Raw genomic sequence first — 60303 nt, 5'->3', positions numbered from 1 at the left:
CAATTGAGTTTCAATGCCAAGTTGTTTTATATTTATAAAAAGAAAAAATATGCATGCACATGTACGCAGACACAAATTTTTATTTAATATGATATGTGCAACATTTATAACTAAATTTATTTAAAAAAAATTCATAAGTCTTAGGTTCTAGATCCAAAGATCAATATCTCTTAGGTTAATCCTCGAATATTTTAATGTGAAGATTCGTATCCAATCTTTAATTTATTTTTATTTTTTAAAGAATAACTTGTAATTGAAAGGGATAACTTGGTGAAGGGAAGCTAAGTACATGGATGGAAATTGTGATTATTGCATAATTTTTTTGTATATAATTGCATAATGTGTATGATTGAAAAATTAATTCCTACATAAACAATTAACAAAACAAAATTATTAAAAAGGAGTCAATTACACAAAATTCAATTTAAGATTGCAAAAAGTTTTATTTACATATTAGAAGAATGAATAGTAAAAAGGATATAAATAATAGCATTCAATTTTTTTTTTCTTTTCTAAGAATGCTAATATCATTAAGATGATTCTGATTGTTACAAATGAAAGGCCTAGCTACCAACAAATGTGTCTAAAACTGCAACATTCTATTTGTTACTGGTAGAGCAAAGACAAAAGCAATTCCGTATTAGAGATGTTTATAGGTTGGATAGAGTCAAGTTTGGACTTGATTTATATTTGATATTAATAACTACTTATATATTTATCTAGGTTTGACTTGAATTGATATTTTGAATTTCAAAATTTTTCAAGTTTGGCTTAAATTAAAAAATAAATCTCAAATTCATCCATTAAACTTAATTTATAAAATAAAAAATAAAAAATTATTTTTTTGAAAAAATAAAATATAAAAATAAAAATTCATATATATATAAATATATATTTATTTAATTATAATATTTTAATTATATATTTTATTTAGATTGAGCCAAGTCGAATTCAGATTTTAATTTGTTTAAAGCTCAATCCAAAATTTAAATTAGCCTAAAATTATATTTAAATCCATTTAACGAAGTTTAATTTTTTATCCAAATTTTTTCAAAACTTGAGTGAACCTTCATATCTGGATGAGTAGCTCGACTATTAAATAGGTTTATGTGATATACGCTATCATTCTTTTTAAACTATTTCATTTTTTTCTTTTACATAGATGGTCGTAAATTAAGAATAAGAGAGAAAGTTGCAAATATTGATATTTGAATTTCAGATTTGCTGAATGCCACCTTTTAAGGGTGGTTACATGAATGAACTGAACTAAATTCTAAATTTTAAAAAATCTGAATTTGCCAAGCAAAAACACCTAAATTTAGACATGTAATTCTTCTACTTAAAGTATTAAACCACAAAAAAAGGTTCTAATTCATGAGAGATGAATCAAGTCATGGTGTCCTTGAACAACCTTGGACAAATTTGAACATCAACGAGATTCATGGAGTGCATGTTCTTGGTGGAGCCTCTCATCATATGCTGCGCAGGAATTCTGTTGTCTCTTTCGGTTGGATTGAATGCATCCAGAACAAATACGGGTCTCTGTTGGGACACACATTCCAAAGTGGAGTGCAAAGTCCAAGGCCACATGCTTGGATCCTTGCAGACAACAGGCTATTTTTTATGTCCCAAATCCTGTTTCAGCATTGGCATCAGTCTGTTTTGCAAATCATCAGAGTTGAAAGTAACAATATAGATCAAGCACTGATCAATTTTTTTATTTTATATAAATTATGCAAGAAAAAACTATTACCAATGCCCAGGAAATGAACACCAGTGCTTCATTCACAACCTGTTCAGCTGCCTCAGGTCTGATAATGGCAGACAATCTTAAGTTGATAATGTTTCAAAAACTTGAACTGCTTGTAGATTCGGATAATGTTTCAACAATAAATTATGCTAACAGCATACGAACAAAAACAAAAGTATATATTGGTCTAGGAAATGAGACTGCAGGGCAAAATATGTTGATACAAATTGAATCGTCATCGAGAATCCCAACTCCAGCAGATGCAAAATTGGGGCCGACAGGGTTCAAGTAGGGGAATGTGGGCTCTGAGCAAATATCTTCACCTCATGATTACCAAATTTTTTTGCATATGTCACATTATATGCAAGTGATCAAAATAACATGCAATAAGTTTGTGACAGAAAAAAAATGGTAATAACATAAATATATATCTCAATGAAGCTCAATTTGCTGATGATATCAGCTATGTTAAGACAATTGGTGAATCGTCCGGTAGGATGATTGAGTTGGGAAATTGATTTCATACAGAGGTGAATCTGCTCGGGCACGCAGAGGTTTCCAAGAAGTTGTTGTTGCCACAATGAAGCTAACAATGATGATACAATATTAACCATAAACTAAGTAATTAGCCATGACAATGTAATGAAAACTCTCCCTGTAACTCTGCCAAGTACCGGAGAAGCAATGGTGCACCATAGAAAATATTATACTACCAGCAGTATACTTGATGTTTTCACCTGGATGGAGGTTGTGAAAAAGCTTTTCACCTACTCATTTGCGGTCATTTATTTCCTGAAAAATTAAGAAAGGTTATTCAGTATGCAGTAGTAGTACATATGTATGTATTGTTTGAAATAAATGCCTTTTTCCCCCTTACGATATATATATATATATATATATCTTTATTTATTCATCATTCTTAGTTCCACAAAATTTGCTCAATAATGTTTTGGCTAAGAAAAATTATTGATCAAATTGATGGTTGTGTAATTCTTTCTTCTACTGCAGGCTAGGCATTAGATAAAATCATATTTTACCCTTTCAATTGCCCTTTTATTTCCTGTCATTTTCCTTTACTTTTTAAAACAAAACCAAGATTGAATAAAGGCTATGGCAGTTGTGGTTTTATTATTATTATTATTTTTGAAAGGCAAGAAGGTATATATTGATAAGAAAGATACATAGTTCAAGAGAAACTAAGAACAAGAAACAAAGAAAATGATAAGCAGAAATCAAAAGTAAATAGCAAGTCTGGGGTTCAAATCCCAACACTTGAAACCTCTTTCTTTATTTTTAAGTTGTAGTTTCTTACGTATAAAAGAAAATAAGTAGAGAAATCTTGTGTTCCTTGAGCTTGAGATTTAACCAAACCGTTAGAAATGGAGTTTTGTTCTCTTGGAGTATGAGAAATGAAAGCAAACTTCACCAGATTATTTCTGGAAGATATAATTAACTTAATCTCATGTGGAAGTTCAGCTTAGATTTGTTGAATTTGAGAACATTTTATCATCAGCACATTACATCTTTACCTAAATTGGCTCTGTCTTGCACCATTTTAATAGATAAATTCATTTTTTTAGCCATTTTATTCATCCTTCATCATCATCTAATTTCGTAAATGTATCAGAATTCCGATTGAACTGATCCACACTAAAAGGAGAGGATATAATATAATAATAAATAAACAAGCAAAAAGGCTACTGGCATATATACCTTGTTTAAACCAGCTGATAATCACAGGCTAGTGGCTCGACAAGATCCAGTCAGGTTACTGGAACTGTGGAACAGCGTGGCCAACTACCCCATTGTATCCTTGGGCAGAATGAGATGACAAGAGAGCCAATCGCATGTGTTAGACAGGCTCTTCTGTTCCCTTGCCCACAACACAGTTCTTCCAAGGTACTCTCATATTAATTAGTTGGACCCTAATAGAAGGCAGCTACTATTAATATTGGTGCAACTTGTTACAAGTTATTATTAGAGTACTTTTTTTTTATATATAGTTTTACAGTACGAATTGTTCCTACTAGGTAATCTAGAAATTCACAACATTATTGAAAATTTACAGCATTATTTAAAAAAAAAAAATGAACCTAAGTCAATATGTTATCTGATTTATTGGTAAAATGTTGGACTCTTATTTTCAGTAATGAGGGTTTAAATTCTAACAGCCTCAAGTACCAAATCCTAGTTATGAGTAACTGAATTATCCAAGCTATTATTCAAGAAGAATAATCTGACATTTTACCAATGTTTAGTCATTAACCAATGCTGCAGGCATTCAATTTGAAGCATATAACAATAACAATATCTCATCCAGGCATACAACTAAGTAGAAAAAAAAACCAGTTTAATAGGGAAAATATAGAGGAGTGTAGTATTAAGATTGCTAGACCCTAGAATCTAATGCCATAATGGTGCTAAGGTTCATTGGATTCATGTACTTGCTGGAACCAGTCATCATCTGTTGTACAAGCAGCCTGTTGGCCCTCTCTGATGGATGGAATGGATCCCAAAACGCGTAAATGTCTCGGTTAGGGCACAGGTTTGATGCTATTGTGCACAGTCCGATTCCATTGTAAGGTCCTTGTCCACAGCAGGCTACCTTTGATGTAACAAAACCTGCCCGAAAACATATTATGCAGATGATTAGTATGTGCTAGTAACAAGGTTTATGCTAAATTTAATGTGGCCATAACAGGGTTAATGTTAGTCTAGTCACATTTTACTCCAAAATGGAAGTTTCAGATTCAAATCTCATCTCCGACAATCCAACATTCAGATTGTTGTGAGTTTAAATAGTTTTTCAAACCATTGACAAAGCCTATATGGTGTGGAAATCTGTACTTAACAGCAAGGTTTATGACCTAGAAGAACAAAATTATACTTTACAAGTAATATGACCTAGAAGAACAAAATTATACTTTACAAGTAATGGTTTAAAATAAAATTAACATGGATAGAGAGAATCCCCTAGCTTCTGAAGTTGCAAATTTGTTTTGGGCCAATGGCCTTTATAGCTTCAACAATAAATTTTATGCAGAGTCTGGGGACCAACCAGAGCCTTAGCTCGCATTTCTATAATTGCGCGCATTTACTTCAAAATGGTCCCTTTGTTTTTTCTGTCATTCAACTAATTTCCTCCCTTGCTTATCACTTCTCAACAAACATGCTATAGATCTTTGAATCTACAAAATTTTACAGTTTGTGGCTTTTACAGTTTGATAAAATCATAATTGATATGTTCAGTATTAGCATTAAATAGTGTTCTAACGTGAAAGATGCTTACCATATGCTTGAGGGTTACCGATCCAATCCATGTGCATTTCATATGCATTTGCTGCAATGAAAACATGTGACCCAAGCTCACTATTGAGTCCGTTTAGCATTTGAACAAGCTGCGGGTTGAACAAGGCTGCTGCTCGTTGCAGCTCAACCGCACATTCACCAGCTCTGCTGTGCTGAGCTAGTTCTGCTGGGACACAACCCAATGGTCCAGTTCCTGTCACCAAAACCCTCCTTGCCCCCAAATCATACAGCCTCTGCAAAGTAAAATATATCGTAATTAAAGTATTGTATCAACGTTTTTTTGAACAAAGCAAGTCATAGCTTGGGGATAGGGGAAATGGTTGCAGGTGTTGGGATTTGAATTTTAAACTAGGATCCCATCTCTTAAAGGTGACTATATGAACTAATTGAGTTAAGCTCTAGGTTTGTATCAACGTTTTACTGATTTTTATTAGTCCTTCAGAAATCAATAATCACATTGGAAACATGGTGAAATTGCTAGTAATCTAGTTTCCGATATCTGAGATTACCTAGTGCCTAAATCATAGACAATTAAAGTATTCAGATTTATGCAGAAGAATGGGGTTTCATGGGCATTCATTATGAAAACATTAATGACAAAGTTATGTATCATATATACAACCATCAAAATGCATGTTGGATTTAAATATAGCAGTTGAAACAACATCACAATGCATGTTGGCATCACCAACCAAACCAAACTTGATGTATAACAATAAATATAACTATCTCTAGGCTCCATAAAAAAAGGAGCAAGGATACTTGTCCCCACATTATTACTGACATTAAAGTGTATATTGTTCCTAGCTACTCCTTTAATTGGTCATCTCATTGTGGCATTTTCCCTAGCTGGAGCAATGCCAGTTAGATTGGTAGTTGTGCACAATAAATTCTGCAATAAAGATGAAAGGTGTGTAAATATGATATGAGTAATGGCAAGTTCACCAATAGAATTTTCCGGTACTCGGAAATGATAAAGACGACGTAATCTGGGAGGGTGAATTGGCGAGATCTTGCTGAGAAGGGCACCAGGTAGTAGTTGTTTACAAAGTCATTGCCACCAAGGGTTATGAGAAGGAGTGCTTCATTCACTAGGCGTTGAGTTTGTTCAGGTCCAATAAGTGCACTCACACGCTGCTGATATTGCTGGAAGTAAGCTAGTTGCCTGGAAATTCGGATTATATTGATCTACAAATGTAGCAGCACTTTAAGACATTTTGATAACTAATGGAGAGGCATAACTGAAAAGGAAATTGTACTTGGGAATTGGACTTACAAATTGAACTCCAGTGTCATTGAGGATTCCAATTCCAGCAGATGCAAAGTTGGCACCAACAAGTAGCTTTTGTCCTGTGAGCTCCGGGCTCATGTATGGCAATGTTGGTTCAGAACCAATTTGCTCACCTGAATAACACATATAAACATTACCATACTCCATAAGAAAAAGTGTAATATCAAAGCAACTTGAACAAGGTGTCTGAAAAAAAATGAACGAACTTACTGATAAGATCTGGGATGTTAAGGCCATTAGAGAACCTGCCGGTAGCTCTATGAGTCGGATAGTCAATGCCATAGGGGTATGCATCAGCTCGAGCAGTAGTAGCTAGATAGTTGTTGTTACCATTATCAACTAGTGAATCTCCGAACACGAAAAATGCCCTTGCAGCTTCAGCTTGAGAAGCTACATTTCCTAATGCAAGTAGCAGACCAAAAATCGTAACAAAAACGAACGAATTATCCATTGAAATGGTTCTAAAGATACTCTACCAAGGACACTTTCTTTCTTCTAAAGTGTACCAATCCCCCTTGACTGTGAAAGGGTAGATAGCTCAGCTGGCCTTATATATAAGGATTTTGTTTATTATGTTGTATCCATTTGATCAAACATTAATGCAGTGTGCTACCAGCTGTGCCATAAAACAAATACCAGTACAAGTAGCTCCAGTGTGTAAATGAAGAGTTATTTTTTTAACAAAGAGATGTCCATATCATCCCAGATGGCCTACAAACTTTCTTTTGCAAAGATCATGGTTTTTTTTTTTTTTTTTTTGCATAAGTGATAATCAAAGTATAGCTGGACACTATCATATGGATTAAACTTCAGCAAATTCATTATAAAGACGTTTAAATTTATGATGTAGTCAAAACTTTTGGAGCACTAATTAATCTTGTGGTGAAAATGTTCAAGTAACCAAATATATTATAAGAAACTTTCATCTAAACTATCAGATATTATCTAATTTAATTTAAATATTTTATGATTTTATCTTATAAAAAATATTTTATAAGTATGAGTTCAAATATTTATGTATATAAAATAACAAATTCTCATAATATAACGATATGTGATTTGGGGTTACACATAAAATTAAATTTTATCATATGATCATTTCTTTTTAAAAAATATAGCCCAGGTGTATTCTAAGTTATAGCAAGTAGCAACACATCTCCTTTGATCAAATTTCCCTAAGATAATAACAATCTAGCTAACATTATAAATGCGCCTATTCATTCTGGTTTTCCAGCAAACTGCAGGTAACAATCACAAGTATTGGAAGGATCAACACCAAATTGCATCTTGAAAACTGAGTAATTTTGGCCATACACATGGCAGTCTGGCAGACCCATATAAGAAATTTTTTGTTATCGATTGGTTCATCGTGGGGTTTTAAGGTGAAAATTTGTCCCTCTCATGACAAAAACTTTTTGCATAAAAGAAGCATCCAATGCTGTCAGGCATCAATTATTGGTCAGTCAATTAAATCCATTTAAGATAGCAATTGACCAGCTTATGCCTTATATTAAAGCGAGATTGCTATAATTTTATCAAGAGGAAATTATAAAATGAAGGTTACTGTTTCTTAAATTATAATGAAATATTTAATTATGTGATATTTAAATTTTAAAAATTTTTATTATAAAATTTAAATTATAAATTTATTAACTAATATGATATTAACTTTAATTTAACTAACTCAAAATAAAGATACATGACGTAAAAATATTTTTCACATTAATTAATAAATTAATAATTTAAATACTATATTTCATTTAAATTCATGTCTTACATTAAATATTTTATTATAATTTGAGGATCATTCTTGATATTATCTTGGAAAAAAAAATAAAGTTACTTATTGATCAAAGTAAATTAAAGCTCTATTTAGATAGGTAGTGAGATTAAAAACAGTAATAAAAATTACTATAGCTGCAATTAAAATAAAATTTAATGAAAAATTTATAATGATTCGATTTCACTAAAATTAATGTTTAAATTTAACTGAAAGTGCGATGAGCGTAATCGAACCACACCAAAAATGTGATGGAATCCAAATGGGGACTAAGTTAGGGTGTTTAAGGAGTATATAAATTTTCAAGCTCTCCTCTGTTTTATCACCGCAATTCCTATGTTACTCGTGTAGAAGACATAGCTGATATCTTAAAGTGAAGCAGTGATACAAAAATAGACATTCCTCGAACATATTTAGTATCCAAACTATAGTTAAATTCTTGATTTAATACTTAAAATTAAAAAATTCGTAAATAGGTATTTGAATTTTGCTTCCAAATTCCGTCCATAATTAATTTACATGAAAGACTAATTTCGCTAGTGAAATTAGTGATGTTTCCAAAGCATTAATCAATAAAATCACAACACATTACATGTTGATGTGACAGATTTTAAACTTATGATATTTACGAATTATTTTTCAACACATCATCAAATTGATTAACATAGTCAGTTTTGTATGTAAAGTAAAGGGCGAAAGTAAAATTTAAGTGTTTAATTATGAATTTTAAATTTTAGGTATCAAATCAAGAATTTGATTATAATTCTATGCTAAATGTGTAATAATCCCAAAAAAATTAGGGTAAGACAAACATTCCCATTTTGAAGACATTAAATCCAATAATCAACATAGATGTATACCTTTCTCAAATTGACCATGGGTTTAAGTTTTTTAAATTTGGTAACACACTGCTATTCTTATTGGCTCTATTCTACAATTAGAAACAATGAAGCCAAAAATCATAAATTTGAAAACATAGCCAAATTCTGAAACGAAAACTTATTTCTATCATATGCCCACAGAAAAAGCTGGTAAATGTAGCTTTCGACCCTATCACTTCAATATGATGAAGCAGAAAATGATATTTCTGAAAGTTTCAGCAACTAATGTATGCATAATACAGAATGGCAACAGATAGAGATGACTGGTTAAAGGAGCCATGTGATCAACATTAATATGGTGTGGGGGTGTGAGATTTTTTTTATGCAAAAAAAGTCGTAGCTTGAGGTGATTGCATGAACCACGTTAGCTAATTAAACTTTGGATCCGAAGTTTGGGATTTTCAACAATGTTGACTATACTATATAATTACACTGGTCCACACCATATATGTCTCCAAATCAAATATATATGGTTGCATTAGAACATTGTAGGGCTTATAATTTATTAGAACATTGTAGGGCTTATAATTTAAGATTCAATCAAGTGTACTTTATTGTTTTGAGACTATTGTTCTAGCAAGTAAAGTCTACACGTTTCCTTTTACATGGCAGTAATTTCAGAGGAAGTTTCAAGCTATCTAACCAAAAAAAGGATGAAGAAGTCAAACTTTTTTTAAGCATTTGTATTCTGTATAACTGTCAAGGTGGGGGGGGGGGGGGGGGGGGAATTTAAGAACCGATAAATTTTTTGAGGAAGGTGTTGTCGGCAATGTAGTTTTCATGAATAAATGCACCACCAAAGTCCCCCTCTCCCCTCTGTCCTCCACCAATGGAGGAGGAGGAGGTAAAATGTTACTAGGCGGAGCCACCCTGTTCTTTCTCCTTTGTAATCTTCCTTTCTCATTTTTGGAAATCTAAATGTAATAGAAACAGCTTGAAATGAAAGATCCACTGGATTTCCACCAGAGGTGGGTAGTTGGACCATATGATTAATATAATATTCATTAATTTGGAAAGACAACGAGTTTCATACCTATCATTTACCTTTAATTTTTTCGCTTTTGCTATTTCATCATAGCAAATAAACTCTATATTAGGTTCATTCAATCACTTTCAAAAAGTGATATCTAAATCTCAGTATTAGCAATCCAGTTTCAAATCTTCATAAAAAACCTTTACATTTGCCAAATCCCTAAAAAAAAAAAAGCACTACCCAAATCCAAAATTCTATAATTTTCCATTTTTTGGGAAATGAAATCCCACCATATTTACCTGAAAAGTAAAGGGTGTGTTTGGATGAGGGGACAAAGAAGTTGTATATGAATTAATGAGGCCAACTAACTCCTCAACAAAATTTTAATGGGTGAATTAATTCAATTGTTGTCCAACAGTTTAACAGTCATTTCCAGCACACAAGTTTAAACTGTTATTAGCATCATATTATTTAAGGGACCAAAATTTTCAGGCTCTTCAATTCCAAGTAGTAATGGGAATGAACTGATATTACTTCAAAGCAACTTTAAGATTGTAGGACTGTATATTGTTCAATAAGTCATTTTCTTTTCTATCTGTCTTATGGGCAAAAGTACATAAGTTAGTTTTCCTTTTAAGTGAAAAATAATAGACAGTTCAACATTGCAAGAAGGTTTTTTTTTTTTTTTTTTGGTTCCATATTCACAGATTTTTCAACTGCAAAATCCTTTGAAGATTTGATGAATGATCATACACAGCCAATTTTGATGAAGAGTACTTTCAAAATCAATGAAACCTTATCAACTTACACAAAAATCATGTAGTAAAGTACTATTAAATAGTCTCAGTGGCAAAGAAAAAACTTATTTAGGTTTTAAATTCAAGTTCTATCATGTATGAATTAATTTCGTCAATAACCTTTTAGTCACATGGGGCAGTTATTACAAGATAACAAGTGAAATTTCTTCGTTATGCATTCTCGAATTGTGGGTAAAATTGTTTTCAAGTAAACAATTCAATTGTTAGAATTTAAAACTCTAACATGAAAGTTTCATTTTCAGATCTTAATTAAAAAAGGAGGGATGAAATTTATCGGATAAAATTGAGAGAATTACAATATGTTGCATACCTAAAAATTATATTTACCAAAATAAATATAATGGGTAAAATTTATTGGCAAATGAGGGTTACTTATTGCATGTTACATGCAAGTAGAAGTTTTAAGTTTAACAATCCCCATCACTGCAAAGTTAAGCATCATAAATTTTTTGAAAGTGCTTCACACCTGAAATCTGTGACACAATGACATATATAATGTCATTTTCTCTTAGATTTTCACCTTTAATAATAAAACTTAAAATTTTTTTATTACAAATGAAATGAACAAGTACAATTAAGACCTTTGTTGATGTTAATTGTTAACTACAAATAATTCTTGAATTTTATTGAAATGAAAAGACCCTTTTTGAATGTTTTCATTAGAGCAAGTACAAATAATATCCCACAGAGATTAAGACCTTGCTGATGTTAACTACAAACTAAACCTTAAATTTTATGTGACATGAAAAGAACCCTTCAAAATGTTTGCATTAAATTAAGCAAGCACAATTATAGTTCACAAAGATTAAGACCTTGTTGATTTTTTTTTATAAAAAAAAAAAAAAAACGACAATATGGCAATCCAGAAATAAATTACAGTTGTTAAAATTTAAAATTTAAAAGCTTGTTAGAGGTTAATTTTAAAGAGTAATTTTATGAATTAACTAAGTTAAATCTTAAATTCAAAACCGTATTGATGTTAACTTCAAATAATTCTTGAATTTTATTAGAAATGCAAAAGCACCCTTCTTTAGTGTTTTTTTTTTTTTTTGAATTTCCTAATTTACTGGTAAACTCTCTTATTTAATTATATACTTGATTGAAGAAGACATTACGCATTTAAACTCTTTTAAATTTGTAACTTTTAAATGTCAACTTTAATAATACTAGCTGATTTCAGATAATGTTGGATGATCCATGTTTTGTTTGTAACTAGGGAGGGCAAAATCACCCGAACCCGTCGGGTTTCGACTCGACCTGACTTCTTAGGGTCGATTTTTTTTTTTTGAAAATCGGGTATCGGGTCGGGTAGAGTAAAAAAAATTTCGGGTTCAGGTCGGGGTCGGATTTTAAGCAAACCCGACCCGACCCGACCCGATATATATAAAAAAATTATTTTTTAGTTATTTTTTTAATTTTATGTTTAATTATATATATATATTTTTATATATTTAATTTTATATTTATATTTAAAATAATATTTTATTAATTTCGGGTCGGGTCGGGTCGGATTTGATTTTATACAATATCGGGTCGGGTCGGGTTCGAATATTTAAAATGAAAAAAATATTGGGTTGGGTACGTGTTCGGGTATTATATATTTAAAATCGGGTCGGGTTCGGGGTGAGCAAAAACCCGCCTCGCCCCGACCCGTTGCCATCCCTATTTGCAACCAACCAATATTTTGCTTCCTTAAAATGAAATTAAATTTTGTGAAACAAATGCATTTTGAAGCTTTTGTATTCATTGCCATTGCCCAAATTAAGTTGTTGTTCTTGTTGTTATCGTTGTCACTACAAGCTGCCCACACCCTTGATAGATCTGTTTACTTAAATTAAAATTATATATTATTCCAACAAGAAAAAATATGGAACACTGTTTAGTTTCCCACCTTAAGCCTCACAAATTCTTAGGCCATTAATTGGAGTTACAAAAACAATTGGGCTCTGGCCCAAAAATATATAGGGTGTAGGATAAGTTGATCGCGAGTTATTTAGATTTGGTTTGTTAATTGTTGAATTAATTTTAAGCTATTTGAGTAATGGATTGAGTTAAATATGAATAGTTTAATATTTGATTTTAGATATTCATGAGCTTATCAAGTCTTTATTTTTTTTTATATATTTAATATATGTTATATAAACAAATGACAAAAGTATAATATTTAATATTAATATTTATAAATATCAAAACTAAACTCAAACTACTCAATTAAATTATGAGTCGAATACAAACATTATAAAGGAAACTCGATTGAGCTTCATTCAAGCTTATTTTAGAGTCAAGTTGAACTTGAATTTAATAAAACTTAAGTCGGCTCTATTCCACCTATAGTTATGGAGATCAGGAGTTTTTGTCCGATGGGGAAAAGCCCAAACGGAACCCAAGCTGAAACTCCATCGATCTTGGACCCCATTTCTTTGATCCATTACACATTTACTCACCTTAACCCATAGATTCATCGACTCGAGCATCTGAATCGAATTCTTGTCTAGTTCAGACAAAGAACAAAATTGATCTTAAGGATTGGGGGCTTTGTGATTTCTGGCTGATTACCTTTCTCTATCAACTTCCTTTTATTAGTAAACGTATCAATTTCATTATCAAAAGGGAGAAATGAATGCTTAATGATTTTAATTTATTGCCAATGATTTGATTATCACCAAGAAATTGATCTCCATCATGGAAAAATGAAATAAAATTCTTGAACATTAATAGGTATGACAAGGTTCTTCCAATTTACATATTTGCATTACCAACGAGCAGAAAACTACACTAATTTAACGGGGGATTTTGAAGGCAACTGAATGACTGATGGTGGCCGCAGTTTCAGTTGAGTCAAGGGAACTTGGTTGTTGACACGTGTAAAGCAACTGCTTGGCTGTCTGGCTTTGCATGGGATCTAACTGTCCAGATAAGACTAGTTTCAATCTGAAAAAAACACTTGTCTTGAATCTTGTAACTCCTTCACCCTTTAAGGAACTTTAAAATTAATTTCTTTTCCTTTTTTCCTGGAAAAGAAAAAAAAAGAATTTTCCCTGGATTTATATTCTTCAAATATTGAAGAAGAATATGGATTAATTGAGCTTTGAAGCAGTGGCCTTTCATGCCTCTTCAGTAAATCGTGAGGGTAATAGTGATGCCCTTATCATTTATATATTTCTTATTCTTTTTCTCTCATAAATTATGTATGTCAGTGTATTTTGCATGAATATAGTATAATAGAGAGGCTTGCATCTATAGTCTTCTATGTAAACCTCCTGCATGGAATACAAATATGATATATAATTGTTGATGTCAATCTGCCATGCCTTGGGGCTGTCAATGGTGATACACACTCTGATTAAGAAACTTTATGATATAGAATTAGGGTTGCCAAAATTTGTGGAAAGACCTCCCAACGGTCCATGATAAGAATACGTATTCGATCAAAAGATCTATGTCAAAATTTATAAAAAGATTCTAAAATGATCAAATTGGTATATTGTTCAAGGACATATAATATATTTAACCTTCACATAGAATAAAAATTATGATGGACCCGAAGTTTATTCTAAATGATATTTAACAGATTTGAAATTCAAATTCGAGTACATATAAATTTTTTTTTAAATTATGACCTCTTTTATTAAAAAAATAATATGATGATTAATTAGTGCTATATTTACTTATATTACTTTAGTAGTTTTTACATAATATTTATCTAGTATAATTTATACTATAATTTTTACATATATCAAGTGGATGAATAATTAAGAAAACATACAAATAATTTTAATTAGATAAAATTATTCTTAATTTAAAATTTTTGCTATTGAAAAATTAGAAATCATAATTTTTAATTCAATCTCAAAATAGTTGCTAATCCCAAGTGTAGAAAAGTACATATATATGATTTTGTAGTAAAAAAAAATAAAGAAATTGATTTTGAATGATAATATTTGAAAGAATTTGGCATTTCAAATAATTATTTCAAGAGTTTTAGTTAGTCATACCTAAAAATTGTAAATGATAGTTATATATTGTTTGTCCTTTCTTTTTTCGAGCTCAAACTTATAAGATTCGATTTGGCTCTATTATATTTTGTCTCATGGGGAAAACCAGAATAGAGCCCAACCTGAAACTCCGCTGATCTTGGACCCCATTTCTATGATCCATTACGCATTTACTCACCTTAACCCACGGATTCATCGACTCGAGTATCTGAATTGAATTCTTGGCATTATCTCCTATAAAAGCAACAGCCAAAGTATGTACACGAGGTTCAGCTCTTTATGTTGACAGTATAACTGGCCTGTTGTTTTATTTCCGTGAGGATATTTGGACATTTGGACCTAAAATATGGCAAGTGTTATTGCAGGCAAATCTGTCTGTTATCATGATTCATCTTCATTAATCGGCCCTGCACTTGCTGAACGTTTGAAGGACAGCAGCACCCCCGTTAGACTTGCTGCTGAAAGATGTGCTCTCCACAGCTTCCAGTTCACAAATGGTACTTGTGCCTGCACTTGCTGGTTGCATCTCCATGAGCAGCCATGCAATGAATTAATTGCAAAATTTTCCTCTTCCCTGTTTTCCATCTCCACTAGAGAGTTGGTAGAAGCAAGAACGCTCTATTGTACTACATGATTCATTTCTGTAGGTACTGAAAATGTTGAAGCTGCACAAAAATATATCACAGGCTTGGCGCATATCTAAATTTTCTGGACACAGGTACCCCAAACTTCTTTTGGAAACAATTGCATGTACATCTCTCGTTCTTGCTTATGCAATGGTGTTCATGTTTGGTTTTTCATCTTTAAGTATTGTTTCGAACCGATGGTATTCTAAGCTGTTTGCTGAATATGAAAATGATAGTGAAGAAAGTGAAGATGACTCGGCAAGCAGCTGAAAATCAGTTTTCATCCAGCCAAAATTTTTCCATGGCGTCGGCGTTTGTTCATAAGAAACCCAGATGCATGAAGAAAAATTATTTTCTTTTTTATGTTTTTAATTAGACAAATAAGAAAAGGGACAGAAAATAAGCAGATTTATATTTTATCTTTTCAAATTTAATTTTTTTAAATACGAAGAAAATATACGTTTAATTTAAATTAATAATTTTATTTATAATTATATCTTTCATTTCTTATATATATATATATATTTATATTTAATATCTAGCACATAAGATGTCGTAGCTTGAAAATAAAATAAAAAATTATAAATATCAATATTTGAATTTTAAAATTATAAAATGATATTTTTTAAAGATGATTATGTGAATTAATTAAGTGAAGTTATGGGTTTTTCTTAATATCAAACACAAAGACAAAAATAACTTTGCTTCTTCTCTCTTTTTTTTCTCCTTTTTTTTTTAGTCCTTTCGTTTTTCTTTATTCATACCTTATATAGTGTATGGGTTTTCCTTATATGAATTCACAATTTACAATTATTTTTTCTTTGGTTATTATTAATATGGTAAAATATACATATAATCACGCAATTTATGGGTTGTTTTAAAATGATCATTTAGTATTAATTTTTTTAATTGAGTCATTTAAATTTGAATAAGTATTTTTTTTGTCATTCAATTGTAAATGTCTAATGACATGCTGATACAACAGTGACATGTTAATTATCAGATGCCATGAGGCATTACCATGTTATTTGACAAGTTGTATGATATTACTGATATGATATTGTAAATTTTATTTTAAAAAAAATAAATGATCTGATCACCTAACTTTTTAAAAATTTTTATTTTGATGATTCAACTTTAAATAATTTGATCACTAATAAATAAATTTTCAATTTTTATAAAAAATAGAAATAAACATTTGATATTTTTATTACATGAAATTAAATTAATTTTTTAATTGTAATTATATCATTTAAATTTAAAAAATGGATGAATATTATCTGATTATCAAAATTACTAAAATAACATTACATCAAATCTTTGTGATTCAATCCATTCAAATAAATTTAAGTATTTCGTATTTCATAATGTCAAGACTCTAATTACAATAAAAGGTCATAGTTTTACATTTAGCAATAAAATATTAAAAGAAATATAGATAACATAAATTTATTTTAATTAAATCTTGATATTAAGAAATATGAAGTTTATTAATATTTTGATTACTAATGTTTGTGAAATTTATTAATATTTTGTTCTTCATTGTCAATGGCTCATCACCGTGAATTTATAAAAAGTTGATCACAAATGTTTATGAAATTTAATATAATAAATTATTTTATTATTTATGTTACCTATTAAAATATATTAGGATAATATTCAAATAAATTATTGAATTTTATAAATAAAATGAAATAAAAATTTAATATTTTTATTGCATGAAATTAAATTATGAACTTTTATTTATTATAATTATCTAATTTAAATTTGAAAAATACATGAATATTAATCAATTGCCAAAATTATCAAAATATTATTACTTCAAATATTTGTTGTTCAATTAATTCAAATAAATTCAAGTAACTATTTTAAATTTTTACATTTTGTCACCAATAGTTTTGAAATTATTATTTTATTTTATTTTGTTATCTATATTTTCTTTAATATTTTATTTCATGAAATTAAAATTAAAATGTGACATTATTAATTATGAAATACTTATTTGAGTTTATTGGATGAGTTGAATGACAAATATTTAAAATAACATTATTTTAATAATTTTTACACGTGGATTATATTCTTTTATTTTTCAAATTTAAATGGTATAATTACAATAAAATAAAAAATTTATAATTTAATTCTATGCAAAAAAAATATTAAATACTTATTTCTATTTTTTTTATAAAATTTGAGAACTTATTTGTTAGTGACTAAATTGTAAATTTTAAGAGTGGAGTAATTAAAATAAAAACTTTTTAAAAATTAAGTGATCAATTTTTTTTTTCAAAATTTATAAGATCACATCGCTACATGATTTGTTTGAGGATGTGGCACTGTAACGTAACACCTAAAATTGACCCAGAATGCCACGTTAGTATATTGTTAGTCGCTAACAAGTTAATGACAAATACATATTTATTTAAATTAAAAAATTAATATATAACGATAATTTTAAAAGTAACTCATAAAAATGAGTAATTATTTATTATTTTAATCCTTATTAATTAAACTAGTGATTGGTCCTCCTCACTTTATCACTAACCGAAGTTGAATGATTATTTATGTATTTTATCCTTATTAATCAACCTAGTGATTGACCCTTCTCACTTTGTCATTAAGATAAAAAACTTTTATTTTTATATAAAAAATAAAATATAGATGTGAATTTGAAGATTATAACTGAAAAGAGTAATCCTCATTTGGTCATTTGCAGTTGAAATGTGAAATCAAATTTGTCATTTTGACTAAATATAGTATGTCCATTGGCCAAAAATATATGGTATGCCTTATAACAACTGTTTATATTTATATAGGACATCACTGTTATTCCCATATTGATCCTTATAAAAACAAACTTTTTTTTTCCCTTAGATATACAATTAATATTTAGTAAACTTGTCTGTATATGTTGCATTTTTGTTAACAATTACCATATTTGCATATATTATGGAATTGTATAAATCAATCTCTCCTGCATATGAACAAGCATATAATACAATTATAGAAATCACTTTCTCCTTTTTATTTGTTTAAATTTGATTTAATTTGCTACTCTTCAAATATGTCTATGGACAAGAAAATCATGGTATTTTGGTTTTGTGCAGTGTTGGTGGGCTCAGTCATGAAGGGAGATGCAAATGCAGCAGCTGAAACAATTGGCTACCCGGCCATCGGAGCTAATCGTCAACTTCCTTGCAGAGGAGGGAATTGTTTGCCACCTGAATCAAATCCTGAAAATAGAGGCTGTGAGAGAATCATGAAATGTCGACACCCATGAAGAAGTTGCTCATGTCATGCATGCCTACAAAGGCTTTATTAATTTCCAATCTTCACAGTGTTTCTTACTCATTACATATGTCATGGAGTTATATAAACCAATAAATTTGTCACGCAAATGTCTTAGTTTGTTTAAGAAAATCTTTTTTTTTTGTTGCTTTTTGTGTAAAATGTGGATTTAAACCCTATCCTATCTTGATCAATGTAATAAATACCCAAAAAAAAAAGATATATAATAATTGAAAGTTTGAGTTTATTAAGTTTTTGATCTGTTTCTTAATTGTTTTTGTAATTTCGAAATGATACGGGAAATTTCAAAGAGATACAACGAGATACGAAAATACCTTAATAAGATAAGTAGAGTTTTTCATAAATTGAGTCGTTCTAGATAATTCATTTATAGCTCAAATTATAATATAAGATTTTTTATCATCTTCTTTTTTGAAATTTTAACATGAAACTATATGATAAGCTTAATCTATGAATTGCTTTTAATATTTTCAGTCAGTCATACAAAAGCTAATTAAATAATTTGGTATGAACTGATGAAATTTAGTATAACATTAAGTATATAGAATATTTTTCTTACCAATTTAATAGACAAATGTAGACATCGAATTTTGTTTGAATTTATCGGATGAAATTTTATTTATTAATATTAAAATTAATAATTAAATTTTTAAAAAAAGAGATAATGGTGCCATACACGACACTACTAAACCCATACCCAGAGCCTTACACCTTGTGCCTGCCCCAATCACCCAACCCATTCCATTGGCACCCATACCTTGCATTGCTAACACCTATACCCTGCCAAACTACCTGCTTCTCCTTTAAAGCTCTTAAAAACTCCACACCCTTTTTCTTAGCCAAAGGATCCCCAAGCACCGATCCTTCTCACCCCCAACACCTTGCACCTTCATACCCAATGCCTAGGCCTTCACCCGTGAGAGACCAAAACCCAGCACCCTACACTTTCATACCCATTGCCCAGGCCTTCGCTCGTACGAGACCAAGCTTCTTCCCATGCGCCAGATCTCTCTCACAAGTCACTTTGCCCAAGCCCTGTGCACTCACAACCTAATCTCGACCTACCCATACATTTGTACCCAAGCTCTCATGCTAAAACAACCTAACTTCTAGCAACGCCAATTGTTAAAGTTCTAGCCTTCAGGCACCTAAACTCTCTCTCACGCCCAAACCCTAAACCTCTATGCACCCCATGAGGCCCCCTTCACCTAGCCAACCAAACACCTAAGCCATCCTTACACCTTCACCCTACACAATACCACCTTTAACCCAGCTAAGCCCCTCCATCAACCCCACGAAATCCCATCCATTAGAAAGCAAAAAAAAAAAAAAGTAGAAAACAAACAAAAAATAGCCAAAAAAATAAAAAAAATAAAAAAATCACAAACATAGCCCTCTCAATAGGGAAAAACCATCAACGTTAAAAGCCCCTGCAAAAAAGTTAAAAAAATTAGTTTTAGTTTATTAAAAAAAACGAAGACTGAAACTTTAAACTCTGATCTACACTGATTATGGCTATTCTTGGTAAAAAAAGGACTAGATCTGAAAAGAGGGCATTGAAGAGAACTTTTGAAAACCTTTTGGCACTTTTCAATGACCGATGGCATGGTGGATGGCAGTTGATACAGTGATTTAGCAACCAAGTCTGAGGGCAGACGAGCTTTGGATTTTTTGAAAAAGAGAGGAAAAAAATTTTTTTGGCTGAAAAATGAAAATGAAATAAAACAAAATTTTGGTTTTATATAAAGAGATAAAGCCCAAAACAATATCGTTTTAACTAAAAGGGATCCACGCGTGAACCCAAATCTGACTTGAGATTTGTGTAACCCGACTTGATAACCCTTCCTTTAACTAGCCCTGAGCTAGTTCAATTGAACCACTCGTCGAACCACCCATTTGTCGATCTAGCTGAATTTGCTTTGATCAAACCATTGACCGATCCGGTTTATGTATTTTTTTTATTTTTTTATACATATTATTTATATCATTTTTAGTTTTATTGTTATTTATGCATGTTTAAAACCTTTAGTTTTTTTAGAATAAATATTTGATGTTTTATAATAATAATTAATAAAAATAAAATCTAAATAAATAAACCAAAAAAGTAATAAATAATGAGTAATAAAGCTAAAGTTTTTGATAATTTTGTAAAAATTTTTAAAACAAACCTTATTAAATAATATATAATAAATAAAATAACAATAACTAAATAATAATAATAATAATAATAATAATAATAATAATAATAATAATAATAATAATAATAATAATGAAAAATGATTTCAAATTTTTTTATTTTTATTTTTCTTTTTTTTAAACAATAATAAAATAAATAAATAAAATAGAATAATAACTAAAAAATGCTAAAAAAAATAAAAAAATGATAATAAGAATAAAGTGATAAAAATATTTTTCTTGCCTAGATGATGTAGAGAATAAAAATCAATTTTTAAAAAATAATTTTGCTTAAATGTTGGAGAATTATTAAATAATAATAATAAAATTAAAAAAATACTAAATAAATAATAATATTATTAATAATAAATTTTTATAAAAAGAAAATATATGAAAAATTTTTAATTAATTTTTGAAAATTATAAAAACTACACTTACTTCAAAAATCTATCTAGATGTTAGAGATTTTTAGAGATATTTATGTTTTCTTCAAATCTTAAAACTAAAACCTTAAACCCTTTGAATCCTAAAATCAAAACTCTAAAACCCTTTACAATTTTAAAATTGAAATCTTAAACCCTCAAAACCCTAAAACTAAATCTTTCAACCTTAAAATTTGAAACCCTAAAATCCTTAAAACCCTTGAAACTCTAAGATTTCTAAATCCTAAACCTCTAAATCTTAGAATCTCGAAACTTCAAAATCTTTCAAATCCTAAAATCTAAGCCCTAAAACTCTTTAAATCCTAAAACCAAACCCTAAAACTTTTAAAACTCAAAACTCAAAACCTTAAATTCAAAACCCTAAACCAAAAATCATAAAACTTTAAAACCCCCAAAATTCAAAACTCTAAAATCAAAAACTCAAAACTCTAAATTTTAAAATTCAAACCATAAAACCCTAAATTTGGCATGCAAGCCCAAATCATCATTCAAAAGTCATCAAACTTTAAAATCTCGACCTATACCTATATTAAAGACCATTCCAAAATCTTAAAGATGCGTATGAAAATCTCACTTAAAACAATTTGTTTTCAAATGCTACCTAAATGATGGAGTATTTAAAAAATTTTATTTCATTAAGTTTTTCATGCGAGCCCTTAATTCACTTTAACAATAGGATTAAAACTATTAAATAAAAAATATAATAATAAAATAAGATCTTAAATATAAAGAGTCGCATCTAAGTTTTACTTAGATGTTGAAAAGTCAAGGTGGTCTCATTATATTTAAGAATCTAATTTCAAATTTGCTTCTCATCATCATACACAACACCTATTGGCTTACATGCATTTATTTGTTATTGTTTGCACTCATTTTGCATATTTGTGCCTTTAATTTTTGTTTGCTATTTGATAGTTCCATAATTTACTTTCTCACACAAAATGTTAAAAAAATGTAATTTAAAAATGTGGAATAAAATAAAAATAACATCCCAAGGGGTATAATTTTTAGTACTCCGTTTAGATGTTAGAGAGTTATCAACAATTATCTTTCCCAAAGAATGTTGTTTTCATTTTCAAGGGACGTCATTGAAAAATATCAGTTAAAAGTGTTAATTTTAAAGTTCTACCTGGAAAATTTGAAGATAATTCTTTAATTTAAAGATTTTCTCAATACTCCTAAATAAAGAATTTGATAAAATTAATTTTTTAAAATAATAAAAAGAAATTATTATTAAATTTCAAATCAAAATTATATCATCAAACACTAAAACTAACGTAAATTATGGGTGTTGTGGAAGTACTAATTCTTTCTCACATGTAACTAACTCCTAGACCTAATCTGTTTTTCATAGATTAAAATTTATTTTTTTGATAAATTTTAAATCCGCTTTTATAATTTTATTAAAAAGATAAACTTTTAGTTAATCAATCACACTCTAAAAAAAATCGTTAACAACTATTTTTATTTTTTTTTAATTTTAAAATTCTTTTCATCTAGCTAGCGATCTCAAAACTATTATAACAGCAACGTAGAGGTAATTTTAATGCAACTAAGGAACAAAATTCGGTCCTATAATATTAAAAATTGCTTTAATGAGATCACATCCATAAAAATCATGTTGTAAGCTTTAGAAAACTCAATTTTCATCCTATTAAAAGTAGTAGATTATTAATTATAAAATTAATTCAGAAGCTGACTTTTATTGGGTATATGTTGAAATCCACAAAAGAATTTCTTTATTGAATTGCCCAAATATTATAGGGAAAATACTTAATAAATCTTTATGTAAAACCTTTTTTTTTTGGTACAAATGAAATAGCAACCTCAAAATAGAGAATTCCAAAATTTATTATGTGTTACTTCTTAAAAATGATTATATGAATTAATTGAATTAATCTTCAAATTTAAATAATCCCTTTCATACAAACTTTATTTACCCAGGAAACCTTGTAATCAATGCATTGATGGCCGCACCAAAATGAGAGCATAAAATCCATCGAAATAACAATTATGCTAGCCAAGCAAACCAACAAGATTAGCTGCCCAAAAGTGAATACTATAAACAGAAGAAACTAAACCAGTTTTATAGAAATGAGCTGAAGTTTGTAAAGAATATATAATTAGATTCATCGGGTTTACAATATAAGTAATGCTGAGATGATAGGTACGTTTTTCTCGATCCTTAAACTACTTGTCTATTGAAAAATTCAAATTCTAAATTGTAAGAGATGAAATCTCAAATTTTAATTAAGAATAATAATTTTATTTAGTAATCAGTAATGCAATTTATTAATAGAGTATTAAAATTTTAATTTTAATAATCAAAAATTAATTTATAATAATTTCCATTATAAAAAGAAAAACCTCAACTAAGTGAGGTCAAGCCGAATAATATAATATTATAATGAACATGGTCAGAAAGTATTAAAAATACGAAATTGGGGCATATAGGTCATTACAGTATTAATTTTTTACTCTTTCAGTCAAAACCAGAGTTCCCGGTTGGTAAAGGAGGCTGACAAAACAAAATTGTCTTCAATCTTGAATGAGCAGAGAAGAATTCGAGATTCGAGAATAGAAGCTTACAATTTACATCCATTTAATAATTCATATTCTTCAATATTAAATTATTTTTTTATTTAAAACTTTTCAATATCTGATAATTATTTCGGCTCCGATTATTTCGAAATCAAGTCGGATCGAACCCGAAAAAAAGCTTATAATTTACATTCATTTAATAATTCATGTTTTTTAATATTAAATATTTTTTTTATCTGACATCATTGATATTTAGTAATTATTTTGGGTCTCGATTATTTCGAAGTCGAGTCAAGTCGAATCCCATGAGGTGACAATCTCTTTCAATGCTTATTTTTTTCATTAATAAAATTTGAAATCGAGATATCATTTAAAGGAAACCGAATTTCTTATTGCTCGAATCAAAATATGTTAATAATATTAAATATTTTTGTATCGTTGTTTTCTTTCCATTAATGCCATTCCCACATGGATATGAGTGTTCTATAGCACACTTCAAGGGATCGATTGCTTCTATTTCATAACACCAAAGAAAATTAAATTAAATTTGGAAGAAATTACAAGCGTAGAAGCCTCCCCAATCTGTTAAAATTTCAACAAACAACACTCTTTTTTGTTTTCCTTGGGTTTCATCACCACACCTCAAATTGCAAATTAACTCGAGATACTACTAGTTATAAAGGAAATGATTAAAAACCTTCTAACAAAAATTTAATAATTATTTAAAATTTTAATATTTTATTGTGATTAATTCGGCATTAAATCTTTTATTAGCATTTTTCATTTAATAAGAGCTTAATTGGTAAAAATAGATATTTAAGAGTTTACTTGATTACAAAATTAAAAATATTAAGGATTTAAATAATTATTAATTTAATTCAGGGATTTTTTTAATCATTTTGCCTGATTATTATTATTATTATTATTATTATTATTATTATTATTATTATTATGAAATCTAACACTTTCAATAAATTAGACAATATAAAGATGTTCATCATAATTTGAAACTTCAAACTTTATTTTATTACATGCAACATATTTACAGATTACCAAACATTTTAATATTCACAAAGATAACGGATATTTTTCTATTCGGTTGATTTATCATTCGATCAGAAGAAAGTTGAAGTTGATGCGTTAAAATTTCAATAACATTTATATGAAGGTAACAAAAAAAAAAGTTTGTTATGCAAAGGAATGTTCGAAAAATGTTCATTAAATTTGAGGTACAGATGAGGGGAAGATGGTAACATTTCATAGTCAAATTTGGATACATTATACCCATAGTTAGGTGCCAATTGGGTGCTACTTGGAGTTCAAAAGAAGGTACAAACAAAGGAAATATTGGGGAGGCTGAGAAGTAAAGAAAAGCAAAAGAGCAGCAACCATAAGGTTGGGTGTGTACATATAAGAATTTATGTAAATAAAAGAGCAAAAAAAATAAATGAAAAAGGACAAGAAAAAATATTAATGGCGAAGTATATGGTGGTAGATACAAACATTGAAGGAGTACAGCAATAAAAAAAGGGGACCTGCTTAGTTGGGTAGGTCTGGGTTTTATTAGTGCCTTCAAGTCTCTTCCTCTTTTTCTTGTTTCTTTGCTTTTGGTGCAAATTATGGGCAATAAAAAATGGGGTTATCAATAAAAATGTAAATATATTTATTCATTATATGAATCCAAAGCAGACAATCATGATTTTGATAGTGAAAGAGGAAGGTGGCCTGCAGGCTTTGCCTGTGTTCACAGTTTATGGTTAATTCACCCCTTCGCCCACCTCCCTTCTCTCCCCATTAAAGATAGAGAGACAGAAGAAAAATTTTTTTTTGTCATTTTCTTCCTTTCTTTTCTTGTGTTGTGTCTCTTGTTGTAGGAAGAAAGTCTTGTTGTTTTCAGCTATTGCCTTTTTTTTTCTTGGTATGATTTGATAGCATCCCCTTCACTTTTTTTTTTTTTTTGTTTATCCTTTGGCACTGAATGAAATAATGGCTTTTAACATTGTTGCCAAGAAGAGAGGAATTTCATTCTGTTTTCGTCTTCGTCTTCATCTTCATCTTCATCTTCATCATCTTCTTCTTCTCTCTTTCCTCTTTGTCGCGAAATTCGATCTTGTTTCAGGCCTAAATTACACAAAGTATAGGCCAGTGAGTAGCTTGAGGCTTGAAAGAATTCAAAAACACTTGGAAAAGATTAACAAGCCTGCTCTCATGACCATTGAGGTATATATAAATACTTCTTTCTCAGTCAGTCACTTGCAAAAACCATTGCCCTAGCTACATGTTAATAATAATTTTCTCCCATATTTCTCACGAAGTTTCTTGTTTTGGTGTTGTTGTTTGATATTTTCAGAGCCCAGATGGAGATATAATAGATTGTGTCCATAAAAGAAAACAACCAGCTTTAGATCATCCTCTTTTGAAAAATCACAAGATTCAGGTAAAAATATCAAAACCTATATTTCTCCCTTTTTCTCTTTTATTTTTTCTCTCAATCTTTGTCAAAAATGGGATTGATTTAAAGTTTTTATTTTTTTAATATAAATATCAAAACCATTTTATTATTTTTTACTAAACATGACTTAAAATTTTTGTTTTTCTAAACTTCCTTTGTATGCGTGGTGTATACTCTCGTCCTGCCGTGAACGTTGTTCTATTGACTGGACCTTTAAAAGTTCAATCGTATATGACATTCACAACGCAGTGAGATTTACTTCATCAAGCATAAATAATACATTAATATTTATAAATTATTTAAATTTAATTAGAATAAAATTTAAATTTGATTTGATTATGATTAAATAAAACTTAAATTCGAGCAACTTGACTTATCTAATAAAAAGTTTGAGCATTTTAGAATATAACTCGAATAGTTTATAAGTTTAATTAAATTTTAATATATTTTTATTATTTTAATTAAAAAATTATTATTTTACCTATATATATAATTGAATTTAAAATCAAATATAAACATTAAAATCATTTTTATTAAACGAATTTAATAGAACGAATTTAAATAACTTCTTTTTATTTAGAGTCAATTCAAACTTAAAAATTAAAACCTAATTTAATTCAAATTTAATTTCAAATAATAAATTTTAAATTGAATTCAAATTTTATTTTTTTATATATTAATTCAATTAAACTAAATTACACTCCTAACGTGGACCATACGTTCAAATGGGGGCCTGGGGCCTAATTAATTAGTAAACAAGGCTTAAATTTTACCAAAATTTGAGTCTTCTTTCATTAAAAAATTAGTTAACTTTATGTTTAATAATGTAACAGAGAGTTCCAGCAGAGATGCCAAAGGTGAAAAAGTTGAAACAAGAAGAGGCAAGGGATTCAAGGACTAATGAGGCAGCAACTAAGGGTGCATGGCAAATGTGGCATAGGAATGGGACAACATGTCCGAAGGGAACGGTTCCCATACGGCGGAGCACATTGCATGATGTTTTGAGAGCCAAGTCTTTGTTTGACTTTGGCAAGAAACAACGCGGATTGATCAACCCTACTCGCCGTGCCGATGCGCCGGACGTCGGCGGCGGCAACGGACACGAAGTACGCAAGTTTTCTTACATTAAATTTAATTTAAATTAAAGTTTTGTTATCATAAAAAAATAATATAAAAACAAATTTAAAAAAAATACGAAAATTTTTCAAAATTAACTTTTGATAAGATTAATTCAAAATTTTAAAAAAATTAATTCTTTTCCCCCTTAAAAGGGCTCCATGAAATTGTGATATTTCCATAAACTTAAATTCTTGGGAGTAGTATTTTTCTCCTTTGATAACTCAATTTGTGCATAAAAAGTAAAAAACTAGTCAGAATTGGATGGTGACTGATGCATGCGCACATCTTCAGCATGCGATTGCATATACTGGAACATCCCAAGAGGTCTTTGGGGCAAAGGCAACTATAAACGTGTGGGACCCATCAGTCCAAGAGGTCAACGAGTTCAGCCTATCACAGATTTGGATTCTTTCGGGATCATTCGACGGCCCTGATCTCAACAGTATAGAAGCTGGATGGCAGGTACTCCTTCCATTTGCTGTCCATACAAGCACATAATCCCACACTTTTTTTTTTTTTTTTTCTAAATTCCCTTCCTTCAATTGCATAATAATAAACAATAATTATTATTTTTATTTATTCAATTTAAAATTCTGCTTTAAATGTGGATATATAATTCTACTCCCTCCATCCTAAATTGTTTGGCAAAATTAACTTTTACGAAGTTAAAATAAGTTTTAATTTTAATATATTTAATATTAAAATTAAAAAATTTTATAAAATTAAAATTTTATGATTTTTAAATATCAATATGTGATGGATATATGCTTATATAAATAATAATTATTTAAATTAAGCACTAGTCGAAAAAATAAATCGTTTGTTAAATATAAATACTCAATTCAACATGCAATAATAATATTTTATTTATAACTAAAATGGAAAAAAAATTGATATTAGAGTCTTTGAAGTTTTGATGATTCTACTAGTCAGGTCAGTCCGGAGCTTTATGGTGACAGCAGGCCAAGATTATTCACATATTGGACGGTAAGTTTTCTATAAGTTTACATTAAAATTAAAATTTTGACTAGTCATTATATATTTTTATGGCTGATCAAATGGCCAACAATAATTAATTGTTATATCAATGATATGCAAGAAAAAAGATATGCAATTATTCATGTGCATGCATACATGTGGTTAGATCTTGATGCAATATGCATGTTCATAATTTTAAAGTCACCTTGATCTAGGGTTGTTGTTTTGTTATAAATGCGAATTTCAAAGTAAACAAATCGCTTGAATTTGAACTCAAAACTTTATACAAATTATAAATAATTGTTTGAAACTAAGTTAACAGATTAATTATAGGGAACTATGTTTGTGAAAACTTAATGATCAAACAATAATGATTTTTTAAAATGTCATTCAGACATGTTATGCATATGGGTATTTTTTTTTAAACTTTTCTTAAAAGAAAAGGGTTTCAAAGATGCAAGGAAAATGTGTTGAATCATAGGCATCTTGCATTATTGATTTAATTTGTTTGCAGCTCATGAAATAATTAATTTGTAAGAATGTTTAATCAAAAAGTGTTCTCAAATGAAAAGGCTTGTTTGCTAAAAGACTAAATGATTAAAGTTTAGTATTTATTTTAGTCCATTCATAAAATCACTTTTAAAAGTAAATTTTAATAGATTTTTTTATCTTTAGATTACGATATTTTTAACCTAAAAAATTCGAATACTTACTTAAAGTTGGTTAGTTAACCATTCTTAAAGCTAAAGTTCAATAAAAACCAAATAAAAAAAAAAAAGCCATGCAAAAATAATTAAATGAAACCAACCAACAAAAGCTCCATTATTGTTGCAGAATCTTTAAATTAACTTTTGTGGGCAGGACATTCTTCCAAACATTTTTTTTTTTACTTTAAATTGTTTTTATATATCGTAATAAAAAAAAATTATTGTACAAGAATGTAAAGGTTGGTTGGCTTCAAGGAAAAGCAGATAAAAAGAACATTAATCAAAATTAAACTGTTAGTACTTCACTTTTTAGCACTGTTCATAACTATCTTGAGAGAAAACGTTGATTGCTTGATTTATGCTTCTGAACAACTTTTTTTTATATGTCTGAAGTTAAAGACAACTTCATTTATTTGATGGAATTTGGCATTTATTTATTAAGTAGATTCAAGATTTTATGTAAGTTATTACTTTCATAAAATGGAGTGAACATTAATTAATATTCTTATTCATTATGTTGAGCATTTATATGCTAAGAAGATTGGAATATCTATTATACATGGTGGGTTGATTTTTTTTTCAAGTTTCTTTTTGTGGGTGGTTTTTTTTTTTTATACAAAAGATGTCGCAATTTAAAAAAATAATAATAAAAAGATTATAGGTGATGAGATTAAATCCCAAATCTATTAATGTCATATTTTAAGGGTAACCACTTGAATTAATTGAGATAAATCTTAAATTTTTGTGACGCTTTATACATCAATTAGGACTAAGAGATATATCATTGTTAGCATGTAGTACTTCTGAAATTTTGTTTGTTTGTTTGTTTTTTTTTTTTTTTTTTGGAAAAGAGATTAATACATTTGTTGGAATTATTTGTGCAGTTATATTAATTACATTATTTGTTCTTTTTTTTTTTTTTTTTAATTTCTTACAGGCTGATTCCTATCAAGCAACTGGATGTTACAACCTTCTATGTTCAGGCTTTGTCCAAACAAATAATAGAATTGCCATTGGGGCTGCCATTTCTCCTGTCTCACAATATGCTGCAAATCAATATGACATTACCATCCTTATTTGGAAGGTAAATAACTATTTATAGTTAATATTTATTCTAATTTTTTTTTACAATTTTAATTTAACAATTAATATTGCAATTAAATTTATATATTTCAGGTATAAGTTGAAGTAATTAATTTCCTGTCCTTTCAATTTTAGGATCCGAAGCAAGGAAATTGGTGGATGGGATTTGGTGACAATACCCTTGTAGGTTATTGGCCAGCTGAGCTATTTACTCACCTAGCAGACCATGCCACCATGGTAGAATGGGGTGGTGAGGTGGTGAACTCAAGGGCCAACAGCAAGCATACATCGACGCAGATGGGCTCCGGTCACTTCGCCGAAGACGGTTTCAGAAAATCAAGCTATTTTCGGAACCTGGAGGTTGTTGATGCCGATAATAGCTTGAGTTCCGTCCATGACATATCAACCCTAGCTGAGAATACAAATTGTTACAATATCAAGAGCTCCTACGACAATGAATGGGGCACATATTTCTACTATGGAGGGCCGGGGAACAATCCACAATGCCCTTGATCATCATCTCCTTGGTTGTTATCATCATTATCATCATCAAGATTATCGCAAGATATAGTTTCTAAGATTTTATTAAAAAAATTCTAGTGCCAAAATTCTTTAATTGTGTAATTATCGAATTATGTTATTTCCACACTTGTTTTGGCTAATTTTGCATTTTTTGTTGTTTTTCCTTGTGAGGAAGGGATTGTGTGTCATTAGTTAAATAAGACAAAGGTAACTTGCTTTTGCATAAACGGTCATGGAAATAGCAATACTTTGGAATAGGTATGGTTTGATGTAAATTTTTATGTAAAATGTGTAGTAATGTAAGCAAAATTTCATGTTTTTGAATTAAATTATTTATTAATTCTGAAATGCTTTATTGTGAAAATTTACAAGTAGAAATCGAAAAATTAATTTTAGAAATTCGTTAGCAGAATCTAAATTATTTCTAAGAATTTTCTTTTAAAAAAGTTTTAAGATTTTGAATTTCAATTTTGGTAAAAAAAAATTATAAAGACATTTGCAAAAGTTGCCCATGTTCTCCCAAGAATATAAAAGTAGGCAGCACATTTAATTGGTGTAACTAGAAATATAAGGGACAAAACTTACATTAAATTTTATAAATGAAATTTGTGAAATTTTTTATTAAAAATAAATAAATAAAAAATTCAAATCTATAAATTAATAAAATTCAATATGAAAATCGATAATATATAAAAAATTTACTTAAAAAATTATTTATAATTTAAATTTGATCGATATTTATTTAATAATGAAAATTTATCAATATTTTTACTAAAAATATTTATTTAATAAATATATAAAAATTTATTAATTTTTTTTTCAAATTTCATATACTTAATTTATATTATAAAATTTTTCAATCTATCAATTTTAATTTTTAATTTTATTTATTTATTTTTAATAAAAAACTCAACAAATTTCATTTATATAAATCTTCGCGTAAATCATTTTCAAACAGAAGAAGCTTGTGGGCAAGTCAAAAGGACGAGGAAATAAAGGCAGTTGTGTGAAGCATCATATTCAGTGCCATTCAATGTGGATGTTGGAAAATGAGCCTTTTTCCCCAAATGATTTTGTTCATCTTTCTCTCTTTCTTAAAACAAAAGAAAAATTGTTTATTTTTCCTGGTTCCAATGAAACTTCAAGAAAATATCAATTAATCATAATAAAAATTTATGTGAATTTTACTTATTTAATCATAATAAAAAAAATTGTGTTGAAAATGCAAAGCATATATAAAAACATGATAATTCCAACTAATTAGTTCGATTTTTTTTTTGGGTGATATAAAATATTGAAACATTTTGTCTTTTTTAAAGAAACATTTTGGCCTCTAGCTAATCACACTTGATTTAAGTTTTTGATCGGAAAATAATAGTTGAACTCTAGATTTCTTGTGCTTCTCTTATAAATTTCTTAAGAACTATATTGATTATCTTAAGCATTATATAATTTGCGATATGACTAACTGAGTTTTATTTGAATCCATTACAATTTTAAAAGGAATTGTACCCATTTCTTAGGTTTTGCCATATATATATATATATTATATAATAATATACATAAACAAATTTATCACATAGATATCTACGTGGATAACTTTTTTAAATGATACATATGATAGTTTTTTTTAAAACTAAGATAATTTTTTAATTATAAATTAGATAATTTTAAATTTATTCAAATTATAATTGAAAATCAAATCAATTTACAGATATATATTCTAAAATTAAAAATATGAAATATGGATTTTATTTTTTAATAAATAATTTTAGTTGTTTACCAAATAACCTTATTTAAAAAATTATTTAATTATAAAAAAATTTCAAATATGTTTAGAAAATACAAAGATTAAATTTATTCAAATCTTTTAATAATCTTTTTTATTTTGATTTTTAAAAAAATTATCTTATTAAAAAATTTAAGTAATGCATTAAAAATTCAAGTAATTTTATGTAAGATTTTGAAAATTCAAAAAATTTTCATCTTAAATCTTTAAATAATAAGAATATCAAAATGATTATATTCATTTGATCTCTAATTATCAAATTTATATTTCAAATAAATACAAAAAATTTAATATTATCTTGATCACTTATTATATCAATCTTAAATTTTACAAAATTAATTTAAAATTTATCTATTTAATCTTAATTGCCACTAAAGAAACCTTCTACAAATTTAAAACTACAAATTAAATGTGTTATACATTTTTTTTATTTTTTTAGTAACTTTTTTCTAAAGTATATTCTATTACTATTGCAATTTGTTTTTATTTTGTTTATAAATTTTTTTAAGATATATTTTATTATTATTACAGTTTTATTCTTATGAAAAAATAATTTTTTTTCACTTTATTTTTTCTTTTTTTCGCATATTTTCTAATATTTTATATAATAATTTAGTCAAGATTACTAAAGTGGAAGTGTATTAATTCTTCTTTTATTATTTAATTTATCATTAATAATATATATTTTTATTTTTAAAAAGGGTAATTTATTTTTATTTGATATAATTTTATAAGTGTATAAATATTATTATAAATAAAAATATCCAAAGGAAAGACTTAAATTTTTTTTACTGTTTTTATAAAGTTTATTTTTTTAATTACAAGTCAATATATATAAATTTTATATATATTATGAGTTTTAAAGATTTGAATATAATTTTGAAAAAAAATTAATTTATATATATTTATATTAAATAAATAAAATTATTTCGTGCATCACATGAATTATAATTTAATAATTTTATAATTTATGATATATTGATTATCTTGTAGCCTCATATGTACCCATTTCTTAAGTTTTGCCTTTGAGAAGCTTTAATTCAAAGTAAAACAATAGAACTGTTTGGATTTTGAGGAGTTTTTTTTTTTTTTTTTAATCCATAAAATTTATCCATCTTTTGAACATTTTATATGAGATTTTCAAGAGGAAATTTTGCAATAATGGCAAGACTTCAATTGTCGAAGAAGTTTATTCCACGCATTTCAATTTTCAATTACTGCATTATTAGAAGGAAAAAGGAAAAGAAGAGGAATACTATTTGGATAATCTTTTAATTGCTGATTATCAGTTGTTGTTCCTCAATCCTCATTAGGGCCCAACCCATATCCACAAGAAAGCTTTAAAATAGAAAACCATAAATTAAAGTCCAAGACCAAGAATCTAACGTCCGAAACTACCAAAAAATTCCCACATCTTGTTTGATTCTTTTATTAACTTCTCTTCTTTTAATTTCCTAATCTACCCCCTAACTCAGCTTCTCTACTTACCTTCTTTACATGCGAAGAAGGCATTATGTCTCTATTTCGGGAAAGAATAATTAATCAATTATAATTTAATATTATCTGGATTTATAAAAAAATTGTGTAAAACTCATATTTTTAAATAATGATTACATAAATTTTGATTGTGCATGATTGATTAATTGTAAGAAAGAGAATTGTAAGTGATATGGATCATTCGTGGCCACCTTCCAAGTACAGTAGAGCTCATGTCATCTGAACTATAGTTCATTTGGAGAATATCATAATTATCAAATGTTCTGAAAGGCATTAGGGGAGTTGAAAATATTTCAACAAGTTTAAGAATTAATAAATGCTTTCCACTCTCTTGCACTTAAGGTTATTGCATTTACTGGTTTAATGGTTTAAATCAGCCACAAGTCTTACAGATCATAGGGTGGCAAATGGATTTTTTTGCAGGCGCCTTCAAGCTATCGTTGACTTCTCTTCAAGTGACAGTTACACACCATCTGACTCTAACAGGTGAAGAAGAATGCTTAAGAATTGTTAACCAGACTTTTCCCCCTATGCTAATTACTTAACAGTTTTATTCATTTGGTAATTCATATTCCAGAGGCACATGTAATCAGTTAGATCTGACAGATTTGGCAATTTATTTATTTTTATTTTTCTATTTCATGTTTAACAAATGTAAAATATGAAAATTATTATACCACAATTTGAATTGATACGTAAAACGTAAATTTTTTTTTATTTTACTAAATTTATATATAATTTTTACTAAAATCTTAAACCGTTTGATTTTTTTTTTTTTTTTATCAAGGTGACATATTTAAAATTGTCCAGTAACTAGCAGTGATGGTTGAATCTGCATTGCATATATAAATGATTGGTTCTGCTTCCTGTTACTTAATATATTTGCTTACTGTCTATGTTAACTGGAAAATGACATGCCGCGGCGACTTGGTTATAAAGTGATGTTTTTAACTTTACCTTCATCTCTATTATTCAGAAAATGAAGATTCTTCAACTCATTTATTGTCATGAAATCATTCATATCAAGGTAATTATCACCAATAATGCTCTTATCAGTCTTGGGTTTATACGTAATTTTTTTAACAAAAGAAGTCCATGCAGTATGAGAATAAACCAACTAAATTAAATTTTGAGTTCGGATTTTAGTAACTTATTGAATAATTGAAGTTGAAGCATTGGTTGTCAATTTCCTGTTGCTGTTACAATTTAGTTGAATAATCACACTCCGTGGCGAGTCGTCAATGCATATATAGAAATCTGTGGCCTTATATAACTTGTCAAGTGTTATAAACTTTAGATTCTTCGGTCTGCGAAGAGGCCATCCGACTCTGTGATTGAAGCCATGGAGAACCCACCAAAGGGGCTGTCACAATCTGCCGAGGCATAACTATGGTTTTATGTCAACCTTTTGCTTAATAAATTGAGGTTATGACATCAATGGTGACATAAATTATGCTTAAAAAACACAGTATTCAAACAATTTAACTTACTGGTTTTAGACTTTGAGACATTGAGTGACTGCAAGCTCCGTGAGAAGCCATGCCCTTTGGCTTGTTCTTCTGTTCACTGGGATTAAACTAATCACCAAAGGTTGCATCTATATATAAATAAATATATATATATGTCATTTTCACTGTTAATTTTATATAAATGAATATTTCTTAAATTATGGTATGTCAAAATACCTTTCATTGAAAATTTTGTTTTCTCGAGATGTATGTTAAAAGGGTTGCAAATAAAGTATAGGGTTTCAATTGCCCAGGCAACTTGATTGAGTTGCTGCCTCACAAATTAAGTAATTGTATTATAGGATCTATTATTGATGAACAAATAAATAAATATTTATTCATACTTAATCAGCAATTTAAAAAATTAATTTAAATACGTATACGTATGATCTTGATTCCAATTATCCGAATTCAAACTTAGACAATCTCATATTAAAAAAAATAATTATATCTTAAAATGCACCAGGGATCTTCAAATATTCCAGCCAATTTTAATGCAGCACTCTCAAGTCTCAACTAAATTAAATGCAGGTGATAGGGCTTTGGTAATAGATTCCTCCAATAGGAGATTGCTGACGTTAGAATTGAAGTTTTTTTTTTTTTTTAAATCAAGATTTTGGAATCAAAGCAGAGATTCTTTGTATCTTAGAGAAAACAAAATTCCTTTCCATTTTTTTTCTTATAACGAATATTCTCATTTGAATTATTTGGTTTATAAAACTCAAAAGTTAAAAAAAAAAAAAATCATGCTATGTCATTGTAGTTAGATTGCAAAATCAAACTTTTAGAAAACTACATTTTAATAATGTAATTTGGAAAAGAAAACCCATACTGAAATTTGACTTTTTTTTTTTAATTTTTTCACTGAAATCTCATACTTGGTTAAAAATTTCGAATTTGCTTCATGTGGTGGTTGCTATTCAAACAATTTAGGTGTTGAGTTTGGTTTGGCTAAAACAAGTTAATGATGATATGTGATAAATGGTGAATGGCATGATAAGTGATAATATAAGACATAGTTCATTAATATTTTGTTTTTGTGTTACTAGCTTGAATTATTTAATTTTGTGTGATCATGTAATATATTAAATTATGCTTTATATAGTTTGCCACTATCAAGTTCTCTGTTATATTGTACTTAGTATATTTTGTGTATTATTATACTTGAGATGGCAAAGCGTAGATGATTGAAAATCATTAGGGCAAATCATGCCTCTAGCTCTCAACTACAAATACAATCTGAAGAACAACATGTGTATATAGATTCAGAAGCTTCACAATATGAGTTTATACAAGAATCTCAAAAACCAATTTCTCAATCTACAAATAATGAAGATCAAGATGAGCAAGTTGGACATAATTCAAGTATAAAAACACTATATTATGTTAGTACAATTCTTTATGTGTTATAATGTTGTTCTTGTTTAAATTTTTAATGAATTTAATTACTTTCTTTACATGTAATTTTTCTATATAGGAAATGTTCAACATAAAAAAGTTTGAGGTCCTACACGTATGGCTGATATTTAGGATTTAGAAGAAGGGGGGTATGTTATTGTTAAGGTCAATGATGATGCTATACCTAGCGGTGATGAATCTTGCTCTTTAACTCGATTCATTGGTAGATGGTGAGAATGTCTAGCTTTGCACCAATTAATATATAAATTGGCATGAAATGTCGGATGTTAAGAAAGAAAAAATGTGGAAAACATTAGAGGTATCAATACAATAATGTTTTAGTTGCTAGCTAATGCCATGACAATATGACAATAACATGTGTATGTAGATCCGGAAGCTTCACAATATGAGCTTCTGCAGGAATCTCAAGAACCAATTTCTCAATCTACAAATAATGAAAATTAAGATGAGCAAGTTAGACATAATTCAGGTATAAAAACACTATATTAGGTTAGTACAATTTTTTATGTGTTATAATGTTGTTCTTGTTTAAGTTTTTAATGAATTTAATTACTTTCTTTACATGTAATTTTTCTATGTAAGAAATGTTCAACACAAAAAAGCTTGAGGTCCTACACGTATGGCTAATATTTAGGATTTGGAAGAATGGGGGTATGTTATTGTTAAGGTCAATGATGATGCTATACCTATCGGTGATGAATCTTGCTCTTTAACTCGACTCATTGGTAGCATGGTGAGAATGTCTAGCTTTGCACCAATTAATATATAAATTGGCATGAAATGTAGGATCCTAAGAAGGAAAAAATGTGGAAAACATTAGAGGTATCAGTGCAATAATGTTTTAGTTGCTAGCTAATGTCACGACAATAATCTTTTAGTTTCGAGTTAATAGTAGCAATTCATATAATATATATTGACATTTTTTTTTCAATTACCTTTTTTAAATTGTGTCAAAGTTTGAATTTCACAAATCTAATTCTGATAAGCTCATTGATGAAGAAATATTTTTAAAAATTAATTCTTGGGCACTAAGAAACATGGGTACTAAAACGAATTGAAGTCTAAATTTATGATGAACACAAGAACCGAACGAAATGGCTACAAATGTTGATGATTCTCGAGTAGACAAAAGTCAATTCTTATTTTTTACTGCACATTGATTGACTAATAAAGCGAAGGTAAATGTTTATAAAATATACGATTTACTTTGTTTGAACACTATGATAATAATTACAAATATATCTTTTCTTATTCATTTGTTTAAAGGAACAAAATGAGACAAACAAAACAAACCGTTCAAAATTTGATGAGCCTCATTGCACAAGAACAAAATCATTTTTGAAGATCATTCAAATCTTGGTACATATATCAATTTTTCTTGTCCCACTCAGTTAAATGAATATGAAGTTTACTTTTTATATGTTCAATTTTGTCATTACAATAATTAATATTATACATTTGTAAAAACAAGAAGCCAATGGAATTCCACCATCATGTGCTGAGGTGTATATTTTTTTTCATACACATAAAGATGAAAGTATTGTGACTGATAAGGCAGCTGAAATTGTGGTATTTAATTTAGTTATTACTTGCATTTACTTATGTTTAGTTTCTTTATACTAAAATATTTGTTTACAATTTTAGGAATTCATGAAACAAGGTTTGAGCGAAACTAGTACTCAGAATTCTGAAAGGAGTTCATGGAAAGATGATGTATATTCAAAAGTTAAAAGATTGAAAAGAAAAATGTGTGTTTGTTGCATAGGTACAATATCTACTTCATCTAAATAATATGGTCTTTCATATTTTGAATTGATTCAACATAAGAAAGAGGTACAAAAGTTGAAAGTTGAAATTAAAAACGTGGAATAAACTTTAAGTACTATCTTATTAGTACTTAAAAGATAATTTTCTAATGAGAATATAGATATCTTGAATACTGTTACTCACATGGTAAATGGAGAGGCATATATAACATCTATTTTAGTTTATATATAAGTAAATTGTCATCTTACTCATAAATCTTAAACTTTACTGAAATTTCTTTTGAATTATTTTTAGGTTCTCGATGCTAGTAGTGTTCTAGAAATTCCATTTGAAAACTATCGTTCTTCAAATTCAAGTCATCAACCTAATGAAAATGAAAATGTTAAACTCGTCATCACATGATATATATGTAGAAATGTTTTGCTTGATACTTATATCTTAGATAGAATGCCAAAATCAATTTTGAATCTAGGTTTTGAATCAAGGTTTTGAATCTAGGTTTTGAATCATATAATTGATATCTTAAAACATTACCCATCATCTTTGTCATAATCATTAAATTATACTATAATTTAAAGCTTGCTCTTTTTCCTTTGAAAATGCTTTCTTGCATTTTTTTTATCATTTGAAAAGGCTTCCTTATGATGTAAGCACGTTATGTAGTTGTAGACTTGAATGTTATAGTGAAAATATTTGTTTATTGATAGTTCTATTGATTAAATAATCTTATGTGGGTTTCATTAAGTTATTATTTGAAATTAAACTAAAAGAATAAGGAGATTACACATGCATATTAGGTTATTTCTTGTTTATTCATGCATTATACTAATGAATAGGATGTTTATAAAATTATTTTTGTTAGTATATAAGTGGATGATTACCTTCTGTATATATGAATAAATAAGATGTTTATAAAATTATTTCTACAAGTATATGAATGGATGATTACCTTTTGTATATATAAGATAATTTATAAGAATTCTAATTGAATTTTTTTATGCTATGTAGATGGTTCTTTATAGAAATCTATGATGGGATCACTTATTTTAGAAAGTTATTTATTTACTCAGAGCATTATGTTTGTAAGGGGATTTGGTTTTGTTTTGGATGTTATGCACTTTATTGAAAAAGGTTATTGTATTTTGTAATGCTTGGTTGGTATATTGAATACTGTTAGTAAGCTGAGTTTATTGAAATTGTTAGTTATATGATGTAGCTACACTTGTTGACTTTTTTAAGACTTAAGATATTTTGTATGAATTAAAATATTTTGATTTTGGAAAGGGCTTGTAATAGGTGCATGTATGTTTTTTCTTATTAAGGTGGTTTTGCAATTGTTTGTTTGCTTACAGATTTTTTAAGGTTATCTTGTTTAGAGTTTTATTGAAGTTTTAAGGTGACCAAAAGGTCTTTAGGTATCTGATGATGCAAACTTATGATTATGTTTTTTAAGGTGAAGTGGTGTAACTCTTTGTCTATACCAACATCGTAACATTTATATTCACACACTTGATCGTTAGAATATTTCACACGATACTAATAGTCACCAAAATATAATAAAAAAATTTATACATAAAAGTCTATACTAATAATTTTTAACCATCACTAAATGTAAGAAAATTAAAACGTACAATTCTATATTAACAGTCTCTAACTATTGGTATAGATAAAAAAATTAAAAATTATAAGTCTATACTAATAGATGCTAAGCATTGGTATACGTAAGAAAAATTATAAGTATATACTGACAAGTGTTGACCGTCGATATAGGTCAAAAAAATTAAAATATATAAGTCTATATTGATGGTCACTAGTCGTCGATATAAGTGACGAAACATACAAATCTATATTGACGGGCTTTAAGCGTCAGTATAGGTAAAGTCTATACTGACAACCATTAACTATCGATATAGGCAAAAAAAATTAAAACATACAAATTTATATTGACGAATGTTAACCGTCACTAAAAGGTATAAATGTGGAATATACAACAGATGGTATGCCAACAGATATACATTTACTGACGGCCTTGAACCATTGGTATATCTTTATAAACTATTCTGATGCCTTTAGAAACCGTCAATATAGGTCAATACCGACAAGAGATATATTGATGATTAAAAATTCGTTGGAATACACATTTTGACCATTGGTATAAGGTTTATGGTGCTATACTGATGGATTTTTAGGTTTTACTGATGCTTTGTTGAGCGTCACTATATGTCAAATTTCTTGTAATGTATTGATCATATAATTAAATTTTTAAATATATAATTTCCCTTCTAATATCAAACTAAAGATTATTTCTCTTACACAAACATAATTTTGTACTAGATTAGATACTCCTTTCAAGGGATATTAGACATCTGAGAAAAAATGGCAAGGATTTTTAGTTTTTGACTAAAACACTAAGATTTACATGTTACAGATTATTTCTAAACAGTTTATGGAGATTTGGGTTTCTAATTAACCTAGCTAGATAATTTTTTTGTTGGAAAAAATTGAAGGCAATAATTAGGGTTCCTCATAGTGAAGGGATTGCTATGTTTGTATTTTTTTAGCACAATTTGTTTATAAAAAAAAAAATCATGGAAATTAAGATTTGATTGTTTTATCTTTTAAAAATAATTATATAAACTAATTGATCTAAAAAAAATTTAATTAATTGAAATTAATAAATGACTAATATAATGTTTTTCTTTGGTTGGACTTTTAGGTTAACGGTATCGAAATTAATAACTTTCACAAAACCTTTACATTAAATTGTAGATTTTATAAGCTAGACATATTTCTCATCAATCTTAAAATTATCATAATTAATTAGGCTACCTTTTAAACACTCTTGACTGACTAATTCTGCATTAAAAAATTGATATAAAAAGTTTTTACCCATTTGCTTTTTCACCAATTGCAATGGTTGATTGTAAAAATTACTTTGTTTAATTAATTAATCAACATTAAGCAATTTTCTTCTTTGACAGAAACAAATCACGTCCTAAAGTCAAAACTGTTTATTTTGAGTTACTGCATAACTCTTACACTCACGTATCCAAATTGAAATTAATCAATTTGGATGCATCAGATTTGATTATAACCTTAATTCTTTATTATTATTTCTTTTGATACGAGAAAATAATGATATTCAAACTTAATTTTTTAATTAAAAGATATATTTATAGTAATCGTTGAATCAAATGTCCGAATATTTTTAAATTTGATGCATGTTTTATAATTGAATAATTATGTAATAAAAATAACAATTAATTCAATAAAATATTATCATCTCAAAATCAAAATTTGCGATATAATTGAGGTTCGAATAACCAATATTTATTTAATCCCTTTGTTGCCTTCCTTATATTTTTTATAAAATGTCATTGGATATCACATTGTCAGCTGGTTGTTGTACAAATTGGACTCTCATTGCAATCTTATTAAAATGAAATTTAGAATTTAATTTAATTAATTAATATAATTATTTTAAAAGATAATATTTAATAAATTTAAGTTTAAATTGTAATATTTATAAATTTTTTATTTTTAAATTATGATCAAATGATGTAATTGATCAAGTTCGAGTCAATACAGCATTAAGTTCAAACTTGAGCTCGACTCAAAATTCAAAATTTGAACTCGATTGAATTTTATTTTTTTAGCTAAAACTCGACTCGATATAGAAATTGAGCTATTTAAACCCGTTCAATTATGTTTGATTAACATATAAAAATAAATTTGATTCTTATATTTGACAAAAATTCGATTATTTGTACTCGAGCTCGAGATATTTTATTAATTAAAATTATTAAAATATATTAAAATATAAAAATTTGGTTAAACTAACGAGCTACTCAAACTAGATATAAAAATATTCAAATTTTGCTCGATTAATAAGTCAAGCTACTCGAGTTCGAGCTCTACTCAATAATAATCGAATCAAATTTAAATTTTTTTCGAATCAAACTCCAATAATTTATAAATACTAATATATCTTTTACACTCCTAAAATTTCACTCCTAATTGCATCCAAATTTCAATTTTCTAACATTTGTTTAAATTATTTATATACTGTATACTATGAAACTTTCTTTAGGATTAATTATTAATTTTGAATATTCCAATTTGCCTCTAAGGTATACCAAAAAGAATAACACAATTTGTCATTGTCTCTAATTGATCTCCACCATTCTTTAAAACCTTAATACAAATAAAAAAAAAAAAAGAAATTTAGTTTGAAATCAAGTCTTTGATGTCCCTTAAGCGCTTTTAACTACTAGGCCAATGGCTTGGGAACATCTTCACCATTCTTTTCTCTTATATAATCAACCCTTAGCCAGCCTTTCTCTTCCCATCCCTCCTTTTCCTCTTCATTCCCACCATGGGTTCCCTCACTTGCAACGCCTTCGACCTCGTCCCCCTCATCTCCTCCTCCTCCTCCACCAATGCAACCGCCCTCGCCTCCTTCCTTTGCTCGCGTTTTTCCACCATCTCCAACCAACTGTCAGACGCCACTTACGCCATTGACAACACTTTCCTCCTCTTCTCCGCTTACCTAGTCTTCGCCATGCAACTCGGGTTTGCCATGCTCTGTGCTGGCTCAGTCAGGGCTAAGAACACCATGAACATCATGTTGACTAACGTACTTGACGCTGCTGCTGGTGCTCTCTCTTATTACCTCTTTGGTTTTGCCTTTGCCTTCGGTGACCCCTCCAATGGTTTCATTGGCCGCCATTTCTTTGGCCTTAAAGGTTACCCTTCACCCTCCGGTGATTATAGTTTTTTCCTTTATCAATGGGCTTTCGCCATAGGTGCAGCTGGGATTACCAGTGGGTCCATAGCTGAAAGAACCCAATTTGTAGCTTACCTCATTTACTCCTCCTTCCTAACCGGCTTCGTCTACCCCATCGTTTCACATTGGTTTTGGTCTGGTAATGGATGGGCCAGCCCGACCCGACCCGATAACCTTTTATTCGGATCGGGTGTGATTGACTTTGCCGGTTCGGGTGTGGTTCACATGGTTGGTGGCATTGCCGGTTTATGGGGTGCATTGATCGAAGGTCCAAGGATTGGCCGGTTCGACCGGGCAGGTCGGTCTGTAGCTTTACGTGGGCATAGTGCTTCGTTAGTTGTTCTTGGGACGTTCCTTTTGTGGTTCGGGTGGTACGGGTTTAACCCAGGTTCATTTTTGACCATCGTGAAAGCATACGGTGGTAGTGGGGGTTATTATGGACAACTGTCACGACAACATTGGCTGGGTGCACAGCTGCTCTTACAACCTTGTTCAGCAAGAGACTATTGGTTGGTCATTGGAACGTAATTGATGTCTGTAACGGTTTATTAGGGGGCTTTGCTGCAATCACCTCAGGGTGTTCAGTGGTAGAACCATGGGCTGCAATCATATGCGGCTTTGTAGCAGCATGGGTTCTAATTGGATTCAACATGCTTGCATCCAAATTAAAGTATGATGACCCACTAGAGGCAGCCCAATTACATGGGGGGTGTGGCGCATGGGGTTTACTCTTCACCGGCTTGTTTGCAACGGAAGGATACGTCAACGAGGTGTATCCGGGGCGGCCGGGAAGGCCAGGGGCTCAGATCATTGAGATTTTGGTCATACTAGGGTGGATCTCAGCCACTATGGGGCCACTCTTTTATGTGCTGAATAAGATGAAGTTGTTAAGGATTTCAAGACACGATGAAACCGCTGGGATGGACTTGACTAGGCATGGGGGATTTGCTTATATGTATCATGATGAGGAGGATCTTTCACTGAGGCCAGGGTTCATGATGACAAAAATTGAACCCACAAATGTAAGTCCTTCTTCAGAGGGTCAAAGATCACCCTCAAACATATGATCAATGTTTTCTCCTTGTAATTCTAAACTATTACATAAAAGTGCTGTACGTAAAATAATTATTGAGCTCAGGCAGATCCTTTTTTATTGGGTAGGAACTTAAACACAATTAGGCAAATATATATATATATATATATAAATTATAGCAAACTTGGATAAGAAAAGGAAGCAAAAATGACTGGACAAAAGAAAAGGAATGAAAATAATAAGATTGTTAGTTAGATTTGATTATTTATATATTAAATTTTATTTTTTTCGTGTTAAATATGTATAAAATATAAAAAATTTTATATCATAATTTATGTTCATACATCAAATACAAAATATTTTTTATTTTTTTAAAAAAATTTATATATAATTTTTATCAATTTTAAATTATCATAAAAAACTTTTTATATTATTTTTATATTGCAGTTAAAATTATAAGGTCGATTGCCATTAATATATAAACTTAGATCATGAAATTCCTACAGACATGGAAAAAAAAAAAAATAGAAGGTTTTGATCAACGTAAGCCCATCATTACTCCATTCTGTTTTTCAGAAGGAACTAACTCCATATTTGATAGACAATATGGAGAATCAATGCTTGATTTGGCCAAATTATACGTTTCAAACACCATGCCAACATAAGCTAGTAAGTTACTTATCTTTGGCATTTAAAGCCAACACATCATTAAAATGAGACATCAAATAAATTTAAAATTTAATTTCAGCATTAAATTTTTTTTTTTATTTAGATGACAACTTCTTTTGTATAAAAAAAATAACTAACCTATGCCGTGATGCCAATTATTTCCATGATTTCTTCCTTAAGAGAGCATTTCTTGCCAAAGAATTTATTCCCCAATCCAATAAAATTAATAGTGCCAAATTTTTGCTCAAACTTCTCTCTATAAAAGCAGTTTTCCCCCATTGTTGTTTCTTTTTGTTTTTCACATTTTCTTGCTTTCTCATAATGTTTATTAAGATCCAGTGATCAGTTGAACGATTGTCACTTAGTACTTTATAGGTTACTTAGAGATAAGCTCTGTTGCTGGAAAGTTATTGGAAAGTTCCCTCTTAGTTGGAAAAGAATGTGAGAACTTCAAAAACAAAAACATCCCAAGTAAATTGGACTTTCTAAGAATGATTTCGACACCTGGTCGATCCATCCCTTTTAATGTACTTTCTTTCAAGTTACATCGCCAACTCCATGTTACTCTAAATCTGGAATGTCATTTTATTTAGTTTACCTTTCCAGATTCCAAATCAGTGGCTCACTACAAATCTCACATGAAATAATTCTTGCAAGATATATATATATATATATATATGTATATATGTAAAAGATGGATTGTTCTAAGTTTTTAACCATCTTTAGTTGTTTCTATTTCCTAAGGACTGCTTTGACTACGTGGTCAAAAAGATTTTCATCGTGTCGTGCGTATCATTTTATGATTAGACGCATCCAAATGAAGTATTAATCACATTTCTTTTCAACTAAATTATGTACAGATTCATTGCTAATGCTTAGTTCATTTGGTCGGAGGGCCGAGGGCTGGAAAAGAAATCTCCAACCTTCAACCCAGTCCAAACCCTCAAAACTCGATTAGTTCAGCCGACTTGATTTTATAATTATTAAAAAATCAACAACTTTAATTCGAAGTAAACTTAATTCAAACCTAAAATGATCCAAACCTAATTACTTTTTGAATTATAGGATAAAATGTGAATGCCATAAATCCCCTGCCAAGTTCCAACTCCCAAACCTATTGGAAAATATTTTAATCATGAGACTGAATGGATCACAAAAAGGCCTGTAGTTTGTCATTGTTAACAAGTCAGAAGCTAGAGCACGACTGTGAATCATCAGCAAGCGCTCGAGTGATGGGATTTCTAAGGTTGTAAAAATTTTCAGCAAGAAAATCTTTGAATTTGAGTTTGTCCCTACAAAAAAATCCGTCCTCATAAAAATGCTTCCATAGACTGAAGCATAGGAGATTCATTTGTGCTCCCATATTTGTTGTTTTTATCACTTGTCCAGCAGAGAGTTTTTGAGTGGCCCAAAGTTCTGCAATCCGCTCCAACTTTCTTTTTCTTTGTTCTGTTCTGTTTTTTTTTTTTTTTTAATGAAGAAGAAGGGTTTGTACGATTATTAACCTGGTTTCTATGCCCCTGAAAGAAGATGGTGGCTTGAGAATTGTAACAAGAAAAAAAAAAGAAAACAGTAATGGTCATTGCAGGATTTGTTATGAACCAGCAATTATGTTGTCACATTTTGCTTGTGTCAATTGTAAGAACAATTTTTTTTATGGTTGAAATTTTTTATATTTTCTGGATTATCATCTTGTCCAAAGTGTGAGAACGGTAATGGTCAAAGTTTTGAGCTATATCAACTTGTTATCCAAATTCCAACATTGTTTTCAATGGAAATTCACACTGAAATCTCCAAATTTATTTACCATTAGTCAGTATTTTCTCCTCAGGAAAATCAGTTGCCATATTGATCACACATGATGGAACATTTCAATTTCTGTACGACTTTTCTGCATCACCCTCTACTCCAGCTATCATACGCATTGTTATTGATTTTGTCAAGCATCCCAGTGTCCTTGTCTGATCAGATCAAGAACACTTGGGTTTTTTATGATTACCGATCTATGATCCTATTTGAGAGCTTCGGATTTGGCAAAAATGGCCATGCATGGACACCGAGACATCAAAACACACGATTCAACCATTCTTTTATGGGATTTTTCATAGCTAATATCCCTTCATTTTGAAGCATTTGGAATAAAGGCTTTGGTGTTTTATCATGCTGGTATTCAAAGCTCGTATTCAAGTTTGAAAATTAAACCTCACTGCTAAAACTTATAGCGGTTGTCTCAAAATCGATGACCCTAATGCATATAATATGGCATTGGGAAACTGTCAGCCAGAATTCAAAGTGTCAATGCATGTTCATACGGAAAGGTACCAACCAAAGTGCCTTGAAATGGTTTGTGCCTCAGGACAAAATCAAATACATAATGTTGTTCATTGTGATAGTCCTGATAGGAAACAGGCTGGTCATTCCTGAAACCACACCTTCAAGATCCCGAAAAACATGTTTTGATGACACTAATCCCTGATTTACAGATTCTTGAAAACATAGCTTATGTAGTTATCAGCGAAACCTGGCCAGCGACAAGAGACTGGATGACTTGGAACCAACTGTTCTTGTTGATTGATATTGCTTGTTGTTGTGTAGTGTTGTTTTTGCAACCATTTGGTCAATAAGAAGCCTGAGGGAAGCATCAAAGACAGATGGAAAGGCAGCTAAGAACCTGGAAAATTTGATAGTTTTCAAGCAGTTTTATATAGTGATGATAGTGTATTTGTACTTCAAATGTTGGAACAAGAATAGCTTTTTGTTGTGAGACTAATAGTAATAATGTGGTATTAAACTTCAGTTCTAGTTTTGTAGGGAAGAACTTCTATGAAATTTAAGGGAAATTTCTAATTTTTTTTTATCAAGAATGATTAAATAAAAATTTTAATAAAAAATTCAAATCAATACATTAATAATGTTAACAAAAATATCAATAATATGTAAAAATATTATTAAAAATATTATTTATAATTAAATTTGATTAGTATTTATTTAAAAGTAAAACTTCTATTAAAATTCTTACTAAGAATACTTATTTAACAAACATAGCAAAATTTATTAAATTTTTTTTAAAATTTGCACACTAGATTTATGTAATAAAAAATTTTAATTTATCGATTTTTATTTTAGATTTTAATTTTTATTTAATCAGTTTTAGCATAAAATTTTACAAATTTTACTTAACAAATTTTATTTAAATCTTTCTAAAATTTTGCATATCAATTCAAGAGAAAAAAAAAGCCTTAAGAATCAAATTTCAGAATTTTTTTGTATCTTATATGTACCAGTTTTCTTCTTTAAAAAAAAAAAAAAAAAAACCTGAAAATTTATGATTTAATTTCATTATTTCTTTTTTCCTATGCTCAAAATCAAATTTCAGCATCTGTTTTTCTTTTTGGATAAAAAAAACCAATCTTTCAATTAAATCATTTAATCCTAACTTTTTTTAAAAAAAGTATTTCAATGTCTTTAAATAAAGTATATATACTAATATATATATTTTTTTGTATATTTACTTAGTTACAATAATCACTTTATTATTAAACACATTGAACAACTTTGTGATAGATTCATTGCATAGTTTTATTAAAAAGTTTACTTTCACGTGAAGGTATAAATGATATATCAGTACTCATAAATTATTCAAATTTGATTCAAATAAATTTGAATTCGGCTTGATTATTATTAAATCGAACTCGAATTCAAATAGTTCGACTCATTGATCAAGTCAAGTTCGAACATTCTTATACCCAACTTGAATAGCTCACAAGTCTAATTGAACTTTTATATTTAAATATATTTTTATTATTTTAATTAATAAAATATCTTCAACTCGAACTCAAGTTCGAATACAAATAATCAAGATAAGCTTTAATCGAATATAAAAATCGAGCTTATTTTTACATATTAATCGAGTGAGTTTGAATAGCTTAATTTCTACCTCAAGTCGAGCTTGAGCTAAAAAAATAAAACTCGATCGAGTTCAAATCAAGTTTTAAGTCTTGAATTTTGCTCACGAGTCTAATCGAATTTTTATATTTAAATATATTTTTATTATTTTAATTAATAAAATATCTCGAACTCAAGTTCGAGTACAAATAATCAAGATAAGCTTTAATCAAATATAAAAATTGAGCTTATTTTTACATATTAATCAAGTAAGTTTGAATAGTTTAATTTTTATCTCAAGTTGAGCTTGAGCTAAAAAAATAAAACTCGATTGAATTCGAATCAAATTTTGAGTTTTGAATTTTGAATCGAGTTTAAGCTCGAATTTAATACTGTATTGGCTTGAACTTAAATGATTATACCTTCACTTTCACGATGTGATTTTTTTAAAATAAAAAAATTATAATTTAAAAATAAAAATAAATTACCAATGTTTCTATTTAAATTTAAAATAAAAAATTATTAAATAATGAAATAATGTAATTAAATTTCCGATTCAACTTCTTCTTTCATATTTTAAAATAATTATAAAATACAAATAACATATATTTATATATAGAATTTAAAATTTTTAAATTAAATAGAGGTTATAAAGAAAATAAAATCACTTTATTAAACAACACCTAAATTATGGTCTAAATTTCTTTTTAAAAAATAAAATTAAAAATTTTTTACTCAAAATTCAATTTTTATTTAAAAAAAAAAACTTTATAACAAACAATTTTTTAGTAATAAAAATCTTTTTAGGCAATAACGTATAAAATGAAATTGAGAAATGAAATTATCCAAACCAATGGGAACTCAGCTTCTCCTCTTCCTTAAACTTCCAGCTCCACCTCTCACTCCGCTCCCTCTTTCCAACCTTAACAAATCCTTAAACACCACCACCACCACCACCACCACCACCACCACCGTCTTACGCTGCAATTCCACTGGGTCACACCGTACAGGTAGACAGTTCAGATTCGATCCTCAAAACTCCGCTGATGATGATGATGAGTTCGAGTTCAGCAGCGCCACGAAGCAGAGGATTTGGTGGACTGACTTCGATGATTACGATGATGTCTGGGACTTTGATGAGGATGATGAGTTCTGGGTTTTTAAGGTAACCAAAAATTATCTATTAAAAAGTTCTTTATTTTATTTTCAGTGATTAAGCTTTGTAGGGTTGTTGAGAGAATTGATTGAATTTAGATGAAGATAAGATTACTATTAAAAATAAACTAAAGGGTTTTTACGACGGGTTGATAATTGGGTAACGGGAAATGATGTGAATTTGAAAAAAAATAAATAAATTTAAGATGTGTTTGATACACAAGATTATGATAGAATATGATAAGATAATATTATAAATAGAATTAACCTTTCTTTCTTTTTTTTTAATCAACTGCAACTGCTCTCTATATGATCTTCACTTTTAAATTTATTTTATTTTAGATTTTTTCTCCTGTTATAATGCAAATTCATTTTTCAACACAAAAATTAGATTCGAATAACTTTTTAAAAGGTTAAAAAATTATTAACTTCTAATCTCAAAGTTTTAATTTTATTCTTTTAATGATATATTCTATTTTTCTTGTTTTGATAAAAAAATATATTATTTAGCAATTGGTTTATTTGTGGTTTTTTAAATCATTCACAATTTTAAGTAAAATGATTTATTTGATGTAATATGTTTCTTTGTACACTTGTTTATGAATTGATAAAATTTATAATTTTGTAAGTTATTTTTAGTATTTTTTTTTTGTATATATTTATATTGACAATATATACAGTAGTTTACATATGAAGAAAAAAAATAAAATTTAGTATGATATTAATTGGCATCCTCAAAATCAAAATCACGATCTGTCACTAAAATAATCCTCTCCACTTTGGAAGCATTGAATCATCTTATACTAAGAGAATGATTAATCTTTCACGTAATCTTATCCCTTCCTTTAGATACAAACCAAACATAATATTAAGATGATTATCATCATATCTTATCATTATCTTATACACTAAACATGACCTTAGGGTTTGAAACATCTAGTCGAGAAAGAAATGAAGATTTAGCCTTGAGACTTAGCTCAGTTGTTCATGTCGTCACCCTTAAAAGAGATGGTATTGGTATCTAATAGATATGAGGTTCAAATCTCAACACGTTTAAGTAGTCCATAATCCCTATTCTTATGTTAGGCTGTGACTTCTTTTATACAGAAAAATTTTTAGCCTTGAGAAGTACTATTGAAGGAAGGATTCTTGGTTAGAAGATTGTGAGTTGTTATCATGTAGGAGGAAAGCATGTCCTCCTGTAAACTTTTTTTCTCTCTGTTTCTCATTTTGTTGATTCTGGTGGACATTTATAGAAATGGGGATATTTGAAAGTTATTGTACAATTGGGTTAATTTCTCATTATTGGAAAGAATTTTCGGAGGATATGGGGATATTTCTAGCATATTGCATATTGTCAAGCTGTAATGGATACATGGAAAAAATATTGCATATATTGCTATATGCAATGTATGTAGTTGATATGAAAGAACAAGCTTACTGACTTTAACATTGGTGGTGAGTGAGTTTCTGTGACTGAAAATCTTTCTTTGCATCATCTGCAGTATCATATTCCGAGCAAGGGTCGTCTAATGAGCCAAAGTGAATTTTAATTTTTAAATGCTTTAATGAAGATAAAGATTTATCAAATAGGACTGTTTAGCTTCGTTTTTCTTCTTCATAAGAAGGAAGTATTGATACACATTTTCAGAGAAAAATGGAAAATATGGTAACAAATTCCGAAATTTTCTACCTTATTTGGAGTAGTTGAAATTTTAAAATTTGTTATAATATGTATATTCCTTTAATTCATTGTAAAGTAAACAGGTTTCATTTGTTTACATACCAAAATTTCTTCATGATATAATGTGGACTTCATTCTTTCTGATGATGGTAATGTACTTATCTTAGAGATTGTTACATACAGGCATTTAGAGCTTTTGGCTGGATGCTACCAGCCATTGCCATATCGTTGCTGCTAGGAACAGGCCCCAATGCTTTTATCATGGCATTAGCAGTTCCACTAGGGCAGTCAGCACTTTCACTTGTGTTCGATAAGGTTTCAGGAAGAGAGAGTAAGAGATGGAAATCCACGTCCAGGCCGAAGACCAGGAAGAAACATTTTACAAGGGCTGCTAGTAACATGAGAACAAACAAGGGAAAACAAGATTCAAATACGACTGGTGGAGAGAAGGCAAGTTATAGCTCCTGGTTGAATACAGATGGTGGTTTACGTGATAAGGGTGCCAAGAGAGTTCCAAAGTTTGGTGGATGGGATCAACTGGATGATCAAGTGGAGACCCAAAAAAGGGCACCAAGTCAAAAGGGAAATGGACTACCAAAGCAACAAAAGAAGGGTAAATTTAGTAGGATAGGGAGAGTCAGAGAAACACCATTGCTGCTGAGGTTGTTGATTGCTGTTTTCCCATTCTTGGGCTCTTGGACAAGGTTCCTTCTCTGATTTTGTACTGCCAGAACACCGTCCCCGTATAGAGGGAAGGAAGAATTATGAATTTTTCATGCCTATAATACTGCTGCTTAGCCACCTTTGACGGACTTAAGGAAGCAAATACAATGGGACGCTACCAAGAAACAGTTCGAGGCAGAAATTAACTTGGGAAGGTAAAGGAAATTTAGTCAGCAATGTCTTCCCTTCCCTTCCCATACCATTTTCACGCATATATCTTGCTTTGCATCCTTTTATGGTCCATGTCAAGGCTTGTTCTCCATGTCCTAGCTAGAAGATGAAACCTTATAACTGCATATTAGTAGGATAATACACTTTCATCTCTCTCTCTCCAGCTCCCCCTTTCCTGATCAGGGATACAAGGAGGAGATGTTGAAATGTAATCATTGGCGATGTTGTATCAATCAATGGACTATGATCTTTGCCCCTTCCTCTGTTCCACTGCCATTCCCATTCCTGGATAAGTCCTAAACCCTTGTTTGTTAGTCCAATTAGGATAAGGACTTGAGTTCTAATTCTAAATGGAGTCACTGCCAAGCCTGCCTTCACTCATCTCTACCCAGTCCCCATTGCTTGGATGCTTCCCCTTGTTGGTTGGAGAACGAGCTTATGTGGGGCATAGAATCTGTTTTTTGGGGCATTAGAAAGATCTATATTTAAAAACAATAACGTATTTATCAATTTTATCTATGGATGATGGTGAAAAGTACTTAGGAACAAATTTTAAGGGTGTTCACTGAAATTTTTTTTCAATTTTTTTTATTTTTTTTATTTTTCAAACTTAAAGAGATTTTTATGGACATCCATCCGGTAACATAATCTTTCTCTACTCAAAACAAGTCCAAAGTCCGAAGAAACCAATCAACAAAAGTTCAAATACTACGAAATGATATAACACGAAAATAATATAAATAAAAATATAAAGTAATACGATTTAAAATTTTAGTAAAAATTATAAATAAATTTAATAAAATAAAAAATATATTTTTTATATTTTCATATCAATACGAATTGTGATACGTAATTTTTATATAAAATATAATATAAATATATAAATTTTTAATATTTTACACGATATAAATACATGAATTATTAGATCTATGCAAAGTTTAATGTGATTTTTTGATTTTTTTTTCTCTCAAAAATGTTTTATTTGTAAATCAAGTCCATCCATAAAGAAATATGAACTTGAAAAAATAGAAATTCAACTAACATTCACATTAAATAAAGTAAGAGTTTAATTAGTCCAATAATAACAATAATTTAATACTTAACTAATTCAGCTTCTTAAAAATTTTTTTAATATTTTTTTTGTCAAAAACTTTAATTGAGGTTTTTATATAAATTTTAATAAAAAGAAAAAGTATTAAATTAACATCTATTGTTGTGATAGTACTTTAACATCAAGTTATACCATTGTATTTATTACTACACAATCTTTAATAATAAACATTAACCACGAATTTAATTAAAAAATTAATTCGATTAATTCATGTTATTATTCTTAAAAGGTAATCACGAATTTTAATTTTTAACAATTTTAATTTTTTTTATTTTAATGTGCAAGTTTATTTATAAAAAAATATTAAATACTTTAATCGTGCTAAAAAAACAACCAAATAAAACTGATAAAAAAAGTGTAAAACTACGCCCATTTAGGAAAAAAATGTAAAATGTCCAAAACCGTTAAAATAAAAAGTTAAAAAAAAAAAAAATCACAAGTACATTCGTTCGGTTTTCACACTATCGCCGTCCGCATTACCAATAAAACTATAAAAGCAACTGCCAACGCACTCTCCGTTTCTTTCATGAGCTTACTCTCTTCTTGCTCTCTCTACTCAATCAAAACCCTCTTCCAACTGTGCCAATCCCACCACCGAGTTCACTCATCGACTCCTCCACCAACTCAAAGATTGTCAAGTCCAATGGCGATCCCTCCAAGTGTTGCCTCCTCCTTTATCCACACCGAGGGGGGTCTAGCAACAAGTCTCTGGAAAAAGTTTCGTAAAGAATCATTGTTCTCTCTTTACTCGCCTTTTGCTGTTTCTTTGGCTTCTGGGACTCTCAAGATCGACACCTTTCGTCATTGTATTGCCCAGGATGTTCACTTTCTCAAAGCCTTTGCTCAAGCGTGAGTCCTTTTCTTTTCCTTAAAGTCTTTTTGATAGATTTTTCAATCTGGGTTTTTGTTTGTTTTGGAGAATGTATCCTTGGGTTTTCTTCTAATCTTCTATTTGTTAAGAAAATGTAGTTACAAGTCACAAGCTTAAGTTTTTAGCCTTCTTTTTCCTTTCTTGCTGGGTTTCCTTTGTTTTTAATTTTGTGATCTTTTACATTAATTTTATCTTTTTTTTTTTGGATAATAGAATCTTGTGTTTCTTTTTCTTTTTCTTTAATCTGATTCTAGTTGCTAAAGGCGTGTACTCTAGGAATGTAAGGCTTTTTTTTTTTTTTTATGCATTTTGCTTTTATTATTTGCTTATTTGCTATTATTCTGTGGTTGCTTTGAAGGTGTGAGAAGAGGGAAGGGAATTGGAATCTCAATGTTGGATTTTGCCTATGCAGATTGATATTTCCTTTTAATGGTAATTGGTTGAGTATCTTTAGGTTGCATGCACAGTTTAGTTAGAAGAAAAAGAAAAAGAATCTTTTGAGTTTTAAGAATCTTTTGAGTTTTAAAGATCTTTTTTTGTACATCTGAATTAGATATTTATGAATTGGTTAATTTGCTATATTAATATGAATTGACATGATGTTGAAATGATATGGAGTTCTATTTTTTTCTTATTATTCTTTTCTGATTGAAGGTTTATGTAGAATTGGTTTGATAAATTTGCCCATGTTGAGTTGCATTTAATTGAAAACTAAAAGATAATTGAAGAACTGTCATATAATTTTCAACTCTTAGGTAGTATGGAAATGCTGTATGTCCATGCTTTCTTGCTGATATTCTGTTTAATGGAAAGCATCATGATTTTTGCATCATCTTGTTGAGTCGTGAAAAGGCAAAATTTGGGATAGTAAACTGAGATTCTTTTCTATGAATCTCTGTTGATGTTTGAGCATTGAATTTCTATTTTAAGATTGGTATAGCTATTTCCCAACCCCTTCCTAGTTATTGGTTGCAGAGAAAGTGTAGGAAAAGAAGATGAATGAAAATTTAATTTCTAAGCGCCATTTGGTTGCTTAAGTAATTATTCGGATGTTTATTTTCTCTTCTCTTTGTTTGCTTTCTCAGCAACCAATTGGAGGGTTATATTGTTATTATTTGGGGAAAAAAGTAATTACATTGGTTGAGGTGAGTTTCAGTTTCCAGAATTTAAATTGACCTTTAGTGGTCTATTAAACAGAATGTCTTTTTCTCTAAGCTAGTTTTAATTAGAATTGCCTTGTGCTGTTTATAAGTAGGTCCTTAATTGATTTCTTGTTTTTTACAATCTGGGTTTTAGGTATGAATTGGCAGAAAACTTTGCAGATGATGATGATGGAAAGTCAGCAATCTCTGAGTTAAGGGAAGGTGTCTTGAAGCAGCTAAAAAAGCACAATTCTTTTGTACAAGTATGATGAAAATATTCTTCTTTTCTGTTGCTTAGTACATCTTAATTATTGGAAAAGTTAAGATGAAAAATGGAAATTGAATTTCACTTTGTTTTGCCATGGCCTGTAGATTTATAAAATATTGTATTGCCAACTAGTTAAAACAGGATTTACTAGGAAAACATTGGTGTCTAGGAGATGCTACCTTGGGTCCAACTGGCATATGATATCATCTCCGATAGAACTTTAATCCAGAGTTTTTGTACCAAATCAGTCTTGATAATATCTGGCACTTGCTATTTATTTTTATTATTCAATTCTTTATTGACATGAAAGGTCCATTGCTTGGATTTCATTTCCACCTTTTTTTTCTGATGATATAGAGGGCTTGCTTATGAATTATTTGGTCCTTTTGGTGGATGACAAATTTCAATTGGATGAGGACTGGACTTTGATATGATAAGCCCTGCAAATCATCACTCAGAGAAATCTTATAAAGAGATTTGCGGAAACTATCAGACTTGTTTGAATAGTTACTATCTGCCTTGTTAATTGTTATGCTGTTTACAATACCATGAAGCTTCGTCTACTCTATAAGGTAGTTACTTAATAATCCATATGCATACGAGTATCTCCTTAGTTCATGTCTTGAAGGATATCCTCTTGGTCTGATTGGTGGAGCTCTGCAGGAGTGGGGTTCTGACTGTGTTAAAGAAAGCCCTGTCAATTCTGCAACATTAAAGTACACGGAATTCTTACTGGCAACAGCTTCTGGGAAGATTGAAGGACTAACAGATCTAGGAGCACTTGCTACTCCGTTTGAGAAAACAAAAATTGCAGCTTACACTCTAGGGGTCATGACACCTTGCATGAGGCTGTATGCCTTTTTGGGTAGGGAGTTTCGGGCACTTCTAAAACCCAATGAGCGTGATCACCCATACAAAAAGTGGATTGAGAATTATTCTTCTGAAAGTTTTCAGGTATCATTATTGCATTCATTGTTTCTAGAGGTCAACTTGATTATAATATACTTATTACAGTCTCAGAGGAAAATTTTATTAAATAAATGACCTTTTAAATCCTAAGGCTCAACTATTGATTCTTTGAATTTAGGCATCAGCTCAGCAGACTGAAGACGCGCTGGATAAACTTAGTGTCTCTTTGACAGGCGAGGAACTAAACATCATTGAGAAGCTTTATCACCAAGCCATGAAACTTGAAATAGAATTCTTCTACGCACAGCCACTTACTCAGCCCACTGTTGTTCCTCTGACTAAGGAGCATGACCTCACACAAGATCATCTAATGATATTCTCTGATTTTGATCTTACTTGCACAGTTATTGATTCATCCGCCATGTTGGCAGAGATAGCAATAATAACAGCCCCCACATCTGATCAGAGTGAACTGGAAGGTCAAATTGCTAGGATGTCATCTGCCGACCTGAGGAATACCTGGGATCTGCTTTCCACGCAATACACAGAAGAGTATGAACAATGCATAAAAAGCATTTTGCCCTCTGAGAAAGGTACTGCAATATACTGCGATGACCATTTAAAGTTTAAACCATATACTTAATCTTCAACAAAAAAAAAAAAAAAAAAACCCTGGATAACATTTCAATTTGCTCCTCTGCTATTGACTTTTACTTCCTGTGGTTTTACAGCGGAGTTCAACTATGAAGCTCTGCATAAAGCTCTTGAGCAAGTCTCCGACTTTGAGAAAAGGGCAAATTCTAGAGTGATTGAGTCAGGGGTACTTAAGGGTCTAAAACTTGAAGACATTAAACGCGCTGGTGAACTAATGATTCTTCAAGATGGTTGCATTAGTTTCTTTCAGAAAATTGTAAAGAATGAAAATCTTAATGCCAATATCCATGTGATTTCTTATTGTTGGTGTGGTGATCTCATCAGGGCAGCTTTTTCTTCGGGTATGTTCGTTTGCTCTTTATTATAATTAGGCAAACAGCTTTTTTTTCCATCATCTTCTGCTTCTATCTTGTCAGTTGCTTTGGCTGCAATTTTGAGTGTCATGCAATTTAATGATTTCATGTCTCTTGAGAAACTGAATGTCTGAATTTATCCCAGCTGCTAATACTGATAGAAAGTCTATTACCAAGTGATTATTTTCTTTATTCATTCATTTGAAGCAGGGGGTTTAGATGTTCTCAACATCCATACAAATGAGTTCAATTTCGAAGAATCGGTATCCACAGGTGAAATTGTTACGAAGGTGCAATCTCCCATTGACAAGATTCAAGCTTTCAATGATATCTTACAAGACTGTAGCAATGACAGAAATATCCTGACGGTTTACATTGGAGACACAGTAGGTGATTTGCTTTGTCTGCTGAAAGCAGATATTGGTATTGTGATTGACTGTAGTTCAAGCCTAAGGAGACTTGGGCGTCGGTATGGTGTTTCTTTTGTCCCATTGCTGCCTGCCCTGGTTGAGAAACAGAAGCAATATGCTGAAGGAAGCTCTTGTATTTGGAAAGGGAAATCTGGAATTCTTTACACTGTCACTAGTTGGACTGATATTAATGCCTTCTTTTTGGGGTGGTAGAATCTTTTCTTTTTCTTTGTTTTTTTCCCACCCATCATCTTCATGTTAGTTAGGACAGATGAAGCAATCATTTGTACAGAGAAGGATTTACAATGAGGGCAGCATTCATTTGTACAGAGAAGGATTTACAATGGGGGCAGCAATCCAAAAAAAAAACCGTTTGATAGTATTGGGCTGCCTCCATTGAAATCTAAAAGGAAAAAATTTTTTTTTTGACAAATTGTGTAATTACCACAAGTTTAATTGAAGTTTTGATTTTGCTCCCACAGAATTTCAATTAGCTAGTATCACATTTTAAATTTGAGTAGTGTAATATTTACATAACTTGCAAACTATTTTAGAAAATTTTTAAGAAAATTTAGTAGTAGTATTTTTTTGTATTAAAAACATAATTTTATTAGCACATCAACATTAGCATTTTCTGACTAAATCTTTGGTGGAATTGGAAAGTTTGTGATTTTAATATTTCATGTATTTAATTAAAGGCTTGATTACCATAAAACTTGCTATTGTATTTGATAGTATTACTTCTTAATATACCAGCAAAGATCAAACACCCTAAAACATATTTTTGTTTGAAAAAACAAAAATTAAAAATTAATTTTAAAATCATTGTTTATAGACTGAAATTTTTTCTGGCCAAAAAAATTTTAAAATTTATTTAATCATTTTTTATTTGAAATTTTAAGAACTTTACATAACTAATCTTAAATATTTTCTTAATAATCAAAATGCCATGGATAAAAAGTCTTTGAATTTGACTTCTAGATAGTAAGACATATAGGAATTTGACATAAATGAATATGAAACTAATCAAAGACTTGGGACTTGGGAGCCAATGTTAGCTAACACCAATAAAATGGAGGGCCCAACCCCCCAAACCTTTTTTCATGGACCCAAATCCCAAACTTAAATATCAATAAAAGAAAAACTTAGGAGCTAATCAATATGATTGTACTTGATAAAAGGTGTAGCTGATGCAATAATTAAAATATGATTTTGAGGATTAGATAGACTATGATAATCTTAAATGATACTTAAGATTGGTTTGACAAAACCCAAGTGGTCTCATTGAAATTATTTTTCTTAGTGGATATAATTCAAGTGTTAACATCAATGTTTGAAGTGTTCAAAACTCTAAGATGATAAAATCTAATGAAATCCCATTCCTTATCTTTGTTCATCATATACAGTTTAGTTCATATATAATTAAAGCATTATTAAACAAATCAAATTGAAAGAGAAAAGAAAAGAAAACCCAAGAAAACATATTGATCATCATCTCCTTTCTTTCATTGAGACATTGATTTGGTTTTCCCATGTCCCACCCAATCTGTAATTTAGTGTTTTTAATTTAAGACAAAACTATACATTAGAATAACAATTAAGCCAATGCAAAAATGCTTTTTTTTTAATTTATTTATATTTATTTATCTTCTTTTGGCTTAATTTGTAGCTTTATATCATTGGTTAGCTATGCAAAAAAGTAGTGTTTATAAAATTATATGAAAAGGTTAGGTGTCAAGAAAAATCTTTT

General features: G+C 29.3%; 4 protein-coding genes and 1 pseudogene across 4 annotated transcripts; 4 read left to right on the top strand and 1 right to left on the bottom strand.

The window, feature by feature from the left end:
• Positions 1–3945: 3945 nt before the first annotated feature.
• On the bottom strand, positions 3946–6873 carry LOC111296465 (GDSL esterase/lipase At5g33370-like). Its single transcript, XM_022890783.2, has 5 exons — positions 6561–6873; positions 6336–6463; positions 6005–6247; positions 5040–5292; positions 3946–4372 (listed from the first exon to the last, which is right to left on the bottom strand). Exons 1-5 carry the CDS (start codon positions 6799–6801, stop codon positions 4140–4142), a joined length of 1098 nt encoding a protein of 365 aa, XP_022746518.2. The 5' UTR covers positions 6802–6873; the 3' UTR covers positions 3946–4139.
• An 18102-nt stretch (positions 6874–24975) lies between these two features.
• Positions 24976–31077, top strand: LOC111297397 (protein neprosin-like). Its single transcript, XM_022892149.2, has 7 exons — positions 24976–26108; positions 26239–26325; positions 27174–27446; positions 27751–27921; positions 28393–28446; positions 30082–30228; positions 30363–31077. Exons 1-7 carry the CDS (start codon positions 25875–25877, stop codon positions 30738–30740), a joined length of 1344 nt encoding a protein of 447 aa, XP_022747884.2. The 5' UTR covers positions 24976–25874; the 3' UTR covers positions 30741–31077.
• An 11787-nt stretch (positions 31078–42864) lies between these two features.
• On the top strand, positions 42865–44626 carry LOC111296806 (ammonium transporter 1 member 2 pseudogene; annotated as a pseudogene).
• Positions 44627–49918: 5292 nt separating this feature from the next.
• On the top strand, positions 49919–53105 carry LOC111297365 (uncharacterized). Its single transcript, XM_022892116.2, has 2 exons — positions 49919–50267; positions 52125–53105. Exons 1-2 carry the CDS (start codon positions 49938–49940, stop codon positions 52656–52658), a joined length of 864 nt encoding a protein of 287 aa, XP_022747851.2. The 5' UTR covers positions 49919–49937; the 3' UTR covers positions 52659–53105.
• A 1097-nt stretch (positions 53106–54202) lies between these two features.
• LOC111296649 (bifunctional TH2 protein, mitochondrial-like) lies at positions 54203–59056 on the top strand. Its single transcript, XM_022891045.2, has 6 exons — positions 54203–54795; positions 56114–56222; positions 56891–57181; positions 57315–57729; positions 57868–58131; positions 58354–59056. The coding sequence occupies exons 1-6, from the start codon at positions 54473–54475 to the stop codon at positions 58764–58766; spliced, it is 1815 nt and encodes a 604-aa protein (XP_022746780.2). The 5' UTR covers positions 54203–54472; the 3' UTR covers positions 58767–59056.
• Positions 59057–60303: the final 1247 nt, after the last annotated feature.

This window comes from Durio zibethinus, chromosome 12 (assembly GCF_047325235.1).
Source record: "Durio zibethinus cultivar Kanyao isolate XHJ-2024 chromosome 12, ASM4732523v1, whole genome shotgun sequence".
Classification (NCBI taxonomy): domain Eukaryota; kingdom Viridiplantae; phylum Streptophyta; class Magnoliopsida; order Malvales; family Malvaceae; genus Durio; species Durio zibethinus.
Note: the sequence above shows the minus strand (reverse complement) of the source record. Positions and strands in the feature narration are given on the sequence as shown.

Excerpts from the sequence above, each read along its gene's own strand:
- LOC111296465 (XM_022890783.2), bottom strand. The coding sequence starts at position 6,801 with ATGGATAATTCGTTCGTTTTTGTTACGATTTTTGGTCTGCTACTTGCA. Across the intron at positions 6,464-6,560 it reads TAACATCCCAGATCTTATCA|GTGAGCAAATTGGTTCTGAA; the intron begins GTAAGTTCGTTC and ends TGTGTTATTCAG. Across the intron at positions 5,293-6,004 it reads AGTACCGGAAAATTCTATTG|AGGCTGTATGATTTGGGGGC; the intron begins GTGAACTTGCCA and ends TTTACTTTGCAG.
- LOC111297397 (XM_022892149.2), top strand. The coding sequence starts at position 25,875 with ATGGCTTTTAACATTGTTGCCAAGAAGAGAGGAATTTCATTCTGTTTT. Across the intron at positions 27,922-28,392 it reads GTATAGAAGCTGGATGGCAG|GTCAGTCCGGAGCTTTATGG; the intron begins GTACTCCTTCCA and ends TCTACTAGTCAG. Across the intron at positions 30,229-30,362 it reads TTACCATCCTTATTTGGAAG|GATCCGAAGCAAGGAAATTG; the intron begins GTAAATAACTAT and ends TTTCAATTTTAG.
- LOC111297365 (XM_022892116.2), top strand. The coding sequence starts at position 49,938 with ATGAAATTATCCAAACCAATGGGAACTCAGCTTCTCCTCTTCCTTAAA. Across the intron at positions 50,268-52,124 it reads ATGAGTTCTGGGTTTTTAAG|GCATTTAGAGCTTTTGGCTG; the intron begins GTAACCAAAAAT and ends TGTTACATACAG.
- LOC111296649 (XM_022891045.2), top strand. The coding sequence starts at position 54,473 with ATGAGCTTACTCTCTTCTTGCTCTCTCTACTCAATCAAAACCCTCTTC. Across the intron at positions 54,796-56,113 it reads CTCAAAGCCTTTGCTCAAGC|GTATGAATTGGCAGAAAACT; the intron begins GTGAGTCCTTTT and ends TCTGGGTTTTAG. Across the intron at positions 56,223-56,890 it reads AGCACAATTCTTTTGTACAA|GAGTGGGGTTCTGACTGTGT; the intron begins GTATGATGAAAA and ends GGAGCTCTGCAG.